Source organism: Coregonus lavaretus (assembly GCF_964263955.1).
Source record: "Coregonus lavaretus genome assembly, chromosome: 26".
NCBI classification, from domain to species: Eukaryota; Metazoa; Chordata; class Actinopteri; order Salmoniformes; family Salmonidae; genus Coregonus; species Coregonus lavaretus.
In genome coordinates, this window is record NC_140013.1 from 19102577 (window position 1) to 19174665 (window position 72089).

The 72089-nt window shown below is 43.7% G+C and overlaps 2 protein-coding genes across 3 annotated transcripts; both read right to left on the bottom strand.

The window, feature by feature from the left end:
- Positions 1 to 15968: 15968 nt before the first annotated feature.
- On the bottom strand, positions 15969 to 40983 carry LOC311101273 (periostin-like). Its single transcript, XM_084142404.1, has 23 exons — positions 40822 to 40983; positions 40175 to 40273; positions 32552 to 32616; positions 31942 to 32099; positions 31506 to 31670; positions 31069 to 31215; positions 30670 to 30811; positions 27193 to 27405; positions 26556 to 26690; positions 24936 to 25084; positions 24267 to 24403; positions 23482 to 23612; positions 23079 to 23209; positions 21257 to 21359; positions 20480 to 20547; positions 20006 to 20051; positions 19854 to 19886; positions 18504 to 18598; positions 18290 to 18386; positions 17882 to 17944; positions 17480 to 17566; positions 17264 to 17302; positions 15969 to 16750 (listed from the first exon to the last, which is right to left on the bottom strand). The coding sequence occupies exons 1-23, from the start codon at positions 40938 to 40940 to the stop codon at positions 16707 to 16709; spliced, it is 2466 nt and encodes an 821-aa protein (XP_083998530.1). The 5' UTR covers positions 40941 to 40983; the 3' UTR covers positions 15969 to 16706.
- Positions 40984 to 48993: 8010 nt separating this feature from the next.
- On the bottom strand, positions 48994 to 71769 carry LOC311101775 (short transient receptor potential channel 4-like; the record flags this gene model as incomplete). 2 transcript variants are annotated; one of them, XM_084142962.1, is made up of 15 exons in its annotated part: positions 48994 to 50730; positions 50923 to 51012; positions 51357 to 51398; positions 51941 to 52135; positions 52354 to 52549; positions 54771 to 54943; positions 55231 to 55374; positions 56112 to 56251; positions 59585 to 59735; positions 59876 to 60061; positions 62065 to 62265; positions 62668 to 62844; positions 63165 to 63305; positions 70944 to 71162; positions 71611 to 71769. In XM_084142962.1, 15 exons carry the CDS (start codon positions 71767 to 71769, stop codon positions 50167 to 50169), a joined length of 2778 nt encoding a protein of 925 aa, XP_083999088.1. In that variant the 3' UTR covers positions 48994 to 50166. The 2 variants fall into 2 exon arrangements, with proteins under 2 accessions (XP_083999088.1, XP_083999089.1); XM_084142963.1 differs by lacking the exon at positions 51941 to 52135.
- Positions 71770 to 72089: the final 320 nt, after the last annotated feature.

Genomic DNA, 72089 nt, shown 5'->3' on the forward strand with positions numbered 1-72089 from the left:
GCTGACCTTTGACCCGAGCCCTATGGGCCCCCGTCAAAAGTACTGCACTATATTGGGAATAGGGTGCCATTCTGGATGCACGTTGAATGTAGGTCATTTGCCCCTTGAAAATCACTGTGTTGCTGTTTGTCAGAGTTTGGTATTGTCTGTGGGTGATCTCCCCCATCTCTTCCACAGTCTCATAAAATATCAACTGAATGATAGAAAGATCAGGGCTAAGTATATTTCTGTTCTTCCAAAACAACATGGAAAAGCAATAGGAATCACTTTCACATGGTTTCTACGTACATGTACTTTATGACAATACAGAGAATGTTGTAAACACTTCTGAATAGGCTTCTGACTGGAAATTACATTTAATTGTCAGTTTTGTGAAGCATGGAACTCTTTGTCAGCCTCTTTGTGGTCAGATCACCCCAATTCCCAGATTCCCATCAGGAAAAATAATTCCTTTACTTCCATAAATCTTAATACCATAATATAGAAGGATAAACAAAACACAGTAGACTCAAACAGGCCTGGACAGCCTTTTGAATTGATTTTTTAAAATACTGGTCTTTCTCTGAAAGCAGTGGCTGAATTTTAGTCACAGGGTTTTCATCATGCGAAGTAGCAGTGCTTGTAATCTATGAAGTACATGTGTATGTATTAATAAATTGCTAACGGGGTGCTAGGGATATTCTTGAGAGGGCTTCAGCACTGGCAAACCCCTCCCTGGAGCAGCCAATGTCAGCCATCCATTAAAACACTTATGGTATCAGAGAAAGCTACATATCATGTTGGCGTCGCCCAGTGGATTCCAGCCTTGGCAGTTCACACTTTTAGTCCCATACTTCAAACTCACTCTGGTCTGACAAGTTACTGTAGAGATCTGCAACATGATTGGCTAAGCAAACATTTATTTGCATTTATAGTGTGCAGGTTAATTTCGATTGATAAGAGCTACAAAGCTTTCCATTGCCATAGCATGCAGTCACCCCTTTTGATAGTGATGCCCTCTAACTTTTAGAGATTTGCATAAAGCTGGCTCAGTTCATCATTCTGTTCACAAACATGTCTGTGTCATAGTACACATTCAACATAAATCCTTCAGACCATCAGGATATTTACAGTGCCTTCAGAAAATATTCATGCCTCTTAAAATGTTGTGTTACAGCCTGAATTTAAAATCGATTAAATAAAACACTTTCTTTTAGCAAATTTATTGAAAATGAAATACTGAAATATCCAATTGACATAAGTATTCACAATACAATGTCAATACTTTGTAGGAGCACCTTTGGTGGCAATTACAGTGCCTTCGGAAAGTATTCAGACCCCTTGACTTTTTCCACATTTTGTTACGTTACAGACTTATTCTAAAATTGATTAAAGAAAACATTTTCCTCAGCAATCTACACACATACCCCATAATGACAAAGCGAAAACAGGTTTTTAGAGCTTTTTGAAAATGAATATGTAGTGTATTAAGATTGTCTTTGTTAAATGTTTTTCATGAAGAAATGGAATGTTGTTTATGTTAGTATCAAAGGGGAATGTTTTGTGTAACGCCACATATAACAGACCGGAAGTGTGTTGTAGACAGGGGAGACTGGGGATTGGCCAGAAGAGGGAGCATCATTGGTTATAAATAGGGGGGAAAACGAAGAAGAAAGTCAGAACGAGCAGCCATTCTGAGGCGTCACTCTCCGGGTGTCATGTCACCTGTCACTCATGCTGAAGCTTCTGATCTGAATAAACCTTATGATCAACGTTCAGTATGAGCAGACTCCTTTTGTTCATCAGCAATAATTGCCACCACTCACTCGATACGACATATACAAAATAAAAAATAGAAATACCTTATTTATAAAAGTATTCAGACCCTTTAATATGAGACTCGAAATTGAGCTCAGGTGCATCCTGTTTCCATTGATCATCCTTGAGATGTTTCTACAACTTGATTGGAGTCCACCTGTGGTAAATTCAATTGATTGGACATGATTTGGAAAGGCACACACCTGTCTATATAAGGTCCCACAGTTGACAGTGCATGTCAGAGAAAAAACCAAGCCATGAGTCGAAGGAATTGTCCGTAGAGCTCAGAGAAAGGATTGTGTCGAGGCACAGATCTGGGGAAGGGTACCAAAACATTTCTGCAGCATTGAAGGTCCCCAAGAACACAGTAGTTTCCATCATTCTTAAATGGAAGAAGTTTGGAACCAAAAAGATTCTTCCTAGAGCTGGTCGCCCGGCCAAACTGAGCAATCGGGGGAGAAGAGCCTTGGTTAGGGAAGTGACCAAGAACCCAATGGTCACTCTGACAGAGCTCTAGAGTTCCTCTGTAGAGATGGGAGAACCTTTGAGAAGGACAACCATCTCTGCAGCACTCCACCAATCAGGGTTTTATGGTAGAGTGGCCAGACGGAAGCCACTCCTTAGTAAAAGGCACATGACAGCCCGCTTGGAGTTTGCCAAAAGGCACCTAAAGGACTCTCAGACCATTAGAAACAAGATCCTCTGGTCTGATGAAACCAAGATTTTACTATTTGGCCTGAATGCCAAGCGTCACATCTGGAGGAAACCTGGCACCATCCCTACGGTGAAGCATGGTGGTGGCGTGCTGTGGGATATTTTTCAGCGGCAGGGACTAGGATACTAGTCAGGATCGAGGGAAAGATGAACGGAGCAAAGTACAGAGAGATCCTTGAAGAAAACCTGCTCCAGAGTGCTCAGGACCTCAGACTGGGGCAAAGGTTCACCTTCCAAGAGGATAACGACCCTAAGCAGACAGCCAAGACAACACAGGAGTTGCTTCGGGACAAGTCTCTGAATGTCCTTGAGTGGCCCAGCCAGAGCCCGGACTTGAACTCGATCGAACATCTCTGGAGAGACCTGAAAATAGATGTGCAGCGACACTCGCCATCCAACCTGAAAGAGCTTAATATGATCTGCAGAGAGGAATGGGAGAAACTCCCCAAATACAGGTATGCGATGCGTCATACCCAAGAAGACTTGAGGCTATAAATGCTGCCAAAGGTGCTTCAACAGAGTAAAGGGTCTGAATACTTATGTAAATGTTATATTTCAGTTCTTTATCTTTTATACAGTTGCAAAAATGTCTAAAAACCTGTTTTTGCTTGGTCATTATGGGGTATTTTGTGTAGCTTGATGAGGGGAAAAAACATTTAATCAATTTTAGAATTAGGCTGTAACGTAACAAAATGTGGAAAAGGACAAGGGGTCTGAATACTTTCCGAATGCACTGTACAGCTTTGAGTTGTCTTGGGTATGTCTGTATCCGCTTTGCACATATGGATTTGGTGATTTTCTCCCATTCTTCCTTGCAGATTTTCTCAAGCTCTGTTAAATTTGATGGGGAGCTATGTTGAACAGTAATCTTCAAGTCTTTCCACAGATTTTCAATGGGATTCAAGTCTGGACTTTGGCTGGGCTGCTCAAGGACTTTCACATTCTTGTTCTGAAGCCATTCCAGCATTGCTTTGGCTGTATGCATTGTCCTGTTGAAACGTAAATCTTCGCCCCAGTCTAAACGTTGTTTGCACTCTGAAGCAGGTTCTCATCAAGGATTTGCCTGTATTTGGCTCCATTCATTGTTCCCTCTATCCTCACCAGTCTCCCAGTCCCTGCCGCTGAAAACCATGCCCATAGCATGATGCTGCCACCACCATGCTTCACGGTAGGGATGGTGTTAGACGTGTGATGAGCTGTGCCTGGTTTTCTCCAGACGTAGCGCTTTGCATTCAGGCCAAAGAGTACATTTTTTGTCTCATCAGACCACAGAATCTTTTGTCTTATGATCTCAGAGTCTTTCACGTGCCTTTTTTCAAACTCCAGGCGTGCTGTCGTGCCTTTTTCTCAGGAGTGGCCTCTGTCTGGCCACTCTCCCATAAAGCCCAGATTAGTGAAGTGCTGTTGCTGTAGAGACTGTTGTCATTCTAGCAGGTTCTTCCATCTAAGCCAAGGAACTCTGTAGTTCTGTCAGAGTGGATTCTTGGGTTCCATATCTTTTCAATTTCCCAATGATGGCGACCACTGTGCTCTTGGAAACACTATAGACACTGTTTTATACCCTTCCCCAGACATATATCTCAGAAATCTACGGACAGTTCCTTGGACTTCATGGTATAGTTTCTGCTCTGACATGCACTGTCAACTGTGGGACCTTATATAGACAGTTGTGTTTCTTTCTAAATCATGTCCAAACAATTGAATTGGCCACAGGTGGACTCCAATCAAGTTGTAGCGACGTCTCAATGATGATCAAAGGAAATGGGATGCACCTGAGCTCAATTTGGAGTGTCATAGCAAAGGGGTGTGAATACTTATGTAAATGATATATTTTGTAATTTATTTTCATTACATTTGCAAAAAAATATATAAATGTTTTATTATGGGGTATTGTGTGTAGAAAAAACATATTTTTAATCCATTTTGAATTCAGGCTGTAACACAACAAATGTGGAATAAGTCAAGGGGTATGAATACTTTCTGAAGGCACTGTATGTCCTTGATATTAGCAACCCTTGACAGAATGATAACAACAGACTCAAACGATACCGAATCAAACATGCAAGCGCTGGAAACAACATGGTGGAAAATGCATTGATTTATCTCTATACCAGTTGAATCATCCCAAATGCCACCCTATTTCCTTTGCTGTGCACTACTTTTGACCAGGGCCTATAAGGCTTTAGTCAAATGTGGGGCACTATATAGGGAATAGAATGTAATTTGGGACGCAATCAGTGTCTTAGTGGGTGTACATCTACAGCTCCTAGTGTCAGGACTCTAGTCTGACACAGCAGTACAATCTTAGAAAAAAGGGTTCCAAAAGAGTTCTGCGGCTGTCCCCTAGGATAACAATTTTTGGTTCCAAGCAGAAGCCTTTTTGATTCCAGGTAGAACTATTTTGGGTTCCATGTAGAACCCTCTTCTAGAACCCTCTTCTACATCACTTCCTGTTGAATGCTGAATGAGGGAGTGCTCGGTTTGTTGTTTTGGAAAGTTTGTTGTTTTAAAAGTGTATTGGAAAGTTTCTTAGTAGCTAGCTAACTTTTTAGTTTGGATCCCGCGACGCAGTTGGCATCAGTTGCTGGGACTGCTACTCTGTGTCCAGTGATCCTGCCGACCAAGGCCGGGTCTGAGGAGCTAGCTACCTATCAAGCTAGCAGGGTTTCTTGAGGGCTTGAACACAGCCCGCGACACGGTTAGCCATTGTGGCTGAGACCATGGATTGTCCCGGGTTTGTGGCTGTCTATATCCCTGCTGTTTGTTGTTTTCAATCTTCCCTGTGACCTGCCCTATCTGGAACTGCGAGGAGTAACAGCGTAACCTACGTTGCTATCTGCCATGACAAAGACCAAAGCCGGCGGGAGTACCGTTAAGAGGACAGTGGTGTCTCTCTATCACAGGTGAAGGATCTTTTAAACGAACAAAAATAGTTCTACAAGCAGTTGTTACAACAACAAGAAAATAGCTTCAAGCGTTTTGACCAAATACTGGTGGATTCAACTAATAAAAGAATGGACAACCTGACCAGAGAGGTCCAGTACCTGAAGAACAGCTTGCAGTTCTCCCAGGGTCAGCTCGATGAGTTGAAACAGGGGAACGGCAAGATGACAGCAATCTGTAAGTCATTGAAAGAGGGACAATCAAGGCGGAATAACATGGTTGTGGACGGAATTGCAGAATCTCCACATGAGACCTGGATGGAGTCTGAGGACAAAGTGAGGGAAATGATCTCTGAGAATTATTATTATTATTTATTTTTTTACCTTTATTTAACTAGGCAAGTCAGTTAAGAACAAATTCGTATTTACAATGACGGCCTACACTGGCCAAACCCGTACGACGCTGGGCCAATTGTGCGCCGCCCTATGGAACTCCCAATCACGGCCGGTTGTGATACAGCCTGGAATCGAGCCAGGGGGTCTGTAGTGACGCCTCAAGCACTGAGATGCAGTGCCTTAGACCACTGGACCACAAGAAGATTGAGGTGGAGCGCACCCACAGGACTGTAAAACCCACCACCGACCCAGGTGACAGGCCCAGATTGATAGTGGTCAAGTTCCTGAGGTTCAAGGACAAGGCAGCTGTTCTGGAAAGAGGAACGTTTATCTTCCTCAACGAGGACTATCCTGAAGCTGTGCGCCAGAAGAGGAAAGAACTTATCTCAGCCATGAAAGCTGCCAGAGCGCGTGGGGACATTGCTTACATCCCCTATTTACATTTACATTTACATTTTCATCATTTAGCAGACGCTCTTATCCAGAGCGACTTACAAATTGGTGCATTCACCTTATGATAGCCAGTGGGACAACTGGGGGGGGGGGGGGGGGGGGGGTAGAAGGATTACTTTTATCCTATCCCAGGTATTCCTTAAAGAGGTGGAGTTTCAAGTGTCTCCGGAAGGTGGTGAGTGACTCCGCTGTCCTGGCGTCGTGAGGGAGCTTGTTCCACCATTGGGGTACCAGAGCAGCGAACAGTTTTGACTGGGCTGAGCGGGAACTGTGCTTCCGCAGAGGTAGGGGGGCCAGCAGGCCAGAGGTGGATGAACGCAATGCCCTCGTTTGGGTGTAGGGACTGATCAGAGCCTGAAGGTACGGAGGTGCCGTTCCCCTCACAGCTCCGTAGGCAAGCACCATGGTCTTGTAGCAGATGCAGGCTTCAACTGGAAGCCAGTGGAGTGTGCGGAGGAGCGGGGTGACGTGAGAGAACTTTAATGGCACAGGCAGGGAGCCCAGCCAACAGCGAGTTGCAGTAATCCAGACGGGAGATGACAAGTGCCTGGATTAGGACCTGTGCCGCTTCCTGTGTAAGGTAGGGTCGTACTCTGTGAATGTTGTAGAGCATGAACCTACAGGATCGGGTCATCGCTTTGATGTTAGCGGAGAACGACAGGGTGTTGTCCAGGGTCACGCCAAGGTTCTTTGCACTCTGGGAGGAGGACACAACGGAGTTGTCAACCGTGATGGCGAGATCATGGAGCGGGCAGTCCTTCCCCGGGAGGAAGATTAGCTCCGTCTTGCCGAGGTTCAGCTTGGGGTGGTGATCCGTCATCCACACTGATATGTCTGCCAGACATGCAGAAATGCGATTCGCCACCTGGTTATCAGAAGGGGGAAAGAAGAAGATTAATTGTGTGTCGTCTGCGTAGCAATGATAGGAGAGACCATGTGAGGATATGACAGAGCCAAGTGACTTGGTGTATAGAGAGAATAGGACTGAGCCCTGGGGGACACCAGTGGTGAGAGCACGTGGTGCGGAGACAGATTCTCGCCACGCCACCTGGTAGGAGCGACCTGTGAGGTAGGACGCAATCCAAGAGTGAGCCGCACCGGAGATGCCCAACTCGGAGAGGGTGGAGAGGAGGATCTGATGGTTCACAGTATCAACGGCAGCAGATAGGTCTAGAAGGATGAGAGCAGAGGAGAGAGAGTTAGCTTTAGCAGTGCGGAGAGCCTCCGTGACACAGAGAAGAGCAGTCTCAGTTGAATGACCAGTCTTGAAACCTGACTGGTTTGGATCAAGAAGGTCATTCTGAGAGAGATAACAAGAGAGTTGGCTAAAGACGGCACGCTCAAGAGTTTACGAGAGAAAAGAAAGAAGGGATACTGGTCTGTAGTTGTTGACATCGAAGGGATCGAGTGTAGGTTTTTTGAGAAGGGGTGCAACTCTCGCACTCTTGAAGACGGAAGGGACATAGCCAGTGGTCAAGGATGAGTTGAAGAGCGAGGTGAGGTAAGGGAGAAGGTCTCCGGAAATGGTCTGGAGAAGAGAGGAGGGGATAGGGTCAAGCGGGCAGGTTGTTGGGTGGCCGGCCGTCACAAGTCGCAAGATTTCATCTGGAGAGAGAGGGGAGAAAGAAGTCAAAGCATAGGGTAGGACAGTGTGAGCAGGACCAGCGGTGTCATTTGACTTAATAAATGAGGATCGGATGTCGTCAACCTTCTTTTCAAAATGGTTGACGAAGTCATCCACAGAGAGGGAGGGGAGGGAGGAGGAGGAGGATTCAGCGGGGAAGAGAAGGTGGCAAAGAGCTTCCTAGGGTTAGAGGCAGAGGCTTGAAATGTAAAGTGGCTTTAGCAGCAGAAACAGAGGAAGAAAATGTAGAGAGGAGGGAGTGAAAAGATGACAGGTCGGCAGGGATTCTAGTTTTCCTCCATTTGACGGCTCGCAATGAGTCGTCAAGCCACGGAGCAGGAGTGGAGGACCGAGCCGGCCGGGAGGATAGGGGACATAGAGAGTCAAAAGATGCAGAAAGGGAGGAGAGGAGGGTTGAGGAGGCAGAATCAGGAGATTGGAGGGAGAAGGATTGAGCAGAGGGAAGAGATGATAGGGTGGAAGAGGAGAGAGTAGCGGGAGAGAGAGAGCGAAGGTCGCGACGGCGCATTACCATCTGAGTAGGGGCAGAGTGAGTAGTGTTGTAGGAGAGCGAGAGAGAAAAGGATACAAAGTAGTGGTCGGAGACTTGGAGGGGAGTTGCAGTGAGATTAGTAGAAGAACAGCATCTAGTAAAGATGAGGTCAAGCGTATTGCCTGCCTTGTGAGTAGGGGGAGACGGTGAGAGGGTGAGGTCAAAAGAGGAGAGGAGTGGAAAGAAGGAGGTAGAGATAAATGAGTCAAAGGTAGAAGTAGGGAGGTTAAAGTCACCCAGAACTGTGAGGGGTGAGCCATCCTCAGTAAAGGAACTTACCAAGGCGTCAAGCTCATTGATGAACTCTCCAAGGGAACCTGGAGGGCGATAAATGATAAGGATGTTAAGCTTGAATGGGCTAGTGACTGTGACAGCATGGAATTCAAATCAGGAGATAGACAGATGGGTCAGGGGAGAAAGAGAGAATGTCCACTTGGGAGAGATGAGGATTCCTGTGCCACCGCCCCGCTGACCAGATGCTCTCGGGGTATGCAAGAACACATGGTCAGACGAGGAGAGAGCAGTAGGAGTAGCAGTGTTTTCTGTGGTAATCCATGTTTCCGTCAGCGCCAAGAAGTCGAGGGACTGGAGGGTAGCATAGGCTGAGATGAACTCTGCCTTGTTGGCCGCAGAACGGCAGTTCCAGAGGCTGCCGGAGACCTGGAACTCCACATGGGTCGTGCATGCAGGGACCACCAGGTTAGAGAGGCAGCAGCCACGCGGTGTGAGGCGTTTGTATGGCCTGTGCGGAGAGGAGAGAACAGGGATAGACAGACACATAGTTGACAGGCTACAGAAAAGGCTACACTAATGCAAAGGAGATCGGAATGAAATTAACTAAACATCTGGGGAAACGAGGCCTCCCTCACTAACCTTTCACTGAAACACTCAAATACAACTCTTCCAACTTCCACTTTAGAAATTATAATTGCTGTAATCTACAGTAGTTCAATGTTTCCAGGAATAGACTAACTTAGTTTATTCAGCTAGCTAACTTGGTACAGTATTCTTCTGTGAAAACCACCCAGGGCACCATATCCTATGATGCCATAGCTAACTAGCATGCTAGCATCCAATAACACACGGTTTAGCACCAATACTTGGTTACAACAAACTACCAATGGATCATTCATGTCCGTGTCTAGTTCCTTTCATAACGCAGAAGTAATTAAACGTTGGCTAGCTAGCACAAAGTCAGTCATGCTAGCTACACAAGTGGACTACACATCTCGAATGTTCAGAAAGTGAAGCTTACATTGCAAAATTCTCATTGACAAAAATGATACAGTACTGCTAGCTGGTAATGTTGGCTAGCTAGCAGTGGCTGCGGTGTTGACTGTTTGAAAATGTTGCTGGCTAGCTAACCTCGATAGTTTCTCTATACTACACCTTTGTCTTTGATTCCAAGACAACTATGTAGCTAGCTAACTTTACACTAATCAAATCGTTCCGTTGAAATGTATTTAGTTGCTACAGAACTGCTAGCTGGTATAGTTGGCCAGCTAGCAGTGGCTGCGGTGTTGCTACCCGCTAGCTAGCTAGCTTTAATGGTCCAGGTAGTGGGTTAGCTAGCTAGCCTCGTGCTTCACCAGGCTCAGTCGAATACACTACAATACTTACCTACAATAACTACCTACAATAACTACCTGGATAAACTACCTACAATACCTAACTACAATACCTACCTACAATCTAAATGCATGGTTTAAGCAGTGGCTGCAGTGTTGCTACCCGCTAGCTAGCTAGCTTTAATGGTCCAGGTAGTGGGTTAGCTAGCTAGCCTCGTGCTTCACCGGGCTCAGTCGAATACACTACAATACTTACCTACAATAACTACCTACAATAACTACCTGGATAAACTACCTACAATACCTAACTACAATACCTACCTACAATCTAAATGCATGGTTTAAGCTTTACTCGACACATATAAAGAAGAAGCCAAGCTTACCTCCCCGCTTAGAGGAACACAACCTCACCCCATCGCTCCAATGACAGGCTCATTGTCCACCCTCCCTCCCAGAAGCCTGGAAGGGATGAGAGAGCCAAGCCTATGGGTTCGTAGCTTCAACCCTGCAGCACACACACACCAATTGATTAATGGACTGCTGAATATATTTATCTTTTCCATATTATGTCTATCTCTGATAAGCTACCCAGGAAAGGGCTGAAAATAGCCCATATTAATATATGTAGCCTTAGAAATAGGGTTCATGAAATCAATAACTTGCTAACATCAGATAACATTCATATATTAGCCATTTCTGAGACTCACTTAGATAATTAATTTGATGATACAGCAGTAGCAATATAATGATATAACATCTAAAGAACAGACAGAAATGCTTATGGGGGAGGTTTTGCTGTATATATTCAGAGCCATATCCCTGTAATGCTTAGAGAAGATCTTATGTCAAGTGTTATTGAAGTGTTATGGTTGCAGGTTCACCTGGCACAACTAAAGCCTTCTCTTTTGGGGTGTTGCTATAGGCCACCAAGTGCTAACAGTCCGTTTCTTAATAATATGTGTGAAATGCTTGATAGTGTATGTGATGTAAACAGAGAGGTCTACTTTCTTGTTCAGGTTATTAATCAACCTACTAGGGTGTTTACAAACACTACAGGAACAAGATCATCCACATGTATCGATCACATTTTTACTTACCAACCATTGGATGTAGTGATCACAATATAGTGGCTATAACCTGTTGTTGAAAAAAAAGTATGTGTTATGGCTTTTCAAAATCTGCCATATCGTGGATTCAAAGCTATCTATCTAATAGAACTCAAAGGGTTTTCTTTAATGGAAGCTTCTCTAATGTCAAACATGTAAAGTGTGGTGTACCACAGGGCAGCTCTCTAGGCCCTCTACTCTTTTATATTTTTACCAATGACCTGCCACTGGCATTAAACAAAGCATGTGTGTCCATGTATGCTGATGATTCAACCATATATGCATCAGCAACCACAACTAATGAAGTCACTGAAACCCTTAACAAAGAGTTGCAGTTTGTTTTGGAATGGGTGGCCAGTAATAAACTGGTCCTGAACATCTCTAACACTAAGAGCATTGTATTTGGTACAAATCATTCTCTAAGTTCTAGACCTCAGCTGAATCTGTTAATGAATGGTGTGGATGTTGAACAAGTTGAGGAGACTACATTACTTGGCTCACCTTAGATTGTAAACTGTCAAGGTCAAAACATATAGATTAAATGGTTGTAAAGATGGGGAGAGGTCTGTCCGTAAAATAAAGAGATGCTCTGCTTTTTTGACACCACACTCCAAATAGCAAGTCCTGCAGGCTCTAGTTTTATCTTGTCTTGATTATTGTCTCGTTGTGTGGTCGAGTGCTGCAAGGAAAGACCTAGTTAAGGTGCAGCTGGCCCAGAACAGAGCGGCACGTCTTGCTCTTCATTGTAATCAGAGGGCTGATATAAATAATATGCATGCCAGTCTCTCTTGGTTAAGAGTTGAGGAGAGACTGACTGCATCACTTCTTTTTATAAGAAACATTAATGTGTTGAAAATCCCAAATTATTTGCATAGTCAACTTACACACAGCTCTGACACACACACTTACCCCACCAGACATGCCACCAGGGGTCTTTTCACAGTCCCCAAATCCAGAACAAATTCAAGAAAGCGTACAGTATTATATAGAGCCATTATTGCATGGAACTCCATTCCATCTCATATTGCTCAACAACAGCAAACCTGGTTTAAAAAAACAGATAAAGCAACACCTCACGGCACAACGCCTCTCCCGTATTTGACCTAGATAGTTTGTGTGTATGTATTGATATGTAGGCAACGTGTGCCTTTTGTTATTTGTTCTACATTTATGTAGTTCTGTCCTTGAGCTGTTCTTGTCTATTAATGTTCTGTATTATGTAATGTTTCATGTTTTGTGTGGACCCCAGGAAGAGTAGCTGCTGCTTTTGCAACAGTTAATGGGGATCATAATAAAATACCAAATATCAAATACATCAGAGGAGGCTGGTGGGAGGAGCTATAGGAGGACGGGCTCATTGTAATGGCTGGAATAGAATTAATGGAACGGAGTCAAATGTGGTTTCCATATGTTTGATACTATTCCATTTATTCTATTCCAGCCATTACAATGACCCCATCCTCCTATAGCTCATCCCACCAGCCTCCTCTGTTCTACATGTAACTCAGAAGAGTTCTACCTGGAACCAAAAGGGTTCTACATAGAACCAAAAGTTGTTTTTCAAAGGGCTCTCCTATGGGGACAGCCGAAAAACCCTTTTTGGTTCTAGATAGTACCTTTTTTTCGAAGAGTGTATGAACAGTGTTAGAGCTCTGGCTAAACCCAACAGTAATGACAGTTACTGACCTCCTCCTCATATGTTGTGTCCTGCTAGCACACTAAATCAGAGGCCTGTGGAAAGCCTGGATGGACTAGGGACAGGCAACGGGGACAGGGGCGTAGAGGATGGGGAGGGGAGAGAGGGAGGAGAGGGGAGAGGAGAGAAGAGGAGAGAGGGGACAGGGGTGGAGAGGGATGGGGAAAGAGGGGAAAAGTCCTGTCAGTGGAATAAGAAGTACCGTAATACACGGAAAAAGGCCTTTACTGCAGTACATATTATGACATGTGGTGGTTGCTGATGGTCTCCATTAAGACAACAAAGACTGAGACACTGAAATGATGGAAAAGATCCTGCCAATCATATCCGTTGCAGAAATGTTCCATACGAGTATGGGCATATAGACCATTTGACTCTGAGGTTAGAATACAACACGTCAGTGGTACTGTAGTGCTCAGCTGCAGGGAGATATGATCACGGAACTTGCCTCTACAAGTCTGCATGTCAATCTGTTGTTCACTGGAACTGAACGGAAACTCTTTTCAGGTTGAGAAAAAAATTACTGTCTTAGATTCCACATGATAACCTGAAGAAGCTGTACAAGAAACACATTGTTCGTTGATGCAGAGCAGAGGAAAAAGGAAAGATAAATATACCTAAAGTGAACTCTTTTCAGGTTGAGAAATAAAGTACTGCTGTACTGTTAACAAACGAACCTGAAGAAGTGAAGCGAGTTGTTTGATGCACTGCAAATGAAAAATAAATAGTCAAGGTTGGTCGCCTGTCTTTTCTTGTGTGAGGTTTTTACACTTGTTTTTGGATGGGAGTTTGTGTAAGGGCTCCTTCTCATTGTGATTTCCCTGTCTCTGTAATATCATACCAGTCTCTGTGCGTCACACCGTCCTACAGCATAACTGTAAATATAATTTGTATATTTTCAGACCCAGGATGCAACAGTAGGCCCAGGCTTACCTTCTTCACTGACAGTTGAACAGTCTCTAAGATGGATGTGTTTCTTTTCTGCAGTTGGAAATTAGCTCATAATAATGTATGGAACGGAGCGAATGGAATGGCATCAAACCATGTGTTTGATGTATTTGATACCATTCCACTGATTCCACTCCAGCCATTACCACGAGCCCGTCCTCCCCAATTACGGTGCCACCAACCTCCTGTAAAGACGAAGAAGCCTTTTGGAACCCTTTTTTCTAAAAGAGTGTAGGATCCAGTGAAAGGAACTATTGGTGCAACTGTTGAACCGTACAGCCATAAACACTGGCTTATTGTACACTAACACTTGGCCTCTATTTGTAGATCTGCAGCCAAATCTAGATAATAACCTCCCGATCTGATCTATATTCATGCCAGATCAATACATCTCCTGTTCTGGGATCAGCTGGTTGTGGTTATAGTCTGGATGGAAGCAGATAGTTGACGTACCAATCACATAGCAAGTACACTATGACCCTACAAACACTCACAAGGCAAATTTAAATCTGGACCGCGAAGCTAGTTCTACTTCTGATTTTCATCCTTCCCCTCTAATGAAGGACGGATTTAGAACTGGGACAGCAGGTGGGTGCAATTAATTATCAGGTAGAGCAGAAAACCAGCAGTACTCTGGTTCTCCTGGCTTGGATTTGAATACCACTGCTCTAAACCATACGCTTCACATCATTGTCTTATAATACCACCACCTTAAACCCCCTATTATGTTAAGATACCATCATACGTGTTTGTATAGTGTAATAACATCAAACTAATATTTTGTATCACAGTATTTTAACTCCTGAATGGATTTCACTATGCTAAGGCTCTGGCTGTGATGTGTAACACTGTATTTTAACATGCACGTCATTCGAAATTCTTCGTTTGACGGGTCCTGGTCAAAAGTAGTGTACTATATAGGGAATAGGGTGCCTTTTGGGACGCCGATTTCTTCTCACTGCAGCAATTCTCAACTATTTGGATCCGTTTAGCTAAGCATATGGAGACCCCCTGAATGAGACATGAGTCCGATTTTGGGGGGTCTCTAAATAATGCTAATTTACCATTCTCCTATTTGTTTAAAATGCTATTTGTACTGCTACAGTGGTAAATATGAAAATAAAAGCTTATTCCAAATTAAACTAATACCCCCACCTCTGTGTCATGGTTTAAAAAAAAGTCCCATGTGTCTGTACTTCGCGGGACAGTCTCCTATCTTAGCCCCTTTTTAGGTGTCCCAACTTTTCTTTCTACAAAAAAAGTCTAGAAGAGTGTACACCCAATGACAATCGTCAAATGTCATTACACTTTTTGGTGTTTAGGAACAGATGTCTATTTCCATTCATCGAATGGTGTGAAGAACCCTTAAAGTCTGACATTCAAGGGTCTCTATTTTTTTGACTGGACCTCCAATGTGTTCACAAACTTGCATGACATTTTTTTATGGACCTAATAGTAAAGACGTCATTTAACGGTATTTTTTATTTATTACCTTTTCATTTGGCATGACCACAACCAGTCATGATGTTTTCATCTTATTGTCAAACAAATCACTTCCAAAAGTAGGCTACCTGCGCATGTTTGTCCACTCCAAAACAGTTCCAGCATCCAAACAGTGCACAGTGATTTGTTTGACAATAAGATTAAAACATCATGATTGGTTGTGTTCATGCCAAATTAAAAGGTAATAATAAAAATTGTACTGTTAAATTACATGTCTTTACTATAAGGCCCATAAAAAAATGTAATGCATGCATAAGTGCGTGCACACATAGGAGGTCCAGTCCAAAAAATAGACACCTCTGAATGTCACGGTATAATTCACACGCTGATATTTGACATTTGCTTTAGATTTGACTTCATTCTCACTTTATGAGTTTCTCTTTAGAGGAGCTAGGTTAAAGTGTTACAATTGACACATTTAAAAAGGACACACAGATTGACATTTGTAGCATTGTCAGACTCTTTTATAGATTTTAGGAGATCTAAAAAACAGACAACCCCTTTCCCTCCTCAAACAACTAGAGTTATACTAAGAAAATTGAATTCATTAAGTAGGCAGGGACCAGTAGACACTGACACAAATTCGATTTGGTTATCATACATCTTCTCATCAAATTGGGTAAATGTGATTCTAAAATGTAACTTGGCTTGAATTCCTTATAGCAATGAACTACTAAAAAGTTTTCCCAACTAAAGGTTTTTCTCCTGGCGAATGATACACTTCATATCCAAGAATATACTTTATTGAAAAAGGTTTGAAAACTGCAGTAAAAAAAATCTATTGAGAGAATATGTGAAAAGTTAAGTTTGTCAGAATGTTGCACATTTGAAAAAATCTAAAAGTAAAGACAAGATCAATATCTGAATGGTTAGCTAGGTAGAATAACAGACAGTCAGACAGAAAGGCAGAAAGAGAGAGAAAACACACGACTGTGACATTCAAGTCAGATCAGAGCTGAAATTACATCTGGTAGAAAAATATAAACATTTGCAGAAATTAAGTAACACTAAGAAAATAGCAATCACATTTTTATTTGTATTTCTTTTATTTTTATGTGAGCACCACAAACTTGATATAAAGCAGAGGTAAATTACAAAATCTTCCCAAAAATCATGTTGTATCACCTCAACCAATGATCAAGGCTTCCAATAGCTTGGTTTCAAATATTATTTTGCTACCCCTGGCTAGCTTCTAATCTTTCATCTCTAATATACCCCCAAAACCCCCAAATATGCATACACTATTTACATATATTGATGGCTTTTAGTTATCTTTAGATACATGCACCAATGATTTGTGTTTTGTTTAGCAAATGGATTTACTGGTCTCACTAAGTTCAAGTTCTGTATGTCTACATGCACATCATTTGGAGTGTAGTGCTTGTATGGGAGACCGTTCATTGACATTATCTCTGTTGTTCCTCTCTGGTTGCTGGTGCATCTTCAGTCACCTCGTCTGTCCATGTTCATGCTCTTTGTTCCTCTGGTCTGACTCTCCTTCTGGAACCAGCTAGGAACAGAGACAACAGAAAGATCATCATACACTCAAAATCATAGAAATAAAGTTCCTAGAATGAACATTCCAAATCAAATCAAATTGTATTTGCCACATGCGCCGAATACAACAGGTGTAGACCTTACAGTGAAATGCTTACTTACAAGCCCTTAACCAACAATGCAGTAAAAAAATAAAAGGAAGTGTTAAGTATAAAATAGATAAGTAAAAAATAAAATGTGCAAATAATTAAAGAGCAGCAGTAAAACAAAATAACAGTAGGGAGGCTATATACAGGGGTACCGGTACAGAGTCAATGTGCAGGGGCACAGGTTAGTCGAGGTAATTAAGGTAATGTGTACATGTGGGTAGAGTTAATCATTCCCATTCAAGTCAATGTTCAATGATAGGTGGTCATTCTATGTCTATGGTCTCAAATCACAGATCCTCAATGATGACATTACCCATCATTTGAATCCCCCAACACGGTCTAACATTATGTTATGTTATCAAGGAATCATGTTTTACCTGGAATTCTCCTGCCAGTTACTCGTTTTGGGTTTCCCTCTGTGAAGACAAATTTAAACCTCAGTCATTATAGAACCTTTAAGAACCCAAATGTTGGTCACTACAGAACCTTAAAGAACATAAACCTTAGTCATTATAGAACCCTACAGAACCCAAACCTCATTCACAACAGAAACCACATCTTAATCATGAATGGGGTTTAGATGTGTCTCTTACCTTGGATGAACTTGGTGATTTTTTCAGAGTCCATGTCGAGCATTGAGGGGTTTCCCTCGATGGTGGAGATATGGAAGGAGTCAGCACCTACAGGACGGAGACAGGGATGTTACTGTATATGTCACAGATGGGACTACTATGTATCCTGACGAAACAAGCAATTCTATTGGGCAATTGACTAATACTGCTGACTATGCCAAATATCACAGGGTGGAAATGTGACAGTTAGTTTGAATCCTGTTTGTCAGTCTCTGCTTCACACTATCTGCTAAACACAGATTCTAACAGAACCTGTCACATGTCCACCCAGTGACATGCATATACGTGATTTTCAACGAAACATTGTATTATATCTTCTATATTAAGTTATCTATCTACGACCAGAGGGGTGATGTTACTGACCTTCCAGCTCGATGTTGGAGATACCACTGCTGGAGCCACTGTTGCTGGCCAAGTACTGAGGACCTGTGGATGACATCATATTGAAACTACATCAGTCTTCACATAGAAACATAATGTTTTCACAGAGGGGCAGCTGTAGGAGTCATGAGGTGGGTGACGTACAGTAGAGGGCATTCAGTACAACACACTCACATCTGTAGACCTGTGTCTCACCTCAGCAACCCAAACACACCCTTCTTTGTTTCATATAGTGCATCAATACACTATATAGCAACTATAGACCAAAACAGGCATAGCATACAGTAGCCTACAATACGTTTATTTTACTAGATGTTACTATGTACCCAGAGTTCTTCAGACCTCATGGACAAGAGTCAAGAAAGACCTGTGTGTCTGTGAGGTGCATACCTGGGACCACTCTGGTAACTTTGGTGACCTTGGGCTCTCCCTCGATGACTCTAGTGACCTTGGTGAACTTTGGCTTGCCTTCAATGACTCTGGTCACCTAATAATCATAATCATGTATTAGATTTATATAATGCTTTTCCCGATGCTCAAAGTGATTTGGTGGGTACATGGATGGATACAACTGTTGAAACATGGGTTGTTGCATTGGTGTTACCTTGGTGATGGTAGGCTCTCCCTCAATCACCCTTGTCACCTTGGTGATGGTAGGTTCCCTTTCGATAACCCTAGTAACATGGGTCACATCAGGAACTTTAGAAAGAGAGAGAGGACAACAAGTTTAACAACTGGAATAAACAACAACAAAAGTATAATTGAAGAACATGAAGTTTAAAGGGCACACTAGTAAGATCTGAAGGTTCGAATGAACTTAGAAACTCTAGACTCCATGAACTACAGACATGTAGTATGTCAGTGGCTCCTCTACTCCTTGATTAACAGAGATGATAGTTTATAGGTTTTATCATATTAGACTGAATGGCAACATTTCACTGGCTCTAAAATGATTCATATGACTGGAATATATTACATAATCAAAGGACTTGCTTTGCGGATACTTTCCAGGTAGAGGCTTTCTCCAAGACATCAGTTTTCCCAAATATCTCTTTCAGAATCTTGACTGGAGATAATTGCATAAACAGTAACGACGTCAGGAATTAACCACACAAATCAAAGGTCAGGATTAAGCCCAATAAAGAACGGTTATTTTACCCAGAACAGATAAAACCTTCCCAGGTGTCTGCTACTATGGCAAGTCTTCTATTGTTGCTGTCTGTACTGTAAATATCTGAACAGCCATAATAGTTCTTCCTCTTGGACATGGGTCATGAATCTCATTGAAGGCCAAGATCCTCCCTATCTGAACTGTGCCAACTATTCTATCAACTCTTGTAGCACAATGTTTAAGTCTTTCCAAGACTAAATGTGATATCATGTAAAATGATATACACTGAGTGTACAAAACATTACATGACATAGACTAACCAGGTGAATCCAGGTGAAACCTATGATCCCTTACTGATGTCACTTGTTAAATCCACTTCAATCAGTGTCGATGAAGGGGAGGAGACAGGTTAAAAAAGCATTTTTAAGCCTTGAGGCAATTGAGACATGGATTGTGTATGTGTGCCATTCAGGGGGTGAATGGGCAAGACAAAATATGGTATGGTAGGAGGTGCCAGGTGCACCAGTTTGAGTGTGTCAAGTAATGAATTGCTGCTGGGTTTTTCACGCTCAACAGTTTCCCATGTGTATTAATGGTCCACCACCCAAAGGACATCCAGCCAACTTGATATAACTGAGGGAAGCATTGGAGTCACCATGGGCCAGCATCCTTGTTGAACGCTTTTTACACCTTGTAGAGTTCATACACCGACGAATTGAGGCTGTTCTGAGGGCAAAAGGGGGTGCAACTCAATATTAGGAAGGTGTTCCTAATGTTTTGTACTACACAAAGCTAAGATTTATGCATGAAGGATGTTGCTTCGATCCTTTAACTGTAACTTACCTGACTCAATGACGCGTGTGATGGTCATCCTCTCTGAAGGAAACAGAAGACACACAGCAGTTAGTCACTGGACAACAACAAAGTTACAAATAGTTGCAATGCAAAAAGGTACAGCGGAAATCTAAGGCTTGGACTGATATAGTTGTACTCACTCATGAATGTGAGGGGAATTTCCTTATAGCTGTACCCTGACACGAACTGTGAATGAATAGAAAGAAGGATTAGAGGCTGTAAACCATATTATTATAGGTCTGTGTACACATCGTTCTGCTCAACTCCAATGCAGAGGGCAACAATGACCTTCAGATGCACTGCCTGGGATTTGTGAAGACAGGAGAAATATCTGCCTCTATTATGTGGTGGGTACTGTATTTGTTCAAGGCTTTACATGACGTCTTGTCATCTTAAGGTAATTTTTTAACAAACACTTAGATGTTAATCTCATCTTGTTAGCTCAGGGTTCTCTAACATTTTAGTCATATTCCGAATCATAAGAACCTGTCTGGCCTTGTTCAGTACTGTAAGTAACGCTGTGGTTACGATAGTCATGTGGGTGCGGCCTACTGTCCTGGTTCATTATATGGGCGTGGTCTGTTCCTTTATGTGGGTGTGGCCTGGTACAGTACCTTGATCTCCATGTACTTGATGAGTCTTCTCAGCAGCCCCAGCAGGTCAGAGTTTCCAGCAGGCAGCTCTACAGGACAATAAAGTACAGAGTGTTAGACATGCTGGTAACACTTTATACTAGGGTACATACAGCACAGCACAGTACAGCGTGTTACACATACTGGTAACAATTTACAATAGGGTACATAAAGGTTACTGCTAAAATAAAGGAAACACTTGAGTAAATGAGGGATACAAGGTATATTGAAAGCAGGTGCTTCCACACAGGTGTGGTTCCTGAGTTAATTAAGCAATTAACATACCATCATGCTTAGGGTAATGTATAAAAATGCAGGGCAGGCCATTATTTTGGCCAATATTTTGGCTACCATGGCTATGCGCCCATAGGATGACAATGCCCCTATCCACAGGGCATGAGTGCTCACTGAATGATTTGATGAGCATGAAAACAATGTAAACCATATGCCATGGTCTACATGGCATAAAACCATGTTCGGGCTCGTGTTGGCCTAACGCCCTATTAAGACACTTTATGTTGGCGTGTCCTTTATTTTGGCAGTTACCTCTACATACAGGTAACACTTTACATTAGCGTACATACAGCATAGCACAGCACAGGGTGTTAAACGTACCATTTAGCACTGCTAAATATATATAATATATAAATACATTATTCCCTGCACAGTGCGTCTCTCAACACATGACAATGTAATCAGGGTATAATCCGTTTCTCCAACAGAGGAGCTGGCAGTCAGAAAGGTTTGAGTCAGTCTTACCTCCTGGGTAGAGGAGGGTTTTGACAAAGTGAATGACTCCATTAGTGGCCATGATATCGTGTTTAGGGACCTCAATAGTGTTCACTCTGATTGTGTTGTTAGCCTGGAGGAGAGGAGTAGAGAGGATTAAGATAGAAACACTGATGGATGATTACAGACAAGACAACCACAATGAGATGAGTTATGAGTACCATCTGGTAATGTGCCATATGTTTCTCAATTAGGTTGGCGTTGACTACGTTATATACAGAACACTTGCAACAGTCAGTGTTGTGGAGTAGTGAACTACATGTAGTTCAACTAGTAGCTTAACTACATTTTGCAGTAACTTGGTGGTAGTTAAACTAAATTCAAATCTAGGTAGTGGTTTCAGTAGTTAATTACTTTTTTGCCTTGTAGCGGTGAAGCTAACTACTGGAACTACACACTAATTTTTTGTAGGCAAGAGCTGCCTAATTCTCACTTGAAACATTGCTTTTGTGTTTAATAGGCTAAATTAAACATGCTGTTAACACATGACCCCAAAGTGATATGTTCTTGCAATGTGTAGTCTATGACATTTCAGATTTACAAACTGTATGATCATGTATCACAAAGTAGTTTGGATATAGTGAACTACTTTTTCAAAGTAACTTTAGTTAAGTAAACTATATTTTTTAAGGGTAGATTTAGTGTAGCTTAACTTCTTCCAGTGTAAAGTAATTGGTAGCAGTGGAATGCAACTGTCTGTTGTAATCTAAACTAAATCATGAATAGTCTGCACTACAAACATCCAGGGACCTCACATTTTTTTTATTTGATTTTTATTTTTTATTTTTATTATCTTAGAATATGACCCTAAGGACATTGCTGTAATAAAACTTAAAAGCTAATAATAAAATTAACCCAAAGTTAAAACAGTAAATATCAAAGGTCGATGCAAGCATTTGTGAAAGTCTTGTCAGCATGTCAGCCCCTCTCCAGGTTCGGGGTCTCCCACACCAGGGTCCAGACAGGGCCTGGCGTATCGTGGGAGGAAGGAGAGGGGAAGCAGCGCGCCGAGGTCCAGACCAGACCAGGGGCGCAACAGGGAGGTGGAGAGTGAGAGGTCGTCAAACCCCGAGCAGGATCCGCCTCCGAGGCGGAATGCCCACCCGGCCCCTACCCTGTTATGTTCATGTTGTGCGGTCGGAGTTTGGGGGGGGGGGGGGGTACTGTCACGCCCTGACTCAGGGGACGCTTATATGTTGAGTCAGGGTGTGTATATTCCTTGTTGTGCTTTGTCTATGTTGTCGTTCTAGTATGTGTGGATCTATGTTGGCCGGTGTGGTTCCCAATCAGAGGCAGCTGTCGCTCGTTGTCTCTGATTGGGGACCATACATAAGCAGCCTATTGGCACGGTCTAGTTGTGGGATCTTGTTCCTTGTAAGGTATGTTGTGTGTGCTACCTTGGACTTCACGGTTCGTTTCGTTTATTGTTTTGTCGAGTGTTTATTAAGCTAAAATAAACATGTATGCATATCACGCTGCGCCTTGGTCTGACCCGTCCTTCAACGAACGTGACAGAACTGTTATATATGTGTTCCAATAAGTTATAGTTAGCCATAATTCCTAGTTTAAACATTTATTTACATTGTTGATGACAAAGGATTGCGGATGTTGGTAATACTGAGTGGATCTGGATGAGAGGCTCTTGATTCACTGTAAAAACATTGCACAATCTGTTCAGGATCTGTGTGATAATTGCTTGGTTTTGTTCCAGCTTTTCATACAACGTACATTGGAAAATGCCATGATTTCTTATATTTACAGCCTTGTTGAGTGTTGAAAGGTTTCGACTCACATGCAGCACTCGGAGGTTGTTGCCCTGCAGAGACTTGAGGAGGTTGGTCACCCCAGTCTCCAGACCTCCGCCGATAAACACTCCGTTACTGAAGTGGTAGAGCAGGATGGTCCGCAGGGCGTTCATATTACCTAGCCAGGACAGACAGGACTTTAGACGGAGGACTATGGTACCATAGTAGGTATCGTACATACAACTACTAACTCTAAGTCTTTTGGATGTTCCTTTGACATTACAACCTTTAGGAGATAGCTAGTAGCTATGGTAGCTATGGTTAAGGTCAGCAGTTTTTCCTGACCATCATGATGTGGCCTGACAAGAAAAACCTCTGGCTATGAGAGACTGAGACAGACTAAGAAGGATGGAGAGAGTGACAGAGAGATGGAGAGAGAGATGAACTAACCTTTGAGCAGAGCCAGGTCGCTGTCCCTGACGCCAGCGAAGGCCTCATCACTGGGAGCGAACAGAGTGTATTCTCCTTCCTGTTTGAGCAGGTCAGTCAGACCAGCCGTCTCCATCAGTGACAGGAAGATCCTGCAACCAACACAAGATGAAGGAAACAGTTACCTGGCACTCATGACGACCACTGAGGGTAGATACTGTATAACCGGTGCCAGTGTGATAGCTTAGCATATAGCGCTGCATCCCTAAACTTGCCTCTGACTGGGCTTGCTTGACCAGGGTTCTCTACCTCGCCAACACACATAACCGCCCGCTTGACAACTTACAAACCGATTGAGCTATAGAAAAGGATCCTCTTCAGTGATGAGATCATTTGTATTATTTAGATAATAAGATAATTGCAAGAGGTGTACATGATTTGGAAATAAGTTGGCCCACTGGTCTGTATAAACTATTTTCCCAGCTTGCTCCCAGGTCTGTATGAATATGATTGAACTCTGTCTGACTAGTGAACTCTCTCTGACTCTCTGGCTATTGGGTTGGCTAAAGAACATCCTTTCTCGAATAGGGGGTGAGACAAGGTTGTCCAACAATGTTTAATATACAGTATATTCATGAATTGGCCACAAAATCGGAACAATCCCTTGACCTAAATCCTTCCACTAGTCTGGTCTCAGATCTGTATGAGCTTGAGCTAACTTCTCTGACTATTTCATTTGCTGCAGCACATACAGATCTGGGACCAGGCTAAAGCTCACACAGTCTATATGTGCCCAAGCAGCTTACTTGAATCCTCCGTTGTCAGTGAGGATCTGGAACATGGTGGTCTCAGCTGGCTTCATCAGAGTCCTCATCAGGTGGAGGGCTCCGTTACTGCCCTCCTTGCTGCCTCGCACCAGGCAGGAGTTCTCTATGCACACCGCCTACAGGACAGGTTAAATAACCACTTTAGTTGTTGAAAATGGTTTTTCTGGGTTTTATCCTGATAATGTAACTCTAGTCCTAATACTAGCAGAATTATTACATATTTGGGCATTTTGGTATGCTAGCATAAGCACCTAACTAGTTAGCTAGCCAGATAGTTAGCTAGCTAGGCTAATTGGTTCTCCAGTCACCTAACTTCTGTTTTGAGCATCTTTAAAACTGAAATTTGAGTTGGAACATCTGCTGAAGTCGCTCTTTATAAGGCATGGAAATGAACAGTCTGCTAGCTACTGAATTAACAGCCTCTTAGTCCAGTCCAGTAGATAGCCAAGTGAAATTGATATGTGTTGTATGGCAGACAGCCATTGTGTTTGACCAGCTGTTCAGAGAGATGGACTCCCACACACACACACACATGCACGCACGCACACACACACCCACATACACACACACAGTCGTGTACTCCCACAAACTCTCACTCTCACACACATACACACACACAGACACACTCACACTCACACACAGACTCACTGTGCGGTAGATGAAGACTCTGAGGAACTTCCCGCCGATGGTCTCCAGGCGCTGTCCATTGTACAGCTGTCCCAGAGTGATCTTTTCCTTCAGGATGTGGTTCTCCAAAATCACCTTCAGAAAGCTCTGGTCAATGGCCATCACCTCATCTGGAGGATGAGATATTTCATATAGATACATTGTAAGAGACCAAAAGATTACATTCAATCTGTTTTTAAACAATAACTTTTCAGAAACTAGCCCCAATTCTGCAAAAATGTTGATATTAAGTTTTCCCAGTATGCAGACAATAGAAAGTTAGATTGTGAAAGTATTGTCATATGAGTCATAATATAGGCTAATGATGCAGTCTGGTGGTCTAGTCAGTCATTGTAAAATGTAAACCTTATTTTCCAGGAAATCTCCAGAAGTCTGTAACCTCCCTATAGACAGATTGATCAGCCACAACGTAACAGTGTCTGCGTCCCAATGGCTCCTTATTCCCATAGGGCTCTGGTCAAAAGTAGTGCACTATAAAGGGAATAGGGTGCCATTTGGGACACAGATAGTTACTGTTCCAGTCTGCATTACCCTGGTCTGAGCTGTCTGAGATACAGAGCTGTTCTGTACTGTACGTCGACAATGGACAAATTATGTAGGGTCTAAATCAGAGAACAATTTAGTGGAGGAATTTACAAGCTCAACGCCATAACACAGCTTTTAAACCCTGGGGGATTATTTTATTTCCTGCAGCATGCAGCAGGCTAGTGTATCAAACTGCTGATTAATATACTTTGGTTCAGTTTATCACATGTGCATTACAAATGTTGGATTAAGGTAGGAGATATCTCTCCCCACGTCTTGTGAGGTCTAAAATGTTCCTATACAGGTGTGTGTGTGTAGTGGTAATTATGTATTCTTAGGGTTTGCATGGCAAAAAGCTCCAGCTATGAATCATTCCAGCACTCTTCCCTCAGGAGACCCGTATACAGTATGTCTAGTATATTGCTTACTAGTGAGTCAGCATGACAGCAAGACTAATGTCAGTTTGGACCTCTGTGTGCATTACCCACCTGCTGAGAGGAAAGAAAGAGAAAGAAGGAGAGGAGTGATAAAGTAGTGACAGAGTAGCTAGAGAGAGGAAGAGGGGGACAGAGAGAGGAGCTAGAGAGAGGAAACGGGAGAGGGAAAGACAGAGAGAGGAGCAAGAAAGGAAAAAGTTCAGGACGTTCAAGAGTGTGTAGGGGAACGAGGGATGTGTTACAGAGAGAATTGAGCGGGCCATGATGTGTACACACCAGTGAAGACAGAATTGAGCAGGGCCAGTACACTCTTAGAAAAAAGGGTTCCAAAATAGTTATTCGGCTGTCCCAATAGGAGAACCTTTTTTGGTTCCAGGTAGAACCCTTTTGGGATCCATGTAGAACCTTCTGTGGAAATGGTTCTTCATGGAACCCAAAAGGGTTCTACCTGGAACCAAAAGGTTTCTACCAGGAATCAAAAACGGTTCTTCAACGTGTTCTCCTATGGGGACAGCCGAAGAAGTCTTTAAGGTTCTAGATAGCACCTTTTTTTCTAAGAGTGTAGTGTGTACTCACAAGTGAAGACAGAATTGAGCGGGGCCAGTGGTATATTACTCACCAGTGAAGACAGAATTGAGCGGGGCCAGAAGTGTGTATTCTGCCTCGGCTGACATGGCTGCAGACAGACCCAGCTCTGACACCATGTCACTGAAGGTGGACTGGGAAGGGGTGAGCAGCTCCATCACCTGCTTAGCTTAGAGGACACAGACAGTACCATTAAAAGCTTCTCTACCACTGAAAGATCAACACTTCTACACTTATTCAGAGTTTTGATTTGATCTTAGTCTTGCTGTCATTATGTCATTGTTTCTGTTTGCCTATGTGTATGGATGTAGCTCAGTTGGTAGAGCATGGCGTTTGCAACGCCAGGGTTGTGGGTTCGATTCCCACAGGGGGCTAGTATGAAAAAAATTAAAATCATAATAATAATGTATTCACTAACTGTAAGTCGCTCTGGATAAGAGCGTCTGCTAAATGACGTAAATGTAAAATGTAAATGTATACTAGTGTAACAGCAAAGGGAGCTCTAAATAAAGGTGTTGTGTATTTCGTGAAACAGTTCATTCCATTTACATTCCAACAAACCAATGCCAAAACACAAACACATACATATTCTGAGATGTGTGTTACAGCTCTGTAATGAAAGCACTATACAAATTACATGTATTATTATAAGATGAGATGGGGAAGCTAACCTGAGTCAGGCATGAGGACCTCATCAATGAGGTGGATGACTCCGTTGGTGGTGACAATGTCTTTCTTCAGCACCATCTTGATGCCGTTGACTGTCAGGCTGTCCCCGTCACAGCCAATCTCGATGTTGTGGCCTTCCAGGGTCTCAAAGGTCTGGCCGGACATGATGCCCTCTGAACACTGGACAGAGTTCAGCATGTGAAAGTTCAGCAGGGCTGGAGGGAGAGGAGAGGAGAGGATAAAAGTGTCAATCAGCCCCACAAACTCAGATACTCCTATATATACCGTTATTGATTAACAGCATTTTGTTATCGTTTGGTTTACTACATTACGGACATGACTGGCCCAGCATCCCGAGAAAAGCGATATGTGTTTGAATTCATATACTGTACTAGCAAGGCATCATTTTAATCCTAAGTAACGTTATAAAAAAATCATCAAAATCCATCAGTTTATGCTAGGCCGCCGATGTCGGCCTTCCGCATCTGCGGTGGATGTTGGCCGAGGTACAGCAGTGTTTGTCAGACCATGAGACATGCCGAACATTTTTATTTTCACGAAAACGGCAACTCAGTGGCCTTGTGGTTAGAGTATCCGACCCTGAGATTGGAAGGTTGTGAGTTCAATCCCTGGCTGAGTCATACCAAAGACTGTACAAATGGGACCTGATGCGTCTCCCCTTGGCACTCAGCATGAAGGAGATAGATTGGGGGTAAGGCCCTGTGATAGACTAGCGTCCTGTCCAGGGGGTGTACTTGTACATCAAGCTGCCTCACGCTACAGAATCAGGAGATAGGCTCCAGCCCTATGAGCCATTCCGGCTCGCTCGTGCAAGGCTACTTACTTACTCACGAAAACGTCCCACAAGGACTCGTCTGAAGTAGGTAATGCTGATGTGGCAACTTCTGTCTGTAGCATCTGAACCGTTTGGGCTTCAAACTAATATGACCCCACTGTGGAAAGGGGAGACGAACACAATGGTGTTCTCCATTTGCTCTAAAAAACCCACAAGTTTCACGGGGCTCGTCTGAAGGTGAATTATGGAGGTAGTTTTGTGCCAACACAAATAAGGGGTTAAATATGTGTCCATAAAAACAAAAATATACAACAACACTTCAAAACCGTATTCTTTATGATTTATTTTTTGACTGTCTTTTTTGCCATTTATGAATGAATGTGTTATTCAACGTTTCTACCAGATGGTCACAACTAAATAACTAGTGTAGATAGCAACATTATAATTAAATCACAACGGATTCATTTTTGAATGTAACAGTTGCCTGTTAGCTGTCGAGAGTCGGTGGAGTAGCTAGCTAGCTATTTTGTGCTAAATGGCGATGCTAACCATTTAGCTAACGTTAGCTAGGAAGCGAACTGGCACTGGAAGTATGGGATAAAGAGTGAATAAAAATAATTATTAATCATCTTGCTAGATAGCTAGCTTGGTAAAGCATTTAGTGTTGTGGACATTGTGCTGCACTTACCACCCCATTCGTTTCATATGAAGTGTGTGTGACTGCATGGCTCAGTTAGCAAGCTAAAGTTATCTAGCTAGCTAATGAGCAGGTGCACTTTATCAAACTGAACCTAACAAAACAATCCTTCTTCACGCACAAAACTCCTTACCTAGAGGTAAAAGATGTAAAGACTTGCGATAGAAAAAAATTACACTAAAAGGGCATTATCATAATTTTCACAATTTCATAGCATTATTCCAATCTCATAGTGTGGAAATTAGTTTTATTAGGTACACCACCCTGTTCACGAAAATGGTTTGCTTCTACAGACAGTGAGTCATGTGGCCGCGGCTTGCTATATAAAGCAGGCAGACAGGCATCGAAGCATTCAGTTGCATTCAGTTACTGTTCACATGAACGTTAGAATGGGCAAAACGAGTGACCTAAGTGACTTTGAGCGTGGTATCTCAGAAACGGCCTAGGGTTTACCGAGAATGGTGCGGCAAATAATGGCGCAGTACAACAGTGGTGTGAAGAACAGCATCTCCTTGTCACCGATGGGCTATTGCAGCAGCCGACCACACTGGGTTCCACTCTTATCTGCTAAAATCAAGAAGAAGCAGCTCCAGTGGGCACGCAATCACCAACACTGGACAATTGAGGAGTGGAAAAAATCGCCTGGTCCGACAAATCCCGGTTCCTGTTGCGTCATGCTGATGCCAGTCAGGAACAAGCAATTTTTCGGTTACCTGCCCAATGCTCTTAATGCTTAATGCTCTTAACCACTTAACAACTAGGGGGGTCCGACCAGGTACTAGATGTGTGTACCTAATAAACTGGTCACTGAGTGTATATAAAACACAGGAAAAACACTTTTTTGACTGCACTGGGACTTTAAGTGCTCAACTTTTGACCAGATCCCTATTGGCCCTGGTCAAAAGTAGTGCACTAAATAGGGAATTGAGTGCCATTTGAGACGCAACCTATGAAATTCAGGAGACCTGGAGATCCCTTAGATCCCTTGGGTCCTGGTGTTGGGAGACAATTGAGTGCAGGGTGATTCATGACTGTTTTACTGCCCTGTTTGATTCTGTTTTACTGTGTGTTGGGAGACAATTGAGTGCAGGGTGATTCATGACTGTTTTACTGCCCTGTTTGATTCTGTTTTACTGTGTGTGAAGTGGTGTGATCTCACAGCTCAGGGAGGTTTTAGGACTAATATTAGGGATCATCACACCGCTGCCAACCCTCCTAATGCTCTGAACCTTCTGAACCTTTCCAGTCCCAACCCTCTGACCAGGGTGTGTCCCAAAATGGCACCCTATTCCCTTTATAGTGCACTACTGTTGACCATAGCCGTATGAATGACGTAGGGAATAGGGTGCACAGCCTTTGGGACACAGGCAGAGCCAGCTGCTTCCTGCTTCCTGCCCTGTGGTGTTTAGCACCGTATGAACGATACCTCTTTGGAAATGTTTTGGAACAAGTGAGAGTGTTTTATTATTGTGTGCCACCCAGACATAAATTATAGAGTGACAGTAAATGTTTAGATCTTAAATGTGTCAAATTATCAAAAAGCTTCACCATATGAAGGTGTATGTCTGAATAGCCATTATTTCGTAGGCCATATTTGATCCAGCATCTGAAACTAGAGCTCTTTTCTTTTTCATTACTCACTTACACAACTGTGGTGAACGCTCAGTTTGCCAACTGTCTGAAAATTTCAAATCCACAGCTCAGACTGTAACTAGTTGGCTCCATCTGTTTTGAGTAGGAAAAAGTGCTTACATGTAAAAACTCTGTGGTTACTCAGCCCTGCAAACATGGCGAGCGGGAACCATTGAGTTACTTTTCCTGCACCTTCATCTCATTAAACACGGATATGGCCTGAGTTTGGAGATCTATATAAAGTCTCTGTGTCTCCCCTTTAAAGTACTCTCCTGTGAGTTGCTCTCTGTATTTATAGATGGCATTCCAGAGAGGTCATGAAGCTCTGAAGCCTGGCCCAGCGGTTTGGTTTACCTTGGAGGACACCCTTGTCACCCATCAGTCGTTGCAGTACGTCCGAGTCCAGCTTGGCGAAGGCATCGTTGGTGGGGGCGAACAGGGTGTACTGGCCAGGCTGTCCCAGCTTGTCCAGCAGGCCTGAGGCCAGAGCCACCTCCTGTAGGGAGAGAACACATCATATCCTCCATCATATGCTCCATTAATACTGTGTGAATAGATACATCGAAAAGAATAAAAAAGACGAGAAGGGGAAAGGAGACAAGAGGAGAAGGATATAGAAGAAAAAGATAGGAAAGGAAAGGTAGGAAAGGAAAGGTAGGAAAAAAAGTGAAAGGAATTGAAATTAAAGGGAAAAAAGAGAAGAGAAGAGACATGACGTGAAGAGAGGAGAACAGAAGAAACGAAAAGACTTACACTGAGAGTGGTGAGGTCATCATCAACCTCGATGACATCCTGGATGGTGTTGCCCACGGCAGTGATGACACGGTCGAGGACGTGCACCACTCCGTTGGTGGCAACCTGGTTGCCATGGATAATCCTGGCACAGTTCACCGTCACAATCTTCATACATAACAACACACCACGTAGGACATGCACAGCACAGTCAGTATCTACACAACACACAACAGTATACCGTCCGTAGCTCTCCAATGTTCACACAACACAGCCTTCAACAAATACCTGCACACAATAAAGCTTTAGCTTTCCATGATGTCAACTTTCCTATCTCATGGCATGGAAACTATCGGATTTCCAATACATTTCATGGGCGCTGGTCAAAATTAGTGTACTACATAGTAGGTTGCCATTTGGGAAAAGATGATGTTGTGTAGATCTAGTAGGATGCTCACCCCGTTGGAGTAGTGGTTGATGTAGAGTCCCAGGTCATTGTACATGGAGGTGACCACCAGGCCATTCTTCAGGTCTTTGGTCTGCAGGCGTTTGTTAGCCATGTGGTAGTGCAGGGCGTTGTACAGCTCAATGTTCACGTTGCTCACCAACGCACTACGCACTTCCTGTTAAATAAATGCAGAATAGAAAGGCTTAAGATAACATAAATACTTAACATAAAGTGATGACATATACTTACAGCAACTGACTGCAGGGTTCAGGTCAATCAACCACACATTCTGGTGTTTTATGTTGTAGCTCTTTTAAATGGTCACATTACAAGCACTGAATGGTTTTGGTTTTGGAATAGTCACTACTATCGCTGATGTGTTCAACTGATTGACTGAATTACCTGGAATTTTCCAGCTGTAAGAGATTATACTTATCCTAACTTACCCGATCTAACAAGTTCCAGGCATCATTGCTGGGAGCGAAGAAGGTGTATGACCCAGATCCCTCTATCTCCTCCCTCAGCTTGGAGATGTGAGAGTATTCCTGGGTGGAGATGGCCTTGACCAGGCCCAAGGTACCATACACATTGTCTATAGGGGCCACTTTGGAACAGGGAAGAGAAGGTACCATAATGACTACATCCCCGTATATACCGGGAGTGATCCCAAATGGCATCCTATACCCTATATAGTGTACTACTTTTGACCAGAGCCCTAAAGTAGTGCAGTACATATGGAATAGGGTGCCATTTGGGACGTACACAAGTCTCATTAAAACAGCTCTAACAACTCTAAAGAACCCCAAAGACAGCCGGACGACACTAAAAGGAAACATGCATGGGTAGGATGATGTACCAACTGAATCTTTATGTTGGTGTGGCGTTGTGACTAGTGAATTTAATGAGAAAATGCAATACCCCTTGATATGTCTTTGTTTAACCTCTTGTTTAAGCTTTGAAGTACACTATAACATTAAGTGCACTTCAAACTTGAGTACACTGCGTATCCTGTACCCTATGACATTACATACACTGTAACCGACTGTAGCTACATACCTGCAGGGCATCCTTTCATTCCTTCCAGCTTCATGTAACCTGGACAGCACTCATACAGCACCGTCCTACAGACAGAGACACAGACATGCCATGTTTAGGGACAGATCACTCATACAGCACCATCCTACAGACGTAGAGACACAGACTTGCCATGTTTAGGGACAGATCACTCATACAGCACCATCCTACAGACATAGAGACACAGACATGCCATGTTGAGGGACAAATCACTCATACAGCACCGTCCTACAGACAACACACAGAGACCAAGTTTAGAGACAGAGACAACACATGTACACGTCACATTTTAGAGATGGAGACAACACACAGAGACACATCATAAACAGAACTGTCCAACAGATAACACAGGGACACACACGTTAGAGACAGAGAGGAGGGAGAGATGGAGACATCCCACACAGATCACGCTTTAGAGACAGAGACGACACACAGACAAAGACAGACGGACAGGTCACGAGCTAGAGACAGAGACATACCCTATCCTTTGAATATTCAGAGTCAGTGTACAAAAACAGTAATTACCACATCCCATGTAATTACAGTGTTCTAGAACGTCTTTCAGTACAACAGAGCACATCGTATATTTACTCTGGAGTTCATCCTAGTATATTTCAGCTGAATCATCACTAATGTCTGTACTGAAAGGCTATTTCATGCTCCTGTGTGTGTGTGTGTGTGTGTGTGTGTGTGTGTGTGTGTGTGTGTGTGTGTGTGTGTGTGTGTGTGTGTGTGTGTGTGTGTGTTGTGTTCAATTTTTTTCCCATGGTCCTCATTATCTTTTTTATTAACTATAAGGACATGTGGTCCCAGGGCCCAGGCCAGCAAGCCTCCTGGGTAATGCTACCACATTGTATAGATACATAAACTATGTCTGCCTCCCGAATGGCACCCTATTCCATATATAATGCACTTTGTAGGGAATAGGGTGCCATTTACCAAGGACCCTGCCCCTTTGAAGTTAAATATTTAGTCTAGCCCTCTACTCCATGATTCAGCCTTGGTTAACCTCTAAGACATTATGTTTTGGGTCTTGAAATTGCGCATTGCAATCAAATCCGTAAGCAGTCGGAAACCTCGGATAGGAAATTGTATCACAAACTGTTGAATGGGCTTTGTGGAAACTGTAGCTCATTAGAAATGACTTGGGGGGGGGGGAATCATGGGAGGAAATGGCACTGTAATCTTTAATCTAAATCAAACAGCTTTTAACAGCAGTCGTAATCATAGAGACACAAAAACAGAACAGGTCTCATTAGGTTTTGAGTGGCTCTTTAATTAAACTCCATGACATTATAACCCAGCTAACAACAAGCATTCCCACAACTTTAGAGAACGTTCCTTTAAGAGTCTCATTGGGTCATTAACTAACATTTAAATAGGAATGTTCCCATGTTATGCAAGGAATGTTTCTAAGAGACCATTTCCTTTACCCCGTTGCTGCCCTCCGGCGCTCTGACTCACCGGTCTACTAAGCCACCGGTCTGAGCGCACCACCTTGGCAACACAGGAATGGAAAACCAATGCACCCGAATCACCTCCAGCGCAACTGCACCTCATCATCTCATCCCCAGCACTATATAGCCCTGGACTGTTCAGTCATTGTTGTGTGTAATTGTTAGCGTCGTGTCGTTTACGCGCTCCATGTTATTCTCTCTCATTGTTAAGTAAACCTTTACCTTGTTCATTCCTGTGTCTGCGTCCTGCCTCTTCGTATCCTCAGTACTCGTCACACTTGGTATGTTTGGGGGGACATTTGGGGTGAGGTTGATGGAATATTCTCCTAACCCACAGAAAACTGGACACGTGAATGTTCTTGCAACGTTCCCATAAAACGTGTCTAGAACATTAATATCTTATATTCTGAGAACACGGCAACCATTTTCTGTGTATGTTTGGTGGGACGTTGACGGAACATTCTCCTAACCCAAAAAAAAACTGGACACATGAATGTTCTTGCAACGTCCAATGAATCGTGTCTAGAACATTAATATTGTACATTCTGAGAACATGGTAACCACGTTATGGGTATTTTCTCGTAGCTCTAATGCCAAAACATGCAAAAAATGTTCTCAGAAGGTTTTTGCTAACATAGATAGAATGTTCCCCTAACTAATGGAAAACTGGACACTCAAACATTATGGGAACATTACGGGTAACATTACAAAACCCTTTTCTCTCCCTAGAATTGTTAGCTGGGAAACTGTTTAATATCATCATGTATCTGTATGACACCTCTGCAGTACACATGAAATGTATCAAAGACTGATGCTTTCAGACTTGGGCTGCGTCCCAAAAGGCACCCTATTCCCTTCATAGTGCATTACTTTTGACCTGAGCCCTATGGGAATAATGGAAATATGGGCCCTGGTCAAAAGTGGTGCACTATAAAGGGAATAGGGAGCCAAATGGGACACATACCATGTCTCCTTATGACACCTCTGCACATGGACTGTAATAAAGCCAGATGTTTTGTAATCTCGTCCACACAGACTGCAGCTGTTAGCTATATAAAGGGCCTAACCCTGTAGATCATGTCTGAGCGTTTGTGTGCATGCGTGTGTGTGTGTGTGTGTGAGAGAGTGTCTGTGTGTGTGTTTATGCGCGTTTCTGAGCTTGAGTGAGAGTTACAGTACAGTGAAAGTCTGATTTATCCACTCTGAGAAACCCCAGAGGCCCCGTGACTACTCTTCATCTCTCTCTTTAGCTGTAATCAGCTCCTATATAGGTATTAAAACTGTAAACAGTACAACGAAGTTGTCAGAGTTAAATAAATAAATTATAAGCAGAGCCCTTCCAGCTCCGTTGTTTTAATAGACAAAAACCATAGAAGGACACTATTTGAGTCTTAAATGGCATCCTACTCTATATATAGTGCACTACTTTTGACCAGAGCCCTATGGGCACTGATCAAAGTAGTGCACTATAAAGGGAAAAGGGTGCCATTTGGGACACAGACTAGAACCAGCTAGCTAGTCCATTTCATAATCCCACACCTCATAAACCATGACATGACTCGTTAAAGCAGAACAATGATGCTTCCATTTGTGCAGAGCCAGAGGTATTGTTGAGAGAGGAGAATTTACAGACCTTGCTTTATGATATATCAGTAAATGCCACAGGGTGTATTCCACTGTTTAAGAAGAAGAAATGACTAAAATGTCAAATGTAAGTAAGCCTTTTCTGAGCCAGAGGCAGACGTGAGGCAGCTTGATGTACAAGTACACCCCTTGACAGCACGCTATTCCACTGTTTTCGGCTGCAGAAATTCTAAACAGTACAACAAACCAGCAAATGCTGAATATACAAATAACGATACATGAAGTAGGCTATAGTAGGAGATAGATGTCCAGCTTGATGTTGACCAGACCTTACATGGTTGTGAAACTGAAATCTCTGTGGGTTACAGATCACTGGAGAAAGCTTTATGCTGTATGAACCCTCCCACTGGTTGAAATCAACATTGTTTCAAAGTTATTTTAACAAAATTAGACGTTGAATTGACGTCTGTGCCCAGTGAGCTCACCCTGCATGATGCTGAACCTAGATAACTCACTAACTCATGTCTGAATGATGGTAGTTGGGAGTTTAGTTTCTTTTCTCCAGAGTAATGGTTTTTGAGTAATGGTTGCACAGTCTGTGGTGGCTTGGAACTTAAGTCCAGCTGTGCGTCTTCATCAGCGGTCCCCCTGGGACGCCTGCAAACCAGAAAAACATTTCCACATGTTCTCCATGTTCCAGTGGTAGCTGGGTCCATAATAGGACAATACAGCCTTGTCTAAATCAAGAGTTTGAGTGGAGAGAGAGGGGGTCGAGGGCAGGATGGAGTGAGGTTTACAGTGGCTTGTATCCTTCATAGCGACAGACGATGAGGCTACAGTGTGGTGGGGTGTTCAGGTCTGTCATCCACGGCTCATCTCTCACACACACATGCACGCAAATGCTCACACACAGAGCAGACAGAAACAGAGCAGATCAAGGCCTGCTGTACGATGAGAAGGGCTACGTCCCAAATGGCACCATATTTTCTATATAATGCACCACTTTAACCAGGGCCCATATCTTACCCTACCAGGTCCGGAGCCTGCTGGTTTTCTCTTCTACCTGATTATTAATTGCATCCACCTGGTGTCCCAGGTCTAAATCACTCCCTGATTAGAGGGCAACTATGAAAAAACGATGAAACTGGCTTTGAGGTTCAGAGTTGAGATTGAGGGAATAGGGTGCCAATAGGGATGCAGATGAGGAGAGAAGAGATCATGGCTCATGGCTCATGGCTGACTGCCATAGTTGTCTTCTTTGGAACTTAGCCCCTGGAAACACAGAGAAGAGGAGGAGTGGGGAGATGAGCCAGGCATGAGATCACACATGCCCTGATGAGGCACAGTCAGCAAAACCATCTCCACTCTCCCACGCACATACAGGAGAACCAAGACTCCCTCTGGCCTGGCCCCGGGGTTGGAAACTTCCCTCTGTCTGGTCAGCAGCTCTACTTTATACTGGAGATCTCTGTATGTCAGCCAGCCAAACCAACACTACTGTAGTATTGGCATGTGGTCAATGGAGAAAACTGTGCTGTTTCCAATAAACACATCATTACTAATGATGTAGCCTATCATTATGAGCAGGACCAGTTGTTTTTGTAGTTTTCTGTGGTTTTTTTCTATGGGTCAATTCTTCAATTCTTAAAATGGGTCAATTATGGGGCAGTTTAAGGGGACAGTCAATGACCCCAACCATAGAAGCAAACACATTAACCATTACGCCAAGGGGTTTGGACCCATTGGTGTAACGGTTAAGGTTTTGGTTTGACAGTCGCTGGACCCGGGTTCGACAAAGCCTATTATTTGGGAGGGAATTCTATTTGTAGATCAGTGATTCTGCACATCACTTTGCTCAAGCCGATCCTCTCCAACAGACTCAGAAGTTGTTAGGGGCAGTTTAAGGGGAGAATCGATGAAACCAACCATGGAAATATGTTGTAGCGAATTCGGGGGGTAGCCCCAACCGGGAATCGAACCCAGATCTAGAGACGGTTTCATTGACTCTCCCCTTAAACTGCTCTGAATGTACCTATTTTTAGCTACCACTTCTGAGGTGTGGAGGTTTTAAAAAAAGTAATAATTTTTAAAAAAATTACAATGTTCTGTGCACCCTGATGGTGGTGCCTTGGCATGGATACTGTGGTTTGATTGATTGCATAAAAAGAATAGACAGACAAACAATCCAAGAATTCCTCATCAACATAGATCACATTATTTGGCTGTGTGTCAGTGTTCTTAGTTGCAGAGCATACCTGGAATAGAACAATCCTCAGCATCCAAGAGCATAGCTACATAGAACACTTCTCAGCATCCAAGAGCATAGAACACTATTCAGCATACACAAACATAGAACACTATTTAGCGTCCAAGAACATAGAACACTACTCAGCATCCAGGAGCATAGCTAGCATATAACACTACTCATGATCCAGGAGCATAGAACACTACTCAGGATCCCGGAGAATAGAACACTACTCAGCATCCAAGAGCATAGCTAGCATAGAACACTATTACGACTCAGCATCTAAGAGTGTAAGTGCATCACCATGCAACACAACCCAGCAGCAGTGTCCATGCTGTCAAACTGATGATAGGGAACAAGGATGTGGCCTGAGTCCAGCATGGATCAGAAAGTCAATAAGAGAGCTGGAACCATGGGAAATATTCTGTTATTTGATTTGATTTATTTTTTGGTAAAACAATCCATACAGTTTAAAACAATTGAAAAGTAGAAATAAATCCTAGGTTACACATGAAAGTACATTGGAAATGCACTTTTTTCCAATGTGGTCCTCGAAATACTATGTGGTTGTACTGAGTGTCTGTTTCGTGTGAGCAGCAGCACCATGTGAGCAGCAGCACCATGTGAGCAGCAGCACCATGTGAGCAGCAGCACCATGTGAGCAGCAGCACTATGTGAGCAGCACTATGTGGGAAACCTCTCTGTACTATGTGGGCTCTGTCCTCTCTGTCTGTACTCAGAGAGTTTCCACTGTTTCAACCTCCAACCAGTAAATATGGCTGACACATTACTGCCCTATCAGAGCCAGGAACCAGCGGTGCACCACTGTGGCGTCCCTACGGCGACCACGCTCACCATACCATAATAACCATCATAACCATAGTAAGAGTTATAATCTTAAATCTTGTTCCTTTGACGTTCATTACTAAACCCTCTGAACTCCTCTCCTTCAGAGTAGTCTTTGTTCCCCAACATACACTGGATGAAGAGAGGGTATTTGATGGTCTGTCATCCTCCTAGATTAATCTTGAGTGCTGTTCATTTTTATGTTAATTAAACCTATCCTTCTTAACTACTCTCCCTCTCAAGTTCAAGTTCAGGCATAGTTCCATTAAAGGTCTCTTTGTTTCTCAACATGGATGAAGATGAGAGGGTATTTGATGGTAGGTCATCCTCCTACATTAAACATTCCTCCGATGTTAGTGACGAAATGAGTCAAAGATAACACAGACCTTTGTTATCTTCCCTAAAACCCCCGTTGCGTCCCAAATGGCACCCTATTCCCTATATAGTGTACTACTTTTGGCTCTGGTCAAAAATAGTGCACTATATAGGGAATTGGGTGCCATTTGGGACATATCTTCAAACTTCCTGACTGGTTCTAAAGGGTGATTGTACATCTACACACATACTCGTTTAAACCGTACCATAACACTTACCCCGTATAACATTTACATCTACGTCATTTAGCAGACGTTCTTATCCAGAGCGACTTACAAATTGGTGCATTCAACAGTATATAACCCGTACCATAACACATACCCCGTAAAACCCGTACCATAACACATACCCCGTTTAACCCGTACCATAACACATACCCCGTATAACCCGTACCATAACACATACCCCGTATAACCCGTACCATAACACATACCCCGTAAAACCCGTACCATAACACATAACCCGTATAATCCGTACCATATTGAACTCTGGAACTGATTCAAAGCCTCACGAAAGGCACATAAATCTGTTACACTGACTTCCAAGTGAGGGAATGTTACCCCTCGCTGTGACCCCACTCTCTGAGGGTGTCTCAGGGGGAGTTGGGATATGCAAAAAAACACATTTCCAATTCACACATGCATATTAATACACACTTACTTGTACATGTGTGAAAAAGGACAAAATTATAAGCACCCACTTAATTATTATTGTTATTATTAAGCTCTGCTCCGAGGTTCTGTGGTCCATATGAGTTTCCATGGCACTAGGGATCATCCTGTGTCCATTTGGACATTTCTGTGTGGCACATGGGACTACATCATTCCTTGGTCCATGCCTGTGTCCCTAATAGCACCCTATTCCTTGTATAGTGCACTACTTTTGACCAGAAGCCTATGACCCCCTATGGACTCTGGTCAAATGTAGTGCACTATATAGGTAATACAGTGCCATTTGGGACACATCCTCTGTGGTCCTTACAGAGGTCCCTATCAAAGCTCTGACCCTAAACCTAGCAGTGTCATTTTATTCATATTTGAACCGAGAGGAAAGGATGTGTCCAGGAGGAGCCTAAAAAAAGAACTAAACGTCACTTACGCTTTCTTTCCACAGATGGCCCCTTGATACCAATTACGACACGTGCTGAAGTACTTCTTCTTAGTCCCCATGACCTGCTGCAGAGCGCACACGTTGGGTCTAACGGTCGCCAGGGAAACAGAGGAGACAGATGGTTAAATGAACACAGTTGAAATAGCTACAGTGTTCTGCATGCAGTGTAACGTGTAATAAATACTGTAGTTCTGTTTGATCTCTTATCGTTATTTCACATTCACAGTTGTTTCAGTTTTTTCAATTTGGTAATATTTGCTTTCGTAAAAATGTATCTGACATAGCAAGTTCTTTACATTAGCTCTTAAATGTAGTTTAGTGAACTTTAAAGCATGATCAATATATCAATTATGAAATAATCATATTCAGAATTAAAGTCTCTGATAGAATTTGTTTCCGTAAATTATCATAAAAGCAGAAAAAGAGTAGTGTTTCAACTCAGCAAAAGTTTGGATTAAAAACAGCTTTTGCATTACACTTTTGTAGAGAATGTGTATACATCAGCATAAATCAGTGAATGCAGAGCAAGTCTTTCAGATAATAATAATAATAATAACAATAATAACAATAATAACACCAATAATAATAACAATACTACTACTAATGATAATAACAGTTACAAATAATAAACGTACCCCTCTTTTCTTGCCCTGACTTTACTGTGGTAGACTATCTTATCATAGGAAGAGGAGTCCGCCACGTCAAAGTTAGACAGGACAAACACAGCAAAGAGAGCTGCAAACAGGATCTTCATGATGATATCCCAGGAAGCTCCTCCAGATACACAGAAACACTGAGAAATGGGAGCAGGCTGGGGAGAGGGAGCTTATATAGTAGGAGAGACTCACTAGGCTGGCTGGTTGAGGAACTAAGAGGGAGGAATGCAACACACCAAAGTCAGACCCACACCTGGACCACCCAGCACCCCTCCAAGACCATGTTACTCACTCTACACTAATACTGTGTGGTGAGACATGCTACTGTACGGGGTAATAGTTGTAGGATTAATGGAAGGTATTGTCATAATTGAGATCGTTATTTAGTAATCATTTTGATACTGATAATTTGCTCCCACTTCAGATTTTGTACTTCAGATTCTGTTAAGATTACGTTTAAATTCCTGGGAAAAAATCACAGAAAAATCACAGACTGTAGATCAACCGTTCCTGTCTGAAAACAAGTAGCTAGACAGAGAGGTATCCTGTTCTAGACAGACAAGGTCCAGACAGACATGGTACCATATTGCAGTATTAGTCACCTCTGTGAACAGGCAGGCACCACTGGAGGCTGTAAGTCATTTTTATTCAGAACAAAGCTGGCCTCCAGATTTAGAAAGCCACAAACACACTCCAGATGGACCTACAGGAGCTGCTTCCTCCAGTGCCAGTCACAGATCTGTGTATCAATTCCCCAATTATTAAACCACACAAACAAAACTCACACACTCAGAGGTAGGAGTGAGAAGTGGATTCTGTCAGAAGTAACAGTTTGTGTTAAGCCCCACCTAGTGGACTGAGGGGAGTGTGACATAGAGGAGCCTATGACTATTGGAGAGGAAAGGAGCATGTAATAGAGAGGAGAGGAGAGGAGAGGAGAGGAGAGGAGAGGAGAGGAGAGGAGAGGAAGAGAGCCCTCAAGATGCCAGTGTTTGTGGGTGATATGGGTCAGTTATCACCTAACATCTAACAGAAAGGAATAAGATCATATATTTTTATGATCTGTTGATTGTTTACATGTGTTTGAAATGTCATTTTTCAAATGTGTGAGCTGTGCAACTTTACTGTACCTTTGGAAATGGGGCAATCAAATCAAATTGTTTCTCAGAGCAATTTGAAGAGTTGAGTCTGCACAAAACAAACCAGCTAACAAGTCAATCACTGTATTGAGCTGCCTCACATGAGCTATGAGAGACAGAGAAATGTGAGGTTGGCAGGACCATAGAGATAACCCTACCGCCTTGACTTAGAGCTGGTGACGGAGAAGGCATTGGAGGACCTGCCAAACGTGCTGCTGGTGTTCACTCATGTCCTTAGAAAATATGAGGATATCATCCAAATACACGAAGACGCTGTAGTCGAGGAGGTCCCGGAGCACGTCATTGACCAACGCCTTGAACACTGCAGGCGCATTGGCTAGACCAAGCGGCATGACTTGGTACTCGTAATGCCCACTGGGTGTGTTAAACGCTGTCTTCCACTCGTCCCCCTCCCGAATCCAGCGTATCCGGCCAAGACAAGGAAAACAATCACCCTCGTCTGGGCATGGCGCCCGGCAGGAGATTGATAGCACAGTCATATGGCTTATGAGGAGGTAGGCACTTGGCACGCCTCTTACTAAATATCTCCCCAGATCCCAATACTCACAGGGAACGCCTGCCAGGTCTGGGTCGGTGACGGAGTCTGTAGCTGCCGTCCTCCCGGTGGCAACCGCCACTATGGCGGTAGGTGGATTCGGAGTGTGGGACCTGGGGAAGAGGTAAGGACTGGTAGGTGGTCTGGGACGGTGGTTTGGGCTGATGAGTGGTCGGTGGAGACCGGAACAGGACGGGGGCGGCGCCTCCCTCCAGGATGAGCCACCCCATGGACCAGTCTATCTGGGGTTTGTGGGCGACCAACCAGGGGTGCCCGAGGACGAGGTGAGCTCCGGAGAGTCCACAATGAAAAACTGGATATCCTCCCATAGCCCCCCCACCACCCGGACACGCACGGGAACAGTGCGCCGGGTGATGAAGCCCGACCCGGCCCATGACCAGAACCGGCTCGTGGAGGGAGAGTAACGGAACGCTCCACCCTTGAGCCAGCCCCGCGTCCATCAGGTTTTCCGCGGCCCCAGAATCCACCAGTGCATGCGCCCTACGCAAGTCTCTGGAGTTGGGGTTTCGGTTCCGGCTCGCTAGCACCCCTCCCAATACTAGCGAGCCCTCCCGTTTCCCGGCTTCTCCGGGCATGATTTGCAGTGGTCACTGGTCTGGCCGCAGTACAGGCAACGTCCCTGGCACAGACGCCTCTGCCTCTCAATCCTGGACAAGCGTGCCGCACCCAGCTGCATAGCCTCCTCCTGAGGCATCTCCTCCCTGAATTGGCTGAAAGCCTCCGGGCTGATAGGGAGACACAGAAACGCGCCTTGCGTCATGTCTCTCTCATGCGCTCTCTCACAACGCCGATTGTCTACCCGCACAGAGAGTTCGACTAGGCCGTCCAGTCGCTCAGGCAGCTCCCTGAAGGAGAGTTCATCCTTCATCGCCTCCGATAGCCCCTGAGCGTAAAGGACGACCAGGGCGGCCTCCTCCCATCCTGCCTCTCGAGCCCGGGTCCGGAACTCCACGGAGTAGTCCACCACCGAACGGTCACCCTGCCGACAGGCCGTGAGCCGCCTCCCGGCCTCGTGCCCCGACACCACCCGAGAGGTGTCGAACACCTTGCGTAGCTCCCGGGTGAATAGGTAGGAATCGGAGCATGCTGGAGTTTGGCTCTCCCGCTCCGCGGTAGCCCAGGAAAGGGCCCAACTCGTCAACAGAGTGATAATGTAGGCCATCCGGCCCTGCTCCGTCGGGAAGGAGGAGGGTTATAGGCTGAATATCAGGGAACACTGGTTGAGGAATTCCCTGCAGCCCTCTGGACGTCCGTCGTACCTCTCCGGAGGTGGTAGGCGGGGTTCCCGCGATGTCGCAGGCGAGACCGGAGACGACGCTGCCGCGGCTTCCGCTCCGCCGGCTGCTGGTGCTGGTCGTGTGTCCACCCGGCTCTGCATGGCGATCGTCAGCTGCGGTCGTGCTGGTTCAGCATGGCTCCCTGCGTTGCCAATGCGCTATGATACAGTGCTGCCTCCGCTGGGTCCATAGTGGCTCAGTTTTCTGTAAGGGTTGGTGTGAGGTGTGACCCAGGTGCGGTGCAGGAGAGACAGTAGGCAGAGATGGTGAAACAAGGAACTTTACTGATGGTCCCGAAGCCAGGATACAAAATAACGGACTTTACACGAAAAAGAAAGGCGGAGCAAATAAGACTCCAAAAAACAGGCAGACAGCCAAAAATACGAAATACTAACTATGACTGAAATAATAAATAAACAGGGAGAACACTTCTCACGTACCTGTCCATGCGTCCCATGATCAGACACTGATTAGTACTGCTTGGCATAGTGAAACTAGCAGAGAATATTGAGCAAGGGAACACAGGGAAGTGAGGGCATAAATACACAGGTGAACAGGTAGACACAGGTGACACCCATAGGAAGATGATTAGTCCAGACTGTGAGTGAGGAGGTGCCTAAGGTTGTCGGAGGATGACACCTGTCAGGCAGGGCAGTGTGTCTCTCTCTCTCTGTATATGGTTAGAGGAACAGAACACTCCTACTGTTCACTAGATTCTGCACAAACAGCAGAAACTACACAGTACACAGTACACAGTATACACACCAGAAACTACACAATACACAGTACACAGTATACACACGAGAAACTTCACAGTACACGTCCCCTGAACCCTAACCCTCACAGTTTATGACATATATGGTGGAGAATGCAGGCAGTTCTTTTCAGCCCATAATCCAAAGCCAGGGTTTCCCAACTCCAATCGCTGTCATTGTCAAGCCAAACATAACAATGAGTGAAAAGGAATTTGCATGAGAGCACCACAGACTGGCAGTCAGGGTAAGGGTCCCACCACATCCATGGTGATTTTTTACAGTTTATAATCCTATTAAACAATCTACAATCAATTCACTCTACAATCCATAATTAAGTATTTCCATTAGCCAGAGGAACTAGGCAATCTCCTGGAGCAGCATGTCCATGTTAGATGAGAGAGTAATGACAATGTTTTAACACCCAGACTGGTTAACACATTTAACACATGCAGTGTGGCTTTTCCCTGTAAAGGGCAGCAGACTGCTTGAACTGAGTGACTGGGGAGAGGAGCAGTAGGAAAGATTGGCTATGTCTGACTCTGAAATGGTACCCTATTCCCTATGAAGTGCACTACTTTTGACCAGAGCCCATAGTGCGACAGGGCAACGGTGGTTCGAGCCCCGGCTCAGCCGTCTGTCTGTGCCCTTAAATACCTTAAATATTTTATGTCTATCTCCCAAACTGTACCTATCTATCCTATCATAAAAACTATTTTAAAAAATATGTAAGAGGAGCAGGGACAAAATAGTACAAAAAAAAGTTGCGTTTACGACTTTCAACAGGTATCTCAGCCAAGCGAGGGTTCCTCTGTGTGACCTTAACCAGTCTGAAGTAGCAGTGAAGTACCTTCATTATAGAAAAGGATTCATGTTACCATGGAGACAGAGATCTAATGACTCGATGAGACACTCCAGCAGGTCTGTAGGTGTGAAGCTGAGAATATCCATGGAAGTGCAAAAAGCTGTATGAGGAATAGTGATATGGTGCTATGTATGTGAGAACCTCTCACTGTTTGTTGAAAGGATGGTGATACTGACTTCAAAACATTTATGTTAAAAACATATTATGTTTATTGATTCATGTTGTATAGGCCTCTGGAGCTTGAATGAATGCCCAAAATAAAATACAATAAAAATACTTGCAACATTAGCACTCCCTCAGAAATGATACATATCTAATCAACTTGCATAATCAGAATAACAGAATGCAATGCAATATTTCATATGTGAATGCAGTATTATGTCATTAAGGTTAACAATGGGATGCTGAGAGTCCCAGTATCTTACCTTAAAGGGCAAATCTGGGATTCAAAAAACCACAAAGTGGTAACAACGTCACTTGTTTTGGTAAAAAGCTGAGGGATGGGCCTAAAGAAAAAAACACTCATAAACAGAGCTATAAAAAGCCACCAAAAATATGCACAAATGGATGTACCAATCTCAGATTGCCCCTTTAAGGTTAACAATGGGATGCTGGGAGCTGAGTTAGTATGCAGTGTTACTGTGAGTACTGAGTATAGCATCATATGGTAAGAACGTGGGGAATTCCTCACAAAAAGCTAACCGCTAAGGAATTGGATTTCACAAGCTAAGCCATGTCAACATTAGGTTGCAGGGGAGAATTGGGTAAGTTTAGCCATTTTTTTACATTCAGTATCACTACGTCAAGGGAAATATAGTATTCTTTCTAACAAAGATATCTACATATATTTCAGGATGTTGTGTATCTTTGGAAATGATCAGAATTCAAGTAAACATTACAGTTTTAAAAACATAGCTTGTCCAAAAAAAGTAGTCTCTTGGCACAACTAAGTTGAACCATTGGACAGGGTAAGTTAAGCCGCCTTCAAATTTCTGAATGAAATATTACCACTACCTTTTTAAAACCTATCTTTAACACAAGTAATGGTGCCGAAGGAGATGGCTGCCGTTTTATGGGCTCCTAACCAATTGTGCTATTGTGTGTGTTTTTTCGCGTTATTTGTAACTTATTTTGTACATAATGTTTCTGCCACCGTTTCTTATGACCGAAAGGAGCTTCTGAATATCAGGACTGCGATTACTCACCTCGTACTAGATGACGATTGTTTCTTTAACGAGTCGGACGTGAAGGATTTTCTTCAAACACCCGACAAGGCCCAAATCCCTGTCATTCGCATTAAAAGGAGACGTCGATATCGGGGACATAGGTCGGGGTGCCTTGTAAGGATCCGACGGCGAGTGCGTAATCTGCCTCTACCATCAGTCCTATTAGCTAACGTACAATCATGGGATAACAAAATAGACAAACTAAGATCACGGATATCCTACCAACAGGACATTAAAAACGAATATCTTATGTTTCACCGAGTCGTGGCTGAACGACGACATGGATAACATACAGCTGGCAGGATATACACTGCATTGGCAAGATAGAACAGCTGCCTCCGGTAAGACAAGGGGTGGCGGTCTGTGTATATTTGTAAACAACAGTTGGTGCACGAAATCTAATATTAAGGAAGTCTCGAGGTTTTGCTCACCTGAGGTAGAGTATCTCATGATAAGCTGTAGACCACACTATTTACCAAGAGAGTTTTCATCTATATTTTCCGTAGCTGTCTATTTACCACCACAAACCGATGGTGGCACTAAGACCGCATTCAATGAGCTGTATAAGGCCATAAGCAAACAGGAAAACGCTCATCCAGAGGTGGCGCTCCTAGTGCAGGGAAACTTAAATCCGTTTTACATCATTTCTACCAGCATGTTAAATGTGCAACCAGAGGAAAAAAAACTCTAGACCACCTTTACTCCACACACAGAGATGCGTACAAACCTCTCCCTCGCCCTCCATTTGGCAAATCTGACCATAACTCTATCCTCCTGATTCCTGCTTACAAGCAAAAACGAAAGCAGGAAGCACCAGTGACTCGGTCAATATAGAAGTGGTCAGATGACGCAGATGCTAAGCTACAAGACTGTTTTGCTAGCAGGAGTACAAGCCCTCTATGCCCTCCGACGAACCATCAAACAGGCAAAGCGTCAATACAGGACTAAGATTTAATCGTACTACATCGGCTTCGACGCTCGTCGGATGTGGCAGGGCTTGCAAACTATTACAGACTACAAATGGAAGCACAGCCGCGAGCTGCCCAGTGACACGAGCCTACCAGATGAGCTAAATTACTTCTATGCTCGCTTCGAGGCAAGCAACCCTGAAGCATGCATGAGAGCATCAGCTGTTCTGGACGACTGTGTGATCACGCGCTCCATAGCCAATGTGAGTCAGACCTTTAAACAGGTCAACATTCACAAGGCCACAGGGCCAGACGGATTACCAGGACATGTACTCCGAGCATGCGCTGACCAACTGGCAAGTGTCTTCACTGACATTTTCAACCTGTCCCTGAGTGAGTCTGTAATACCAACATGTTTCAAGCAGACCACCATGGTCCCTGTGCCCAAGAACACTAAGGTAACCTGCCTAAATGACTACCGACCCGTAGCACTCACATCTGTAGCCACCGACAACGATGAGACAGCCTATAGGGAGGAGGTCAGAGACCTGGCTGTGTGGTGCCAGGATAACAACCTCTCCCTCAACGTGATCAAGACAAAGGAGATGATTGTGGACTACAGGAAAAAGAAGAGGACCGAGCACGCTCCCATTCTCATCGACGGGGCTGTAGTGGAGCAGGTTGAGAGCTTCAAGTTCCTTGGTGTCCTCATCACCAACAAACTTTCATGGTCCAAACACACCAAGACAGTCATGAAGAGGGCACGACACAGCCTATTCCCCCTCAGGAGACTGAAAAGATTTGGCATGGGTCCTCAGATCCTTAAAAAGTTGTACAGCTGCACCATCGAGAGCATCCTGACTGGTTGCATCACTGCCTGGTATGGCAACTGCTTGGCCTCCGACCACAAGGCACTACAGAGGGTAGTGCGTACGACGCAGTACATCACTGGGGCCAAGCTTCCTGCCATCCAGGACCTCTACACCAGGCGGTGTCAGAAGAAGGCCCTAAAAATTGTCAAAGACTCCAGCCACCCTAGTCATAGACTGTTCTCTCTGCTACCGCACGGCAAGCGGTACCAGAGTGCCAAGTCTAGGTCCAACAGGCTTCTTAACAGCTTCTACTCCCAAGCCATAAGTCTCCTAAACAGCTAATGAAATGGCTACCCAAACTATTTGTATTGTCCCCCCCCCCCCCCCTCTTTTACACTGCTGCTACTCTCTGTTTATTATCTATGCATAGTCACTTTAACTCTACCTATATGTACATATTACCTCAATTACCTCGACTAACCTGTGCCCCCACACATTGACTCTGTACCGGTACCCACTGTATATAGCCTCGCTACTGTTATTTTACTGCTGTTATTTTTACTCATCTATTTTTTACTTAACACAAATTTTTCTTAAAACTGCATTGTTGGTTAAGGGCTCGTAAGTAAGCATTTCACTGTAAGGTCTACACCTGTAAGGTCGGCACATTGGATTACAATCGCTTTTTTGTCTTTAAATACTTTTAGGCATCTTTTAACACAGGCTTAACACCTAACAAACACTGTACTTTTTAAAAGTTGTTACCTCCTATCCCAGCGATAATGCCTTGCATTACGCCTGGTAAGGAAACATTTCAATTTGCTCAACTTGCCATTGGCTCAACTTACCCCAAGGCAAACATTTTGACTATTAGCCCACACAGCTACTAGGATGTACTTTCATGCTAGGTTTAGGACTTCATATTGAACTGATGTATAGAACAATCTTAAAATTATCTACTTTGGTTTAGATACAAGCATCATGAAACCTCTAACACAATAAATTCATTTGACTTGGTGAAAATCCGTTTTTTGCTTACCACTTTTTCCATGTGGTTTCTTCCTTCACAGAATCCATGAAATTACCTCTTCCTAAACATCAAATTATGGTCAAATTATTAATTTTGTGTATGGTTTCCCAGAAACAAGGGTGGCTCAATTTATCCCACTCTCCCCTACATGTACAGTATAGCATCTCTTGTGATTTCACTTGAAAGAACATGTCGCTTCTAAAGGTCTTACTCGCCTGTATAGAAAAACAATCTTCTTTAGGCTCTACTTCTGGTCTTCTGGTGGTAGTGGAGCCCAATCCTGGATTTCACAAATACTGATAGTTCTACCACGTATAGGGTTGCAAAACTCCGGTATCTTTCCCCAAAATCCCAGGTTTTCCAGAAATCCTGGTCGGAGAATGACGGCTTATCTGCTTGTTCCATATGACACCCTATTCCCTATACAGTGCGCAACTTTTGACCAGAGCCCTATGTCCCCTGGTCAAATGTAGTGCACTATATAGAGAATAGGGTGCTATTTGGGACACAGACCAAGAAACAGACTTCTTGTCTTCTGTTTTCCAGCTTATACTTCTGTTTTATAGACCAGAATATATTAATCTGAGAGCTGAATTGGTTCTGGCGAAGCAAGGCAAGCTACTACACAGGCCTCCATGAAGACAGATCATAATGATACATTAAAATCGTTTGTGGTCTTTTAAACAGCCTTCACCCTATAGTCCTTCTACGTAGCAGTCTCATCCTCAACAGTCTGTTTTAACATTGACTCTTCTCTCTCTTCACTCTCCCCTCCTGCTCCTCCTTCTCTCCAGCACAGTCCAGCTCCTCCAGGTCAGCCTCCCCCATCTCGTCAGACACAGAGTAGAGCCCAAAGTCACAGATGTCTTTGGGAAAGTCTTTCCTGGCCAGCCTGTCTTTGGTGGAGGCATGGATGGGAGTGGAGGAGGAAGAGGAGATGGGAGTGGAGGAGGTCGGGTTGGAGGAGGTGTCAGTGGAGGCCCAAGAGGGTACCACAGAGCCGTTGAACAGTCTGTTCAAGCCCTGAGAGGTGGAAGGGGATGTGGAGGAGGAGGTGGTGGAGGGGGCTGCCCTCTGCTGGAGCACGGATGTGGTGTCGTGAAACATGTTGGTCTTAGGCGTGGCCGGGGGGAACTTGGGGGAGTACTTGAAGGAGTGGTCAGGGTAGACCAGACTGGAGGCCCCTGCCCCTTCACTGGGTTTACTTCCTGCTAAAGCCACGCCCTCACCCCCGGGCCCCACCTTCCCCTTCATCATCCCCAGGACCTCATACCTAAAGCTGGAGATGTCCTGCTTCAGCTCCTGAGGAAAGAAACGTACACACATACAACTTGTTTATCTATTTATGACATTTACAGTGGACAGTGCACGTTAATCAACATTAATTGCTGGAGTTAGAAACAATGCTTATTTTTCGTCTGTCGTCCCTGTCTGGTGGTGGATAGAGAAACAAATGTAAAGAAATGTGTAATGTCAGAGGAAACCAAACCTTACCTTAAAGTTCTCCTCAGTCAGTCCTTCCTCTGTCTTGGCATCTCTGATCATGGCTGCTACATATCTCTTCACCAGGTTCCTCAAAACCTCCTGAAAACAACACAGTCCACAGGTTGATAGAATCATATCAAAAACCTCCACTCCTGGGTTACTAACAACTTCTGAGGATAATATGGAAAACATCATCCTGAGAGTGGACAGGTACAGGGATGCGTCCCAAATGGCATCCTATTTCCTATATACAGTAGTGCGATACTTTTGACCAGGGCCATAGAGCTCTGGTCAAAAGTAGTGCATTATATAGAGAATGGGGTGCCATTTGGGAAAAATCTAGTTCAATATATCTGCATCTACAGAATGAAACACATTGAAAACTGACACATAATGAATGAGAAATAATCAATTTTATAGTGAAAAAACAAACGCATAAATACCTGATACTGGTGGTTTATTCTTACGTTTATAGCAGCCCGTTTCTACAAAAAAGGAACATTAATTTACTCCAAAAGCACTACGTCTTTTTCGCTAAGCTAGTGCATATGCTAGTTAGCATTGGCTTGCGAAACTACCTCTAACTTCCTTCATACTGGACGCAGAGACATAATGGTTAATTGCCAAAATCCTGAACTATCCCTTTAACTTCTAACTGCTGATGCTTTCAGACCAGTTATGTCTCATGATGCACGTCTAACCATTCTGGGAAGAACAGGTAATTTCATTCATGATAATTCGTTGTGAACAACACTCTGAGTCTAGAGGAGAAGAGAAGAAGTAGAAGTTTCAACTGTAAACTGTTCAGTAGAGTTGCAGAATTCTGGTAACTTTCCCAAAATTCCCAGGTCTTCCAGAAATCCCAGTTGGAAGATTCCCAGAATCAGCGAGGAATAAACAAGAAATCCGGGAATCATCCAACTAGGATTTCTGGAAAACCTAGGAATTTGGGGGAAATGACTGGAATTTTGCAACCCTACTGTTCAGTAAAAGTACTGTTGATGTAGACTAGAGACTTCCTCCTCACCCCTATGTTTCTAAATGTTTCTGTTTTCTTGGTCCTGGTGATCTTGAAGATGTGTTTCCTGATCCAGCAGATGAAGTACCAGATTGACTTGGGGCTAGGGATGATGTTGAATGGAGAAGGCAGAGTCCCTCCCTCTTCAAAGTAACTCATCCACAACTTGGTTCTTGCAAACTTCCACTCAATGTCTGCATGATCCTGAACAGAAACAACACATGCTAACCATCTGAACAAGTGATATGAACAAAACTTTGTGAAATAAAATGACTGCAGACAGGTTGTTGGGCTCATAAACAAATGAATGAATGAATGATTTTGCTTTCCAGTGATAGAGCAAGACTCACAGCAATATGTTGGTAGCAGTTGTCCATCATGACTAGGGTTAGCGTTAGGGTTATGGTTAGGGTTACACTTACAGCGATGTGTTGGTAGGAGTTGTTCATCATGGCGATGAGCATGTTGAGTAGAACCACCAGAGAGATGACATTATAGGTTCCAAACATGGTGGCCCCTACAAACTCTGTGAACTGATGGTCTGCCTCCACGTTGGTCACATACAGACTGATCAACCCAAAGATAGACCAGAACAATGACTGGAGCGTCTCAAACAACCTAAATGAGAAAGAGAGAGAGATGAGAGATGCGAGATGAGAGATGAGAGGAGAGAGATGAAAGAGAGTGAAAGGGATAAAAGAGAGCGAGAGAGTGAGAGAAAGGGATGAAAGAGAGAGAGAGAGAGAGAGAGGGATGAAAGAATGAGGGGGTTATATTTCTAAATATATAAGGTCAGTGGCAACCCGTCATTCAGTAGGAGCCCCACATTTTTGCATGTTATTATAATATATCATTGAGTTAATAAAGCAGCATACAAACATGGTCTCTTTTTTGTTTTCTTTAGTAAGGCAGCTCAAAAATGCAGGTGTTTCATCCTAGCTTTCTGTGGTGGTGGGGCAAGCCAGCAGAAAATAGGAGCGTTGCGCCGTGATTGGCTCAGTGTTCTGTCACTCATGGGGACACTACGTCACCGCCAAGTCTAAGTCCTTAGTAAGGGTAGACACTGAAAATTCTAGCCCTTTGGGTCCTGCCATAGAGTTACATTAGAAGTGCCCTTCCAAGAAGGCTCAAGGTCATTGGCCACAGATAAAATGACGTCAAATCACATTATAGGTACAGTAGCTTTGATTGGACTGATCATGCCAACATCTTACTTTCAAAATATTAGGTAGCAGTCATCATCATGAATCAAGTCAACAATCTACTGGCAAATCCTTTTTAATCCTTTCATATGAAGAGAAATAATGAAGAGAAATTATAGATAAAACGTATCGGTGCTGATCGGCCATTGGACATAAACATTACACAGCAAGTTGGAAATTGCAAAATCAACAATGAGTGGTTTGGAAGGAATCGGTGACAGTGGCTAACTGCAAGCATTGCAACTGGGAAGTCGGGAATAAACGAGCTCAGACTGGGAAAATAAGTTTTGAACGGTCATAAATCCGGCCTCTTTCTCTTTCTTTGATGACAAAATTTGCCCATGAAGGACCGCCGCGCCACCTTCCTGTTCAAATGAGCACATCACAATAAGGTGAGTCTAAAAATGTCTTATATGCTGCTGCATAAATGATGTAATATGCCAGGGAGATATGTATACTGTAGCTAAGAAAGTAATACTACGTGTATGTTGTGTAGTAAACTGTTAGTAGCCCATGTGTCTCACCCTAATAATTTAGTCTATTTTCACCTCTTAATGTCGCCTACTATTCTGACTTGGTGGTGCACATGTAGCCTATAACCTGTTTTAGAGAAATGTAATCATCGGAAATTGTTAGAGCTTTCATTGTCTGCTTATATGCCCCCTTTATTTATCCTACGGTTCTGACTTGGTGTACAGCGAGAACACTGTAAGAACGGCCCATGTTCTGAATTCTGTCGCTGTACATTTCAAAAGTGTTGAACAAATAGTTATATTGACTACGTCCGTCCTGGCTCGCTCATTAATGTCTTAATCGAAATTACGGATTGCCTCTTATCCGCTTGTCGTCCACTTATGCCATAGTTTGTCAGTAGAAACCACATTTGTTTAAGCAAGTCAGCCATATCAGCTATGTTTTTTTTAAAGGCAGTAAATGAGGCTGAATGAACTGTTTCGCTGCCAGACAAGGCTCCGCTGATAGCCAGGTGTAGCAGTGGTAAGGTGTTGGGACTGCTGTTGGAACTCTGCTGTTGGGACAGCTTTATGTAGGCCCTAACAGTTTGTGGTCACCGTTTGTCACCGTTATAGTAATAATATGCCATTTAGCAGACGCTTTTATCCAAAGCGACTTACAGTCATGTGCGCATACATTTTTACGTATGGGTGGTCCCGGGGATCGAACCCACTACCCTGGCGTTACAAGCGCCATGATCTATCAATTGAGCTACAGAGGACCACATAGTGCAATTTAATGTATTGTTTAGTGTTGTGTTGTGGCTTTGCTGGCACGCATCCCACATTTTATTTATATTTTTGCCCCACCAAGATTTACATGCTAAAATCGACCACTGTATAAGGTAAGCAGGATCTACAAGAATAGTCAAGAGACCATAAAAGGCTGCCATTCTACTTTTGCCCTAATCCAGGCAATTGGCAAAACATACATATCCGTCTAAATGACAAAAATGTAAGGTTGCAAAAGTCCAGTAACTTTCCCCAAATCCCAGAAATTCCTGGGTTTCCTGCTAATTGCCTCCTGATTCTGGGAATATTGGGAAAGTTACCAGAATTTTTTAGCCCTACCAAAACTTAAATATGTTACAAATGAACACATTATAATGCATGGTCTTTACTAACGTTGAGAAAGCATTGTTCTGTGTTTCACAGCGGATGCCCTTGCATCCCTTCTTTCCCTCATCTGTCTCGTAGTAGAAGTAGAGCTGGTTGAGCCCATTAGCGAAAGCCAAGAGCACCAGGCAGTAGATAAACAGGAACTTAAGGATGTCCAGCAGCATCCTGCCCAGAGAGATCTGGAATAATGATTATAATCATATTCATCATCATCATCATCATAAACTGGAAACTTTCATACAATAAATTGCAGCTCAAAGTGCTTTATAGATCAGAGGCCATATGTATCAATCTACTCAGAGTAGGATTGCTGATCTAGGATCAGGTCCTCCCCTGACCATGTAATATTATTAATTGTGAATTAAAAGGAAAAACTGATCCTAAATCAGCAGTCCTACTCTAAGACGCTTAATACATACTGCTCCTGGACATAATGACAGAAACACAGTAGTATGATAATCCTGACCTGTAGAGGTCCCAGGTGTGAGTTAGCTGTAAACAGAGAGATGAGGCGGAGGGAGCTGAATATGTTAGCGATGGCAAACACAGACTCTGCTACCAGGGTAGGATGCCACATCTGCCATTCGTTCCTGGCCCTGAAGCCGCTGTACTGTGGGAAAAGAGAGAGACAGAGAGGGGACAGGTCAGAGTCTACTGAGGGAGAGACAGCGAGGGGACAGGTCAGTCTACTGTGGGAGAAAGGGAGAGACAGAGAGGGGACAGGTCAGAGTCTACTGAGGGAGAGACAGAGAGAGGACAGGTCAGAGTCTACTGTGGGAGAAAGGGAGAGACAGAGAGGGGACAGGTCAGAGTCTACTGAGGGAGAGACAGAGGGGACAGGTCAGAGTCTACTGTGGAAGAGACAGAGAGGGGACAGGTCAGAGTCTACTGTGGGTTAGAGGGAGAGACAGAGAGGGGACAGGTCAGAGTTTACTGTGGGAGAGCGGGAGACGGAGAGGGGACAGGTCAGAGTCTACTGTGGGAGAGAGGGAGAGACAGAGAGGGGACAGGTCAGAGTTTACTGTGGGAGAGTGGGAGACGGAAAGGGGACAGGTCAGAGTCTACTGTGGGAGAGACAGAGAGGAGACAGGTCAGAGTCTACTATGAGAGAGAAGGAGAGACGGAGAGGGGACAGGTCAGAGTCTACTGTGAGAGAGAGGGAGAGAGCGAGGCGGCATTCCATAGTCTGTCCAATAGGCCTGCTCCACCGTACAACTTTTGACGAGCGTGAGGCGCTCCTATTCATTTAAATGAAGCCTGAGTGTAAGCTGGTTGTATTTTCAAGAATTTGTTGCGCAATTTATTCAAGCGTATTTCATATTATCTAGTGCACAGCAACCATCATACCTTGACATAGGCAACAATCTTCAGAGAGATGGTAGCCAGGTACAGAGAGTTCATAACAAAGTCCATGAGGTTCCACCAGTCATGGATATAGTCCTGGAACCCTCCATCCCACATCTGTTTAATCTCTGTCCAGATAAAGCCTACAGGACAGAGAACAGACCAGCAGGGTTATGGTATGTCCCAAATGGCACCCTATCTCTTACAAAGTGCATTACTTTTGACTAGAGTACCTGACAAAGTTTGGACACACCTACTCATTCCAGGGTTTTTCTTTATTTCTACTATTTTTTACATTGTAGAATGATAATGAAGACATCAAAACTATGAAATAACAAATATGGAATCATGTAGTAACCAAAAAAGTGTTAAACAAATCAAAATATATTTTATATTTGAGATTCTTCAAATAGCCACCCATTGCTTTGATGACAGCTTTGCACACTCTTGCATTCTCTCAACCAGCTTCACCTGGAATGCTTTCCAACAGTCTTGAAGGAGTTCCCACATATGCTGAGCACTTGTTGGCTGCTTTTCCTTCACTCTGCCGTCCGACTCATCCCAAACCATCTCAATTGGGTTGAGGTCGGGGGATTGTGGAGGCCAGGTCATCTGATGCAGCACTCCAACACTCTCATTCTTGGTCAAATAGCCCTTACACAGCCTGGAGGTGTGTTGGGTCACTGTCCTGTTGAAAAACAAATGATAGTCCCACTAAGCCCAAACCAGATGGGATGGCGTATCGCTGCAGAATGCTGTGGTAGCCATGCTGGTTAAGTGTGCCTTGAATTCTAAATAAATCACAGACAGTGTCACCAGTAAAGCACCCCCACACCATAACACCTCCTCCTCCATGCTTTACGGTGGGAAATACACATGCGGAGATCATCCGTTCACCCACACCACGTCTCACAAAGACACAGCGGTTGGAACCAAAAATGTCCGATTTGGACTCCAGACCAAAGGAAACATTTCCATGTCCATTGCTCGTGTTTCTTGGCCCAAGCAGGTCTCTTCTTATTATTGGTGTCCTTTTGTAGTGGTTTCTTTGCAGCAATTCGACCATGAAGGCCTGATTCACACAGTCCCCTTTGAACAGTTGATGTTGAGATGTATCTGTTACTTGAACTGTGAAGCATTTATTTGGGCTGCAATTTCTGAGGCTGGTAACTCTAATGAACTTATCCTCTGCAGCAGAGGTAACTCTGGGTCTTCCATTCCAGTGGCAGTCCAAATGAGAGCCAGTTTCATCCTGCACTTGATGGTTTTTGCGACTGCACTTGAAGAAACTTTCAAAGTTCTTGAAATTTCCCAGATTGACTGACCTTCATTTCTTAAAGTAATGATGGACTGTCGTTTCTCTTTGCTTATTTGAGCTGTTCTTGCCATTATATGGTCTTTTACCAAATAGGGCTATATTCTGTATACCCCCCTACCTTGTCACAACACAACTGATTGGCTCAAACGCATTTAAGAAGGAAAGAAATTCCACAAATTAACTTTTAAGAAGGCACACCTGTTAATTGAAATGCATTCCAGGTGACTACCTCATGAAGCTGGTTGAGAGAATGCCAAGAGTGTGCAAAGCTGGCATCAAGGCATCAAGGCAAAGGGTGGCTATTTTACCAAGAAGGAGAGTGATGGAGTGCTGCATCAGATGACCTGGCCTCCACAATCCCCCAACCTCAACCCAATTGAGATGGCTTGGGATGAGTCGGACGGCAGAGTGAAGGAAAAGCAGCCAACATGTGGGAACTCCTTCAAGACTGTTGGAAAAGCATTCCAGGTGAAGCTGGTGGAGAGAATGCCAAGAGTGTGCAAAGATGTCAAGGCAAAGGATGGCTATTTGAAGAATCTCAAATATAAAATATATTTTTATTTGTTTAACACTTTTTTGGTTACTACATGATTCCATACGTGTTATTTCATAGTTTTGATGTCTTCACTATTATTCTACAATGTAGAAAATAGTAAAAATATAGAAAACCCCTGGAATGAGTAGGTGTGTCCAAACTTTTGACTGGTACTGTAAATCAGTTAAGACCAGAGCCCTATGTAACTCACCCTATCCCCTAAATAGTGCACTACTTTTGAAGAGGGCCTATGGGGTCCTGGTCAAAAGTAGTGATCTAAATTGGGAATATGGTGCCATTTGGGATGCAGTCCTAGAGTTAGGGTTGTAATGTCTGTCTGACGCCCAGCAGAGCTAATTTATCATGTCTGTCTCACTTCTCTGCTCTATGGCCACATTCATCTGGTGGAGGGAGAGTTAAAATCAAATCAAATCAAATTGTATTTGTCACATGCGCCGAAACAACAGGTGTAGACTCAACCGTGAAATGCTGGCTTGCGAGCGCTTCCCAACGATGCAGAGTTAAACAATTATAATAAAACTAAAATAGTAAAAACTAGGAATAAAATACGATGGAGCTATATATAGGGAGCACTAGTACCAGATCAATGTGCAGGGGTATGAGGTATTTCAGGTAGATATGTACATGAAGGCACGGTAAAGTGTTTCGGTATACATGTGTGTACAGATGTAGGATCTTAATTTGATCACTTTTTTGTTTCTGAGAATTTGCAGGAAATGCAAACTTGTAGTGTATTTGAGTTTTTAGAAGGCTTCTAAAGTTTGTAATTTCCACTTTGAAATTTCAGACTTGATTTGCCCTAATGAAAAATGTCAATTTTATTATAATTCACATAATTATTCACATTTCCTGGTGCTGCAGGATTTTTTCCTGCTGTAGCAAACTGGCTCAAATTAAGATCCCACATCTGTATGTGTGTTTGTGTTGTCGGTGCGTATGTAGTGAATGTGTGTGGATGTTGTGTGTCATAGTAGTTTGTGTGTGAGTGTGCATAGAGTCAGTGCAGGATAGGGTCAGCGTACTGTATATAGTCCGGGTAACCGTTAATTAACTAATTAGCAGTCTTATGGCTTGGGGTAGAAGCTGTCTCTGAGCCTGTTGGTCCGAGAGCCGATGCTCTGGTACCGTTTGCCAGACGGTAGCAGAGTGAACAATGCTTGGGTGGCTGCAGTCTTTGGCAATTATTCGGGCCTTCCTCTGACACCCCTTGATATAGAGGTCCTGGATGGCAGGGAGCTCGGCCCCAGTGATGTACTGGGCTGTCCACACTACCCTCTGTATCGCTTTGCGATCGAGGGTGGTGCATTTGCCATATCAAGCGGTGATGCAGGACAGGTAGACAGGTATGAAAAGGTAAACAGGTAGCATGCCCATGTATCCTGCCATGTGGTTGTACTGAACAGATTAACAGAACACCATCATGGGAGTTACATAGGACACACATGGGCTGGATTGTCTTACAATGCAGTGTGCGTTCAATGCATGAAAACCAGCTGTAAAAGGTAGATTACGTATTTGGCTGAAAGACAAGTCTTTCCTTTCTTGATCAACCATGTTGTGCAACTCTGCGCACGTAAAACAAACACACACACACACTCTTACCCAGTACCCAGGGCAGTATCATCCATTCCACCACAGTAGGAGTCGGCCCCTGTCTATTGGGGTCTGTAGAGACGATGTGCTGGGAGGCCAGCAGCAGCAGGAACAGGAAGGTGAGATACGACGTTGTGTGGCAGATAAACTTGATGAAGGGCTTCCTAATGATGAAGAAGAAGATTCCTTTATTGTCCATTAGGTCTAACATAAATTCAACTTCAGCTTTTTCCCATCAGACCAGGGATTCAAACTGGCAACCCTCCAGTTGCTGACCTCCCTCTCTAACCTCTAGGCTACTTGCCTGATGAAGTATCCATAGCGGCTTTTAGGAGAGATCAGGTAGCAGAGGGAGAAGAGGGGGAAGAGGAGGCCGATGAAGATACAGGTTAGGAACTTCCCTGCACAGTGACGACGCCTCCACCCAGGGAACTCATCGTACCAACGAGACGCAAGCAGCTGCTGACAGTTGGGCTGGGCTACAAACTGGAGGAGGGAGATTGAGGAAGGGAGGAGGGGAGAGGGAGTAGGGGAGGGTTGGAAAGTAGAGAGAGGGGGAGGAGAAAGGGAAGGGAGGGAGAGGGGAAGAGAGAAGGAGAAGGGAGAGGGGAAAGAGTAGGGAGAGAGGGATTGATGGGGGATTAAGGGGGACGGAGGGAAGGAGGGAAGGAGGGAGGCATGAAGGGATAGAGCGAGAGAGTGAGTCAGCCTTTATGATACATTATTGATTAGTTCTTATTGGAGACCTGTGTGTCTAATGCAACGTCACAATGTTTACTATTCTTTCTCACTTGCTTTCCACTCCACATTGACAAACAACTGACACGAAAACAGGCACATATTAAGCAAGCCTGGGCAGTTGGGTACAGCATACCGCATACTGACAGTTGGACAGTTGGGCACAGCAGTAAACACACTCAGCTAATGGAGGAGGTCAATTGAGTTCCCAGATTACATTATGTGTGCATCCCAAATGACATCCTATGTGCCATTTGGGACGCAGCCAATTACTGTTAATTCTGGTTTAGTGCAGCAGCACCTCAAGCTGTTAATGACCTTAATGTGCCTGATCATTCTGATGAGTGTTACCAGCTGTCCCTGGCCTGGTCCCAAGTGTCCCTCCCTGGCATGTCTGTTCCTCTCTAATATCCTCTTCACACACTGTATTGCGCTGTGTAGGATGCTTTCTCTTCATATTGTCCTTGTCAGCACAGTTCCAGGAAAAGAATGAAAAGGGTATTTCTCTCAGATCTGCCTCTACTTACAAGATTTGATAAGGATCACTCTGGCCGTCTCAGGTACTATCTAAAACACTCTCTGTCTCAGTCGCTCTCTGATTGATGACCTCACTGATGACCTCATCCCCCACAATGCCCTGCTCTAAGTGATGGGGATCCATTTGGTTGTAATTGTTTCGTAATTCTGTTAGACTGAGATGAACCTCACCATCACACAGAGCAGCGCAGATGTTCAGCAGATGGTTCTATCAAATCTCACAGAGACAAAAACATAACAATGTTTCATGAGGAACAGATTTGACAGACAGGCACTCTTTCAAACAGGAACATGGAGTTCTTTATAAATGTCTCTCTCTTATCTCTGTTCTATCCCTAACCCTAAAGAGATATAGCATGTTGTGTAATGTCCGTCTCATGGAAAGGGTTAAAAGTATTAAGAAAGGAATTTGTGTTTTTTCTGCAGTTCTCAGTCCTCTTCACTCTCTACGTGAGTACAGATGCAGTGTCCCCTTCTACTCAGGAGGGGGCAACATTTCACAACTTCCATTTCATAACTGTACTGTACCTGCTCATCTACAGTAACTGTAGCAGCAACCAACCATAAACCAAAAATTCACATTACAGTGCTATACACTTAACATGAGACAATATTCCCACAAACTACTGATGACATACAAGCCATGAGAAGACCATAAAAGGCCTGAATCCCACACACTATTCCCTATTTAGTGCACTACTTTTAAATAGGGAATAGGGTGCCATATGGGACGTGGCCAAGGTTGTTGTTTTCCTGTGCAACATGCTGCTTTCTGTGTAATTTAGATGTATTGTGAGTTAGTATTCCAAGCAAACATTCAGTCAGAGCATTATCCTATTAGTAGCATCATTATTGCTGTATCATTATGCTTCATTACGTTTACATCAAGGGACTGGACAGCAGACTGAGACATAGCTCCAGTAATGTGTTGTTTCACTAAGGAAGGATGCCATTTTCAGACGCAGCCTGGTGATTACCACATAATTACAACTCCCATAGGAAGTCTCCACTCAAATCCGGCCATCTACTACTTCTCAATCCTATCTTAGAGATAACAGCAGACGTTAGCTTCATGCTTTATCCAATGATATACAACATGTAAAACCCTCAGCTGTACTAAAGACATTGGGAGGGAGAGCCACCTGGCCAAGCTTCAACATGTAGTAAAATGACAATAAACACAGCTTCCTGAGGAAACATGGGTTATATCTTACCTCTTTCTGTCTGTATTTGATAGCCAGTTTGAGTCTGGCCAGGTCGTTGGTGTTCTCATCCAGTAGAGGGTTGATGTCGTCTCTGTAGTTCAGGATCAGCTCTAGTTCTCTGGAGCTCCTGGTTTGGTCCAACAGGTCCTTGGCAAACTGTTTACACTGTTGAGATAACTCCTCATACTCCGACTTAAACTCATTCTCCACCTGAAACAGTCAGAAACTGTTAGTTAACAGTCAATAAACTAGTTAAAAACTATTTATAAAGCCATTATACTGCTAGGAAAACTCCATATACTCCGACATAAACTCTTTCTCCACCTGAAACAGGAATAAACTGTTAGTTAAATGTCGAGCCCAAATAAACACTGTCATGGAACACCGTCCATCTCCTAAAATGCAGAAGATCGGCGTCTGTGGCACTCTCCTGTGGAAGCCTTATGTTCCACATAAAAATGAAGAGGATTAAATAAATTAATAGTCCATAAACTGCTTATAAAGTACTTACACTGCTGAGACAACTCCTCACTCTTCTTTGACTCAAACTCATCCTCCACCTCAATTAAATTAAATTAATTTAACTTAGCACATATCTGTTAAAAAACCCACCTTGCTGAGTTCCTGTAGTTCCCAGGAGAGTTGGAAGGCTGTGAGGAAAGGGTCTTCACTGGAGAGGGCTATGAGTGATGGGCTGGCCAGGGCCTTGTAGATGTTGAGACGAGAGCGGGAGTGACGCAGACTATCCACATCAGAGCTGGACACACACTCCATGCAGTTACAGCGCACCTGGAACACACACAGGTGGAGGGAGAGCAGTATTGTAACTATCATACTGTACTATTGTATCATACTGTATAGTGTAGTGTAGCCTGCTGTGACTATTGTACTGTACTACATTACATTTTACATTTACATTTACGTCATTTAGCAGACGCTCTTATCCAGAGCCACTTACAGTTAGTGAGTGCATACATTCTTTCTTTTCTTTTTTTCATACTGGCCCCCCGTGGGGCCATTACATACTATATCATACTGTAGCATGTAGTACTTCATCATTTACCATAGTACTACACCATAGTGTCGCTTATGTCCTGATTCAGACCCACCTCATGTGGCTGGGGCACGGACACCCCCTTCTGCACCAGCAGTTTGATGATCTCATAGTTGTTGGTGTGAGCTGCCAGGATGATGGGTGTGATGTCAGGAGTGAAGTTAGAGAACTGCTTGTCCAATAGGATGGGAGGAACCTGGAGGGAGGGCGGGGCAGAGATAAATAAGGGTTATAGTCAGATAGGGAGGATGTTGGGCAAGAGAGAAGAGATCAATCCAGATATCGATTGAAGAAGGAAAATTGAATTAGACAAAACTGAATTCATAACAACATTGTAGTATTATCAATATCAATACCATATGTTTCCTTTATGAAGCAATACAATAGAGGAACATGGATTAGGTTTTACTTGAGGAGAAGCTGTGGTGTGTGTGTTGATTACAGAGGACCAGCTGCGCAAGGATCTGTTTTAGGACCACTATTGTTTTCACTATATACAGTGAGGGAAAAAAGTATTTGATCCCCTGCTGATTTTGTACGTTTGCCCACTGACAAAGAAATGATCAGTCTATCATTTTAATGGTAGGTTAATTTAAACAGTGAGAGACAGAATAACAACAAAAAAATCCAGAAAAACACATGTCAAAAATTTTATAAATTGATTTGCATTTTAATGAGGGAAATATATGACTCCCATGTGTCTTTTATACAGGTAACGAGCTGAGATTAGGAGCATACTCTTATAGGGAGTGCTCCTAATCTCAGTTTGTTACCTGTATAAAAGACACCTGTCCACAGAAGCAATCAATCAATCAGATTCCAAACTCTCCACCATGGCCAAGACCAAAGAGCTCTCCAAGGACGTCAGGGACAAGATTGTAGAGCTACACAAGGCTGGAATGGGCTACAAGACCATCGCCAAGCAGCTTGGTAAGAAGGTGACAACAGTTGGTGCGATTATTCACAAATGGAAGAAACACAAAATAACTGTCAATCTCCCTCGGCCTGGGGCTCCATGCAAGATCTCACCTCGTGGAGTTGCAATGATCATCAGAACTGTGAGGAATCAGCCCAGAACTACACGGGAGGATCTTGTCAATGATCTCAAGGCAGCTGGGACCATAGTCACCAAGAAAACAATTGGTAACACACTACGCCGTGAAGGACTAAAATCCTGCAGCGCCCGCAAGGTCCCCCTGCTCAAGAAAGCACATATACAGGCCCGTCTGAAGTTTCCCAATGAACATCTGAATGATTCAGAGGAGAACTGGTTGAAAGTGTTGTGGTCAGATGAGACCAAAATGGAGCTCTTTGGCACCAACTCAACTCACCGTGTTTGGAGGAGGAGGAATGCTGCCTATAACCCCAAGAACACCATCCCCACCGTCAAAAATGGAGGTGGAAACATTATGCTTTGGGGGTGTTTTTCTGCTAAGGGGACAGGACAACTTCACCGCATCAAAGGGATGATGGACGGGGCCATGTACCGTCAAATCTTGGGTGAGAACCTCCTTCCCTCAGCCAGGGCATTGAAAATGGGTCGTGGATGGGTATTCCAGCATGACAATGACCCAAAACACACGGCCAAGGCAACAAAGGAGTGGCTCAAGAAGAGCATATTAAGGTCCTGGAGTGGCCTAGCCAGTCTCCAGACCTTAATCCCATAGAAAATCTGTGGAGGGAGCTGAAGGTTCAAGTTGCCAAACGTCAGCCTCGAAACCTTAATGACTTGGAGAAGATCTGCAAAGAGGAGTGGGATAAAATCCCTCCTGAGATGTGTGCAAACCTGGTGGCCAACTACAAGAAACGTCTGACCTCTGTGATTGCCAACAAGGGTTTTGCCACCAAGTACTAAGTCATGTTTTGCAGAGGGGTCAAATACTTATTTCCCTCATTAAAATGCAAATCAATTTATAACATTTTTGACATTTTCTGGATTTTTTTGTTGTTATTCTGTCCCTCACTGTTCAAATAAACCTACCATTAAAATTATACTGATCATTTCTTTGTCAGTGGGCAAACATACAAAATCAGCAGGGGATCAAATACGTTTTTCCCTCACTGTATATGCTACATCTTGGTGATGTCATTCAGAAACACAATATCAACATTCACTGCTATGCAGACAACACAGAGCTGTACATTTCGATGAAACATGGTGAAGCCCCAAAATTGCCTACCCTAGAAGACTGTTTCAGACATAAGAAAGTGGATGGCGGCACATTTTTTACTTTTAAACTCGGACAAAACAGAGATGCTAGTTATAGGTCCCATGAAACAAAGAGATCTGCTGTTTGATCTGACAATTACTCTGGATGGTTGTACAGTTGTCTCAAATAAAACTATGAAGGATCTCGGTGTTACTCTGTACCCTGATCTCTCTTTTGACGAACATATCAAAAATATTTCAAGAGCAGCTTTTTTTCATCTTCGTATCATTGCAAAAATCTGAAACCTTTTGTCCAAAAATTATACAGAAAAGCTAATCCATGCTTTTGTCACTTCAAGATTAGACTACTGCAATGTTCTACTCTCCAGATACCCGGATAAAGCACTAAATAAACTTCAGCTAGTGCTAAATACAGCTGCTAGAATCTTGACTAGAACCAAAACATTTGATCATATAACTCCAGTGCTAGCCTCTAGCTTCCTGTTAAGGCTAGGGCTGATTTCAAGGTTTTACTGATAACCTACAAAGCATTACAGGGACTTGCTCCTACCTATCGCTCCAATTTGGTCCTGCCGTACATACCTACACATACACTACTGGTCAAAAGTTTTAGAACACCTACTCATACAACGGTTTTTCTTTATTTTTAAAATGTTCTACATTGTAGAATAATAGTGAAGACATCAAAACTATGAAATAACACATATGGAATCATGTAGTAACCAAAAAAAGTGTTAAACAAATCAAAATATATGTTATATTTGAGTGTGCAAAGCTGTCATCAAGGCAAAGGGTGGCTACTTTGAAGAATCTCAAATATAAAATATATTTTGATTTGTTTAACACATGATTCCATATGTGTTATTTCATAGTTTTGATGTCTTCATTATTATTCTACAATGTAGAAAATTGTTGAAAAAAATAAAGAAGAACCCTTGAATGAGTAGGTGTTCTAAAACTTTTGACCGGTAGTGTACACTACAGTCACAAGACGCAGGCCTCCTTATTGTTCCTAGAATTTCTAAGCAAACAGCTGAAGGCAGGGCTTTCTCCTGGAGGAAGGGGTGTGAACGTGAACGGCAAGGCACTGGAGTGACGAACCACTCTTGCTGTCTCTGCCTGGCCAGCTCCTCTCTCTCCACTGGGATTCTCTGCCTCTGACCCTATGAGTCACTGGCTTGCTAGTGCTCTCCCATGCCGTCCGTGAGGGATCACATTGAGTACCGCTATACTCAACTTGAGTGGGTTGAGTCACTGACGTGATCTTCTTGTCCGGTTTTGCGCCCCCTCGGGCTCTTGCAGTGGGGGAGATCTTCGTGGGCTATACTCCACCTTGTCTCAGGGTAATAAGTTGGGGGTCTGTTGATATCCCTCTTGTAATGTGGGGGCTGTGCTTTGGCGAAGAGGGTGGGGTTATGTCCTGCCTGGTTAGCCCTGTCCCGGGGTATCGTCGGACGCGGCCAAAGTGTCCCCCGACCCCCCCTGTCTCAGTCTCCAGTATCTATGCTGCAGTAGTCTATGTGCCAGGGGGCTAGGGTCAGCCTGTTCTATCTGGTGAAATTATCCTGTCTTATCTGGTGTGATCTTAAGTATGCTCCCTCTAATTCTCCCATCTCTCTCTCGCTCTCTTGCTCTCCCCACCCGGAGGACCTGATCCAGTTTCTGCTGTTCTGCCTGCGGCTATGAAACCCTGACCTGTTGACTGGACGTGCTACCTTTTGACCTGCTGTTTCGACCCTCTCTCTCCCTCTCCCTCTCTTTTCTCTCTCTCTCTCTACCGCACCTTCTGTCTCGACCTCTGAATGCTCGGCTATGAAAAGCAAACTGACATTGATTCCTGAGGTGCTGACCTGTTGCACCCTCTATAACCACTGTGATTATTATTTGTCCCTGCTGGTCATCTATGAATGTTTGAACATCTTGAAGAATGATCTGGCCTTAATGACCATGCACTCTTTAAATCTCCACCGGACACAGCCAGAAGAGAACTGGCCACCCCTCAGAGCCTGGTTCCTCTCTAGGTTTCTTCCTAGGTTCCTGCCTTTCTAGGGAGTATTTCCTAGCCACCATGCTTCTACATCTGCATTGCTTGCTCTTTGGGGTTTTAGGCTGGGTTTCTGTAAAAGCACTTTGTAACATCTGCTTTATAAATCCATTTGATTGATTGATTGACAGGGTCTAATCATTTAAGGTGCGTCCCAAATGGCACCATCATAGGGCTCTGGTCAATAGTAGTGCACTATATAGGGTATAGGGGGCCATTTGGGACACATGCACAGTCTGATTGGTCTCCCTCTGGGAGGAGGTAATAAGGAAAGAGGCACTTGAGTGACCACTTCACTTACTGTATGAGGAAATACTAGCTAACAGGATTACATTACTGTTCCCTTTATCACCACAACTCAGATCTAAGTGATGTTCCCGTAAACCACAGGTCTTCTTGTCATTGATTCCTGATGCTCCTGATGGTGTGTGTGCGTGCATGAATGTGTGGTTCAGATTATGTGTTTGCATAACGATGCCAGTAAGGTCATGCTGTTGAGATGGAGTCTGACCTTATTATCACTATCTCTAATCTCCCTCAGAAGAGATGGAGAAAGAGAGGTGGAGATAGAGAGACGCCACGGTCTCCTCTGATAGAAAGATGAGAGGGTTTAAATACACTCTTCTATTACACTCCTCTCTCTCTCCCTCTCTCCATCTGATGGAGGGACATAATCCTAATTCAGATGGAATACTGTATGGTGTATCTAGACATTGTCTCAATAGCTAACAGCATAGGTGGCTCTATGCTTTCTTGTCCATCTAGTTAGAAGGGCCTCAGTTGTTATATGAAAATATTTGAATCCAAATAGTTTCAGAGCAGCTCTGGTGCTGTGGGAGTTTTCTTTGACGTCTTTGAAAATGTGTTTGAGAAGTGTTCAGCCCCCATAGACTTTCTTTGTAAAGGTATGTGTATGTGTGTGTGTGTGTGTGTGTGTGTGTGTGTGTGTGTGTGTGTGTGTGTGTGTGTGTGTGTGTGTGTGTGTGTGTGTATCTGTCACGCCCTGACCTGGAGAGACTTTTAATATCTAGGTAGTTTGGTCAGGGTGTGAAAGTCTAGGTTTTGTATTTCTATGTTGGCCGGGTGTGGTTCCCAATCAGAGGCAACTGTCGCTCGTTGTCTCTGATTGGGGATCATACTTAGGCAGCCAGTTTTCCTGCCTGGGTTGTGGGATCTTGTTTGTGTATAGCCTTCCGACGTCACGTTTCCTTGCCTTTTGTTGTTTTGTCAGTGTATATTCAGTTTAATAAACATGTTCGCATACCACGCTGCACCTTGGTCTGACCCGTCTCTCAACGTTCGTGACAGTATCAGACATTCTGTTCTGTTCTATTTCTGTCCTTTGTTTTAAAACTAGCTAAAACATATATGTAACCTTGATAATGCACGCTGTATTTTGATAAAGTTGTATGCATTTCAGGACTGTGTATGTCTTCCGGTTACATTTCATGTTCTATTTTTGGCCCTCTGCAAACTAGAGTAATAGTCACACTAAAATATATATTTTTCAAGATAAATGGTTGAGTTTAAATAGCCTAATATCATAATTCAAGATATTGTATAATTTGTTGGGAAGAGTTTTGCCTGGTCGTTTCTGTGATGGCCACAGCCCCACTCTCACTTGTACACCCTTGTGTTAGGCCTAATTATGACATGCCAATATTGTTACTGTTTTAAACATGTGCACCGCTGCTAAATACTTGTTTCCAAGTGCCCAATTATCCATGGGTAGTTCTTTTCCTTCAGTTTGTGCATTTATTTCTAATGCTTTGAGCATGTCGCCACTTCTTGGCACCGCCTCACTCCCCACCCACATACGTTTACTCTCCCCTTCAGAACACTGGCAAAGCCAGGTAGAAATACCTTGAGCTCCCTCACAGGTGGCTTTGTCAGTGTTCTGTACGTTCTGATGAGGAGAGTGTCCATATGTGTGTAGGCTGTAGGCCCATTTTGTTGTCATAGTACCCACAGCCTAAGGCCAAATCCAGATTTTGGATTGAGTTCAGCATGATTTTGATTTCATTTTTGATTTCATTTTTACATTTACAGGAGCAATTGGGGTTAAGCGCCTTGCTCAAGGGCACATCAACAGTTTTTTCACCTGGTCGGCTCAGGGATTTGAACCAGTGACCTTTTGGTTACTGACCCAAGGCTCTTAACTACTAGGCTACCTGCTGCCCCGGGAACTACATTTTTTCCCCTAGTTTGTTTGTTTTTGTAAGTAATTTGCCTAACTTCCCAACATGTTTATGTATTCTACCATCACAACCGTTATTTTGAAAAATTGACTTTTGCACCTTATCCTTTGCCTACTGCCTGCCTGCCTTTAGGACCGGTAAGATCATGTAACCTTTTCACAGTTTCACATAATAAGATGTCGTCAATAGGCTACAGATGTATCACTGTATACACAAATCAGAAAAATACAGTAGCCTATACAGATGAAAGACAGTACCTGCATATTGACTCGTTTGCTATAGTGATCAACAGAAATGTAAATCAGATGATTAACATATCACGAAGAGAGTGTATAAATAAACAGACTGTAAATAGAGGAATCACAGGAGGGCTAGGAGATGTGGTGAGGAGGATCTAGTCTAGTAGATCAGCTGTGATTTAAATAAAGCAACAAGCAGAGTAAAGCTTGCTCTTTCAGACCTCAGGGAGTCCCTGTCTGTTTTATCATACCTATGTTCACCTGTTCATGGCTTAGTCTCAATGGCACCCTATTCCCTATATAGCGCACTAATTTTGATAAGGGCCTATAGGGTAGTGTGCACTAAATATGTAATAGGGTGCCATTTTGGGATGCAACCAAGATCAACACAGAGAGGGAAGAGATGCTGTGGAGAATATAAGTAAGAATTATGGTTCAAATATCCAGAGTGCAAGTGTACAGGGAAAATGTGTAAATTGCCCATAGTAGCGTATATCGTTGCAGTTCTGAGAGAAGCAGTTACTTAGAGTAGACCAACACATACAGAGAGATAAGTGAAAAGGGAAGAGAGAGACACTGTGCTGAAGCAAGAGATGTGAGGAGGAAGAATATGTAATGTAGTGTAGTAATGTAGTGTTATAGCATGGAGAAACATTTCTAAATTGCACATGTACATGTTCTCCTTGAAGCTCTCAGTTGAAAGTTAAGAGTTGAATTGTAATGTTTTCCACCAAGTCCTCCAACCAGGGGAGAGGGTGGTGGGGGCATTATATATATAAAAAGGGGGGGGGGGATTAGAAATTAAGTAAGTAATGTTATTTGATAGACTTATATCTGCTAATTTCATAGCTGATCTATCCCCTTAAAAATAAAATAGGGTTGAAGTAATCCTTATAGGAATGAGTATGTGCCTGGGAGGGCATGGGGTAGTGTAATGCATAGGAAAAACAAGAAGAGGGCATATAGTAGAGACTGTTCTATGTCAACATGTCTGGTCTAAGGCCTTTCTCAAGACCAATCTGATTGTAAAGCAGGTAGCCTATTGGTATTGTATGTGATAACACAAGGACAGTGTGTTGTGCTGTATGCAGGTGAATGTAGGCTAGTCACCCCTCCACCAAGTGACTATAGCCAACACTCAAGAACAGGGTGGCATTTGGGAAGCACACTGCAACTGTCCTACCTGTTTCTCCCTGCTGGGCTTCTTATGGTTGAGCAGCAGTTCCACGGCCCCCACCATCTCTTTACGGATGGCGTGTAGCAGAGCGTCACCGACGTACACGTTATAGGTGAGCAGCAGCTCTATAATCTCCAGGTTCTCATTCTCTATAGCTATCAGCAAAGCTGTGCGGCCCAACGGGTCTATACAGTTAATGTTGATCCTGAAGTAGATCTCTGCCTCCTATAGGCGGGAGGGGGAATGACAACGGATGATTACTTAGTTTTATGGTATCATGACAGCAAATTGTATCATGTTTATTGATGTTGTACTTGAACTGAGACTTATTTATCCCTCCCTCCTTTTCTCCCTCCCTCCCTCCCTCCCTCCCTCCCTCCCTCCCTCCCTACCTCCCTCCCTCTTTCTCCCTCCCTTCCTTCCTCCATCTCCCTTCCCGCTCCTCCCTCCATCCCTACCTCTAGAGCTTGTTTGACGGAGGTATAGTATGCTTTCTCCTCCCTCCCTTCTCTCGACCCCTCCCTTCCTCCCTCTCTCCACCTCTGTCTCCCTCCCTCCCTCTCCTTCCTTCTTCCCTACTTCCAGAGCCCGTTTGACTGAGACGCATAGTCTCCTTTCTCCTCCATCCCCTCCCTTCCTCCCGCCCCCTTTCCTCTCCTCCCTTCATCCCTACCTCTAGAGCCTGTTTGATTGAGGCATAGTCTCCTTTCTCCACTGCTCCCAGGTAGTTCCTCTCCAGGCCAGACAGTTCAGACTCGGCCCTGACAATCCTCAGAGGGATCCGGTCCCTGTAGGAGGAGTTGTCTGTCCTCCGGTAGTACAGTTGAGACATCGCTGCTACTGCTAGGCAATCTCACTCACCTAGACAGGTTAGATTAGATAACATTGATTATCCCTACTCTACATTTTGGGGAGGCAGTGGACAGAGTCAGAGACACAGATCAGTAATGGTTGGGTGAATGGCTTGGTTACTAGTAGGAAAGCTACTTAATGCAGACTGGACTCACTGGACAGACGTTTGGTATTTTACGTAAATCTTTGCACCTCCAATAAGTATGATGTGTTTTTTTGTGTGTCCAATCTTTTATTTATGTTGTCATTTTTTTCGTTGGGGAGGGGGGGGGGGGGGTACAAAATACACACTCATATAAC

Coding starts and splice junctions, on each gene's coding strand:
- LOC311101273 (XM_084142404.1), bottom strand. CDS start 40,940: ATGAAGATCCTGTTTGCAGCTCTCTTTGCTGTGTTTGTCCTGTCTAAC. Junction 31,671..31,941: donor CCTGGAACTTGTTAGATCGG/GTAAGTTAGGAT, acceptor TTTATTTAACAG/GAAGTGCGTAGTGCGTTGGT. Junction 20,052..20,479: donor TCAAGTACATGGAGATCAAG/GTACTGTACCAG, acceptor ATTCATTCACAG/TTCGTGTCAGGGTACAGCTA.